Source organism: Desmodus rotundus, chromosome 1 (assembly GCF_022682495.2).
Source record: "Desmodus rotundus isolate HL8 chromosome 1, HLdesRot8A.1, whole genome shotgun sequence".
Classification (NCBI taxonomy): Eukaryota; Metazoa; Chordata; class Mammalia; order Chiroptera; family Phyllostomidae; genus Desmodus; species Desmodus rotundus.
In genome coordinates, this window is record NC_071387.1 from 77655746 (window position 1) to 77727834 (window position 72089).

At 41.8% G+C, this 72089-nt stretch overlaps 1 protein-coding gene across 1 annotated transcript; it reads left to right on the forward strand.

Annotated features, from left to right (window-relative positions):
- Positions 1–796: 796 nt before the first annotated feature.
- ACO1 (aconitase 1) lies at positions 797–60117 on the forward strand. The gene is made up of 21 exons (XM_024558281.3): positions 797–934; positions 23879–23997; positions 25080–25248; positions 26215–26352; positions 37534–37603; positions 37716–37899; positions 38396–38535; positions 40272–40443; positions 43158–43258; positions 44199–44315; positions 45010–45169; positions 46728–46863; positions 47690–47774; positions 48591–48747; positions 49928–50052; positions 51697–51801; positions 52575–52717; positions 54278–54425; positions 55192–55314; positions 58231–58416; positions 59239–60117. The coding sequence occupies exons 2-21, from the start codon at positions 23901–23903 to the stop codon at positions 59350–59352; spliced, it is 2670 nt and encodes an 889-aa protein (XP_024414049.2). The 5' UTR covers positions 797–934; positions 23879–23900; the 3' UTR covers positions 59353–60117.
- Positions 60118–72089: the final 11972 nt, after the last annotated feature.

Sequence of the window (72089 nt, forward strand, 5' to 3'; positions counted from 1 at the left end):
TAACTTCCCATATAGGCTGGGCAGGAAAACCTCATCACCTTTCATCTAGAAAGATCTAATCACTTCATTGGACTCACATTTGCCTGAGAGGGCACAGCTCCAACCAACCTACCGAAAGCAGGTCCTGTGAAGGAGGCCCACGGTGTCAACTCTCAGCCATTTCACTAACACCAGACCGCTGAATAGCCTGCATTATAAAGTGTTTTCACAAGTTTAAAAAATCACACATAGAAACTTTGCCTTCGTACCCATGGAAATGTCGCAGTCCTATCATGTCAGCGTGACCCTGATGACCACTTGGCAGGCTTTGCAAGGAATTAAAGCGCGCGTGCGCTGTGTGTGTGTGTGTGTGTGTGTGTGTGTGCGCGCGCGCGCGCGGTAGGGAGAAGCGAGACCGTCGGTTACAGATCACACCTACTGAAGCAGCCAAATAATGAAGCCTTAGGGTGGCATTCGGCCAAATCGTTTTTTAAAAGCCTCATTTCTTCCCCTCCCCTCACTTTCTGGCGCGAACTGGACAGTTGCACTCCAGACCCCAAAGTCAGCTAAAGTCATCCTGGTCCCAGGCCATGGAAAGGCAGGAGTGGACTCTGGCCCAAAAGAAAGTCCGTAGGGTTGTGCTACGATTACGGGGTCAGCAACCCTCCCTCCCTACTAGAGCGAAGTCCCTTCAGCTGGATGGGGGAAGGGGAGCCACGGCAGACTCCGCCCCCACCCGCCCCCTCAGGCCAGAGCTCCAGCAGATCCAGGCTCCGATCCTCCGCCCCGCCCCAGCTCCGCCCCCTGGCCCCGGGTGGCCCGGGGAGGAGCACAGAGGAGGTGTCAGTAGCTGGAACCACGCAGCTCACGGAAGCGCACCCCGCAGCTCAGCGCACTGGAGCAGCCCACAGCTTGGTGTCCGCCTGGCTATCTGAGCCCCACCGTGCAGTCTGTAGTGAGTACCGACTGGGGCGGCCTGACATCCCGGGCGGGAGCCCCGGCTGCCCTATCCCCAGAGGATTCAGCGTGAGCCTCTCTCGGGACGTCCGGGACACGTTTCACCGAGCGTTTCCCTCAGGCTTGCAGAGTGGCTGGGGGCGGGGGAGAGTCCGGGAAGGCCGAGGGAAGCATCCAGCACCAGTTCTCCCTGGGCACTGACCAGTTCGCCTAGACCGCTGCCCATGCCGCGCGGGGAGCAGGGTTCCGTACTGGAAGTGCCTCTCCTCGTCTACCTTCGTCTCTGTGTGCGTGCCCCTCGGAGAACCCTCGCGATGCGCGGGCCTCACTGGCGAGCCCTCACCCAGGCTGTGCAGGGCGGCCAGACAGGGGAGTCCTAACTCCGAGAAGGGTGTATGTGGGCCTCATCTAGTAGGCCTCGCTGAGCTTGGGCTGACCAGATAGGGAAATCCTCACTGAGGTGCTAGTAGATTGGGGAATCCACACCAAGTGGCAAGAGAAAAATGGGGCGAGGGGGGAAAGACCCCTCGGTGGAAGGTGGAAGGGTGGGTACAGAGCCCACTCTAAGAGATTCAGAGACCCAGGAAGGAGCAGGGGCTGCCTTTCCTAATTCAGCCCACACATCGGAATGGCACGAGTTGGCCTCCTGCACCAAACAGAACCCTCGGGGGAAGGGCTGTGAGGGCTGGGGAAGGGCACAGCCTCTAGGACAGCAATTCTCAAACTTTTGGGGGGAATCAGAACTCCTTTACATTCTTCAAATTAGTATACTATGGTGCTTTTGTTTACATGGGCTATATCTTCTGATATTACCATGTAGAACAGAAATTTTTTCTAAACTTAATACTTCGTTTAAAAATAACAGTGGACCTATTACATGTTAACGTATTTTTATGAAAGCTGCCATATTTTCCAAAGCAGAATATTGCTGCAAAGAGTGGCATTTTATATTTTTGCAACTCTCTTTGATGTCAGGTTTCATAGTAGCAGTTAGATTCTGAGATCTGATTCTGCATTCAGTCTGTTGCAATGTTACATGTCATGTAGCCTTGGAAAACTTCACTGTGTACTCCTGAAAACGCACGAGTGAAAAAAGCAAAAAGCATCCTGGTATTATTACAAAAGAATGCCCTATACCACGTCACACTTTGAGAACCACTGATGTGGGAAATACTTTGAAGGCTTCAATCACTTTGGCCCTGCTTCTTGTTTGTGATCCTTCCTCTGAATGGAAACACACACCACCTCATGCCTTGGACAGTGTTAACCTCTGCCATTTGGAACCAACCTTACTTTGGAAACCAAGTGCTAGGGCCCCATGTAAGCGATGGAGAGCCCTGCTAGCCTCCTGAAAACTCAGCAAAGGCTCACAGATGGCTTTGGTTGTTGCTGTGCCTCCAGATTGCAGCAGTGATGTGTCAGACAGGACCTGGACATTCCAAGAAGAGCACATGGGGAGTTCATGTCAAGTGTGTAGGGGTTGTGTGAAAGTTACCTGGTGGCCAAGAAGTTATTTCTGAAAGAACAGGGATGTATGCATGCTTTTGTCTGCCTTTCCTCCATGTTAATTTCTGTGTATAGTTGTGTGGCCTTGAGTTTGTTGGACTGATTTCCCAGTCTTGAAGTTCTTGCACTTTCCACTTTCAGAGGTGTGTCAGTGTGAATGGCAGAAGCAATGACCTGCATCCCGGTGTGTGGTAGGTGGGATCCCTCCCTGAGTTATTTTCTTGACTTCATGTTCTGTCAGCACAAGTTCAGATAGAAATTATGTACATCAAAGAAAAGATGTTCTCTAACTCTGTCCTCCCTTTTGCTCCTCCATCTGCAGAGTCCCTTGTGCTCCACACTATAGCTTATATTTTGGACATGTTGCAAGCACATGGGCGTGTTGCATCTGTAGTTACACTGCCCACAGATGGGAGAAGCTAATGATCCAACCTCTGAGCCTCTGCTCTATTCTTGGTAGAAAGATATGTATTGATCCCCCACTTACTACCTGCTTACCAAGTGCCCAGTTCTGCGCTGGACTCTGGGGAAAGTAGTGAGCAACAACAGATGTGGCCCTGTCCTTCTGCAGCAAACAGTCTGGTCACTTAGGGAACTGCTGGATAATTGAGACAGTGCACTGTCAGTGTTTACATGAAACATGGTCCCGTGTGAAGAACAGTCCCCCTTCCAGATGTTTGCTTCAGAGCATGTGCTGAGAAAGCCAAAGTCCCAAACTGGGATGACAATAAAACCAACATTTATTACCCTGTGCCTGGCAAAGAACTTCCTTTGCCTCCCTTCCTCCAGTCTTTATTTTATGGAGAAAGTCACTCCCTGTGAGGCAGGCAGACTTTACAGGGAGATGAGCTCCAGTCTGGTCCCAGTCACTAGGCCAATCTTGGGCAAAGCGCTTTATCTGGGCCTCAGTCTCTTCATCTTTAAAGTGAGGGTTTGGGCCATTGGTGTCCCATTTTGGAACATTGCAGACCAAAGAAGCCAGTGTTTTGCGGGAGCTGGTTCGCACTAGCGATTGTATGCATTTCTTCCCAGTTTCATGTTTAGTGGCATCACGTTTTTCAGCTTTAAGTAAGCCTTTATGGGTATGGGAAACACCCTGGAAATCTGCAAATGCAGTACATCAGGGCTGCCCACTCTCAGCAAGTTGTTAAAGGTCTACCAGCAAACCATTGCTATTGTCAGAGCCAGGGTTGTTTTTCTTTGTATTTTAATAGAAAACAAACTCTTTAACCAGGACGAAAACATTGGGTAGAGGGCATGTGATTCAAGTTCTCCAAATTTTGATGGGGAAAAAAACAGTCCGTTTTCACTATATTCCGGAACATGGGTCAGCAGATGTTTTTGTAAAGGATCAGATAGTAATTTACACCTTGTGGGCTCTATGTCTCTGTTGCAACTATTCAGCTCTGCTGTTATCGTGGGAAAACAGCCATTGACGAGATGTAAACGAACGGGCACAGCTGCGCTCAATAAAACTTTGTTGACAAAAACAGGTGCAAAACTGCAGTTTGCAGACCCCTATCCCAGAATGTGAGGACAGAGGCGAGGCTTCAAGGAGGTGGTTTCATGGAAAAGGAAATTCTTTAGGACTTTATGCATGATTATCAGGGACTTGATACTCCAAGAGACACATAGGTGGAGTAACAACTACAAAGGATTTGAAATCAAAGAAGAAGCCATAGCAGGTTGTTTAAAGGAAGGCCAAGTATGTTCAGATTTTGAGGACACAGCCATGGATGGAGGAGGGGGTGTCTTTGTTCCCAACTGCCTCTCAGGAGCCTTCTCAGTCGTGCTGGGGTGGAGGGACCTGCAAATCTAACCCAGTGTGAATTTGGGGTGTTCTTATGCAAAACTCAGTGGTTTCTCAAAGATATCCTGATTCCAGGGGCAGAGACAAAAGAAATATATATACAAAAAAGAAAAGTCTCATTATATATATATACATATATATATATATAATATATTACATATTGTATATATACACTGTGTATGTTTAAGTATGTGTATATGGGTATTTGTGTATCTATTTATATACCTAAGTTGTGTGGGTATGTGATTATATATTCTGTGTATTTAAAATCGCTTTATAAATGTTTGGAAGACAGACATACCAAACATTAACCATAGCCAGTTCTGAGCAGTGTGTTATGGGGTGGAAGGAAGACGGGATTTTTACTTGTTACATGATGTAACATCATATGTCTGCCTACCCCACAGCATTCCTGTATTATTACCTTTACAACCTGAAAACAAAACTCAAGACTAAAATCCCAACAACTTTTAACAGGAAGATAGTCATTTCTCTAGTAAGAAGGTTACTACCACCTCCTCTCCCACAATAAAACAAAGTATTTCAGTTGTCACATTATAGTTCTGAACAAGTATGTGTGATACTAGTATATATTCACTCAACATAATCTTGAGAGAGAGCTCTTTCAGATCAGAGCACTTGGTTAAACAGTGTTGTTTGACTTGATCCCCAGACCAAAGTGTTCTTTAATGAATTATCACGCAGCCCTTACAATGATGGTGCAAAACGCTACTTCACAAAATAGTCCAAAGTATAGTTTTTAATTTAAAAACATTACCCAAGAATATTCCCTGTGATCCTGTTTGCGAGGAGAGGAAGCATGTGCCTGGGGGGGCGGGGTTTGTGCACATGCAAGGACTGAGGCAAAGGACTTGCGGACACGGAGGGCTTCCCTCTGGGTGCTGGGCCGCAGCTGGTTTTTAAATTTTCTTCCTTTGCCTATCAATATCATCTAGCTAGTATTAAACAAGTATTACATGTGACATGGCAAGTATTAAATTTGACATGACCAAAAATACCCCCGAGTTACTTGTACACATAGCACATTGAGAACAATACGGTCGCCTTAGATGGACTTACACCAGCTTGCCTAATAGCAGACCCTGCTGCTCCCTTCCTGCCTTTGGGAAGTGAGGAACTGAAAGCAAATGCTGACGGGGTTGTCACGTTGTGCTGCGTCTACTTCCCTACGGAGCAGGCTCCAGTCTCCATGCACCCACTCCGTCCACTCACCCAAAGTTTAGAAAGTTCTTGATAAGATTAACACCATCCCCTGAGGAGCCATCAGCAGACTACCTGCCTAGATCATCTGGCCTTCATTTCTTTTTTAGCTCTTTTTAATGGAAACTTTCAGACATACAAGGAAGTGGAGAGTACAAACTTCCAGCTTTACAATTAGGAACATTAACATTTGGCCAATCTTGTTTTGTCTACACCTTTCCTCATACTCTCTTCTTTTTCCCTCTGCCAGGAGTTGACATCTCTTTTCAGCTATATCAATTTAAAAAAAAAAATTCTTTGCTGTGTGTTTTTCGTAACAAGCATGGACTGACTGCTATAGCAAGGTCTTTATACTCTTCTGCCCTAATGTTGGCCCAACGGAACTGCCGGGTGGACCTTGAGCACTTGTGACACTGCCCTGCTTCTCTGTGGCTGCGTTTGCTCTTGTCGGTGTAAATCAGTCTTCTCTCTTTGCTTCCCCACTCTCTGTAAAGCCTTTCTCCATTCCCCTAGCTAGTGGCTGTCTCTTTCCTGTGACCTTTCTTTTGATTCTTACTCTACTATAGTGATTTGTATGCTTATCTTTGTCTCCTGGTTAGATTCTGCTCTTTGTATAAAGCAAAGAAGTGTTTTCCTTATCTCCTGTATTACTTAGCAAAGCCTAATGCAAAGGATGCTTAAAAAACAGATGCCAAATTAATTTCAATTAAGTTCATTGGAGGACAACTTACATAAGAAACGCATCACATTAAGAGAAAAATTTACAGGTACTGCTTACGACCAAGAACATTTGATCTCACCTGAGAGGATTTTAAAGAATTGGGACAAAAAGTCTCTTAAATTTGAGCCAATCTAAAATGACAACTTTTTGAGGAAAATATTTTTCTTTATGGTCTGTTGTCATTTTTTCAAATATATTCTGGAGCTTGTAGGTCTTCCCTGACTTTATAATATGTTCCCTGCCCTCCCACCCCTGCCCAGTAGGTAAGAGCAGCTCTGGCTATATTTTAGAGTATCCATAGTGTTTTAAAAATGTTCAGTAAAGAAATAGGTTATATTGAGGGCCCATTTCCCCATGAAGTTGGTATCAATGTCATGGACAGTGGTAGATCACAGGTGCAGAGCTCCTCAGGGCGCATTGTGCTTCCATCCGTTACCTTGTTTAGTTATCTCAGCAGCCACTGTGACCTGGGCAGAGCAGGGCAGGCCAGGTATTATTACCTTGAATCTGCAAAGAAATAAACTGAGGTTTAGGTAAATAAGTGAATCTTGAATACAGCAGACAATAGCAGTCTGATTTTAAGTTTTGATTGGAAACCAAAGGGCTTTAAGATTAGATGTTGCCAACAGGCAAAGTCAGGGAACTATCTTCCTAAGCATTATATGTCTTCGGGAGACATACCCAAAGGTTCTTGAGGTAAGTATGTATCCCTTAATGCCACAGAACAACTAAAGTGATCTCACACTCTCTGAACCAGTCATTTCTCAGATTCCTCACGTTCTGCTTTAGTCTTTGTTTTAAGGGTTAATCCACCTTGTGACGAATCAGCAAGGCTAGTGCATGAGTGCTGGCGTGATTCTCCTTCCCTTTTCCTGACCTAAGGAGAACTCTGGGCAAGCCCATCTTTGGACAGCGTGCTTTGCCTGGGCTGTTGCTCAAACAGATGTTTATGGAGGACTTTATTCCTTATCCTCGTCATCTCTTTATGACTGTTATTGTAAAATCACAAAGCATAGTCCACATTGTGGCATAGTTCATGAAGAAGAAGCTGCCTCAGTCTAAGAAAGCGGCCTCCTACATAATCACCAGGTTCGAATTTTGGTCGAGGACAGGTGAATCGACCATTGCCGACAGTCCCTTACACGCGAGAGCAATGCCGGGGCAGACATAGCCGAAGTACAATTCTGTAATAGTGGTGGGACTAAACCAGCCTCGGGATTGTTTTTAAGGATGCTATGTTTTATAAAACCCTTATTTGTTCAGATAAGGAATCAGTTACATTTTTAGTGCTGGTGACATCTATACTGTTGACACCAACCCACACTTTGAAAGTTATCTATCATACAAATTTTGCCAAAGTTAAGGATATTTTAGGGAAAACAGAGGTTGACTAGTTAGTCCTCACATATGTACCTTTGAGTATGAAGCTTGTTTTATAGTGAGTTTTAATTTTTAAAAATCCATTTGGTTAATTTGAGTCCTTATGTGAGGAGTGACTATCCAGTGATATCACTTGTGCTGCCTGTTGAGAGGTAGCATGGTGCCAGGGAGTCAGCCCTGGCATCGGGGGCCTGGGTTTGTCTCCCAGCTTGGCCTTGTACCAGCCATGAGACCTTGGCAAGTTACTTAACCCCTCTGATCCTCATTTTGCCAGCCTGTAAAATGGGATGGTGATACCTTTATCACGGAGTTACTGCTGAACCATGATGGGGGTGAGGTACCTAGAACCCTAAAGGCACTTAGCATATGTCATTGGGCTTGGTGATTATGGAATGGTGTGGCACTTGTGGCATCATGCCTGATAGTTGCTGCTGTTCTTCTGAACTTCTGTCCCAGCCCAGAACTCCTGAGCTCCAGGCCCAGGTATGCAGCTGCCTGCTGGATATCATCATCCCAAATTCACCAGATCGCACCAACCGCTGGTTCCCATCTTGGTCATCAGCTCTGCCAGCTCGCCCAGACGAGGAACACAGGGGTTCTCCTTGGCCTCTCTTCAGTGCTCACCCTCGGTTCATTCTGCTTTCCTAACTCTTTCTGGGATCTGTATAGCCACTGCTCTCTTTTCTGACTTGACTAGAATACCACCGTAACCTGCCTCCCTGACACCAGCCCAGCATCTTTCCTGTGAATCATTCCCCATCACTACCAGAGTGATCTCTTAAAATCAAGTCAGGTCTTGCAGATTCCAGCTTAGAATCTTTAATGGTGCATCCTATCTTGAGGTGAAACCCAGACCTTTCTGTAAAGTCCCTCATGATGTGGGCCCTGCCCCTCTCTTTTCCTTTCCTCTTAGCTCTGTCCAGCGTGCAGCTGCCACAGGGGCACACTTCCGAGCCTTTACATGTGCTGTTTTTCTGCCCAGAATGTTCTTTCCCTGGCTCTCTCACCCTGTGTCATTCCGGAGGGCTTGTATGTGGTATTGCTGGCACCCTGAGGCCCTCATGACCACATCCCATGCCAGATTAAGGTCTCTCTCTACAGGCTTCTTTGTGAGCCTGCCGCTCCCACTGCTGTGGCATGGACCACAAGGCACTGTCATTACCTCCTGACCAGTCTGTGTGGGACTGAAGCGCAAGGGGAACTTTTATCCCTTTATCCGGGTGGCCCGTAAATATCAACAGTATAAATGAATCTACATCAGCCCCTTCTCTAGACCAATATAGATGTGTCGTGGTCCCATGCCATTCTTACTTGTCACATCTTTGACCCAATGAAGTGTCCATTGTGTATGGATGTCATGCTACTGTGTGGTGTGTACCATGGAGATGGAATACAGCATAGTTGCTTAAGAGCCAGACTTGAGAGTCTGGTGGACCTGGGTTTGAGTTCCACTTCTCCATGTCAGCAAGCCTGCATTCTGGCTTCACATTTCAGCTCCTAAGCACACAGCTACACTGCTGTGGGGCCAGAATGTGCTGGTCAGAACACAGGAGCATCGGCTCCTCCCGGAAGTTGCCTTTCTTCTGGAAAGTCAATAAGTGTGTGGATGTATACCTCAAGCTCCTGGCAACTTGACTAGCATGAGTCATCATTCTTGAGCCCAGGCAGATCAGAGGTGGGTGGCAGTAGATGACCTCAGAAACTTGGTGAATTCATGGAGATAAATGCTGTCCTGGGCAATCTCTGGCAGCCCAACATCCAACCTTTAGTGGTGACTCTCTTTCTTTCTTTTCTAAAATTTGAGTTAGAAAAGTTCATGAGCAAGAATCTATGAAATGAGTTCACAAACTTCAGAAATTCATGCAGCTCTCTTAAAGAATGGACCTCAACTAAGCCTGCTCTGCCGCGCTTTAACAAACCACAGCTGCCTGCTCCCCTCTCCTCCTGCTCTCAAGACTTGGATGTAAGAGGACTTGGTTGGGGTCTCTGCAAGTGTTATTTTCGAAACCCACTGGTGATGGGGGGTTGTTGCAGGGTAGGGGACCCACATTCTAAGATGGAGCTACGGACTGACCTTAATGAGGAAAGGAGGAGGTCAGGAGCGGAGGTCAGGAGCAGAGCTCTAGCTGGGTCAGGACTCCTGGTTCTGAGAGAGCCTGGCCAGCTTCTTCCTTTACTTCCTGGCCAAATGTTTCCTGACCCTATGATGACTTTCTTTCTCAGTGCATCTCTGGAATTATAAATTCTCAAGTTCACCAAGACATTTAGTGAAACTCTGCTTATGCCAGACCACTATTTCTATTCTTTTGAGTTTGTGCTTATGCAATTAGTATAAAATGAGCTTAAAGAATGTGTTGGGTTAGCCTTTCTCTTTTGGCAATTGCGTATTACATTGTGCCATCTTGGCCAGCAAGCCTAGCAAGCCTAGAACTGGGGAGCCTCAAAAGAGACAGGGGCTTTACTTTCTGGCCAGAAAGGAAAGAGCGGGGGCTGCTGAATCAGGACCCCGGTCCCCCAAATCAAACTTGCCTTTGGCAGTGACTGTGTCCATCTGCCAAGTGAGTCGTGATCATTTTTATGATACATCCTGGAAATTTCCAGTGTTACTTAGCAATGAAGTTCAGGGAAACAGAAGGGTTGTGTTTAAGGAAGTGTCCACTTTTTAAATGCAATCTAATACTTTTATATTACAAGTTAATTTCTTATCCAACTTCAACAAATTCTAGTGTTGGGAATCTACAGTTTAAACCAAAACCAAGTGTAAAGCTAGGAGAGTAGTTTGTTGTTTCCTTTTAGTCAAAATCTCTAGGGTGGCCAACTCTGCTCATCTCAAGGCCTCTTTTTCTGCACTCATTCACTCTGGCCCTCTTGCCTTTTCAGACCCACCTCAGGGCCTTTGCACCCGATCTTACCCCTCCTCCAGACTGCATATAACTTGTCTCCATGCTTCCTTCAAGAGTCTACTCAGGTGGCTCCTTATTGGTGAGGCCAGCTTTGATCTTCTGACATCCTTCAAGGCACCGACCCTCCCTCACAGCTGGTCACTCACTCTCTGACATTCTGTTTGTATATTTTATTTTTGTTTCTTCTGTCTCCCTCCACTAAAATGGAAGCACCATGAGGGCAGGGACTTTGTTTGTGTACCCAGGCATATCCCCAATGCCTCAAACAGTTCCTGGAACAGGTTAGATGGTTAATATAAATATGTATTGAGTGAATGAATGAAGGAGTGAGTCAGAATTTTTTTTCACTCATAAGGGACTTTTTAGATCACTGACTAACCCTATGTTACAAATTGGGAAACTGAGGCACAGAAAGGTTATATGACTTATTTAAAAATGAAACTGAATCACTTAAAAACTGTTACAACTCTTTACAAAATTGAGGAATATACGAGGAGCATTCTGGTCAGTTGTCCAGGATAAGACAGAAGAATAAGTGAAAACAGATTAGCCTAAAAATTTAGCAAAACGACACAAGTTGTTGTGTGAAGGTAAAGCTTTCTGACAGAGTAGGCAGAGTTTTGTTCATTTTTATAGGGTAAAGTGCACTTTGCATTTATATAGAAAAGAAAAATATGTTGATGGATTTGGTTACAGTGTTACGAAGCCATTTCTTTCCCCAAGCCCGTCCTTATGCACTACTTTTTGTTTTTTTCATTCTCCACCAAAACAAACAAGAACTCTTATCACTTCTCTTGCAAAATTCTTTTCATGACAAGTATCACATTTAAGAGATTTTTTTTTTAAGTTACTTTTTATGATTCCAGGAGGATCAAAGAGGTAATGTGGTCTCTGGGGAAATTCAGAGATATTTAGGGTACCCCAGTTTCCCACATGCATCTGCATCAAATACAGCAAACAGCCGATCACTAGCTTGGGGCTCTGTGAAAGGACCACGCTGCCAGTCTGTGGTGGTTTGATGGCCTGAACGGTTCTGACCTCATCTTGTTTATGCTCCCATCGACATCCTTGGAATCTCACTCCGGTCGAAAGCTGTTTATAAGTAGAATGACGTTCCCACGCGCAACAGTCAGTTTAGGAGTCGTTTTAGGACCAATTAATTCTCTTTAAACAAACAAAAAAAATGAAGCATAGCTAATTTTTATAGTGAACTGAATTGAAGTCTAGAGATTATATTTCACCTTGGTGAATGAACATTCAGATGGATATATTTAGGAAAGTGAGAAGAGGAAGAGAGGTGGGTAAACAACATGAAATAACAGAAGAAACTTCTTTTGGTTGTTTGCATAGATTTTAAAAATTCACTCTTGTTTGTCTTTAGATATCCTAAATAAGCAAATTTGTTTTTGTACTTCAAACTCTAGAGTCCCAATTCTCAACTAATTACCAGGAAGCTCTTTCAGACTCTGCAAGCTCTCCTGGAAACTGAGACGCAGATTCCCTACCCAACCCTACCCACCGCCCCCTCCTAAATAACTCTATCCTCCCCACCCCATTACTGACTGGCATTCTGCTGTCCAGGGTTATTCCTCTCCTCTGCTCCTTCTGCAGGTGACAGAAATCCTGTGCTTAGTGTAGGGCCCACTCATATTTATGCCTCTTCCCATATTATAAGACAAGCTAAGGGGATTCAACTCTTGACAGCAGAAGCAGCTAAATCTTGGATTTATATACTCCAAAGGCAGGAAAGAGACTGAAGAAGTGAGTCTTATTTTATCTGGTCACTGGCTTGTCGCTAAAGTCAATGAACTGTTCCAAACACCTCTACAGAGCCTGCTGTGCCGAATCAGCATCATTGTGTGACATTCACTGTCATCTGGGTGTAGGGTCTGAGATGGTCTAACAGGAGTGAGGGTTCAGCAGTGTGCTGCCGCCTGTAGCTGTCTGCAGACTCCCTCCTGAAACCCTTTTGCAAGATTGCTGCCTGGGCTGACGTTCAGTCTGGCTTACAGATAGCAAAGCTCACTGACCCAAATGGGGATTTTGCCCATGACTTAAGCTAATTGGCCACTTACCTTGCTATACCTAACTAGGTTCACGATATACCCAAGCACTGGGGAAAATTGTACATTAGATTTTAAGGGTCTCTTCATGTAAAGGGGAATCTTGTAGACTGCAAGTCTAAAGAACAGAAAGAGGCCAAGGGCAGTCCTTGCTTCTCCAGGGTTGGAGTCTCATCCACATTCTTAGCTCAGTCAACTCCGCTTGGAGATGAGAACATTTGGTCACCAGAGGTCGTCTTAGTGCCACTCAGTTTGGCCCGTCTGGCAGACACACGGTGTACGGAAGAAGAAATTCAGATGTCTAACTAACAGACAGAAAAGTATTCATTTTCACTAGCAGTTAAAGAAATACCCAAGATTAGTTTATTAATGTCTCAATTTGGCAAAGAGTAAAAATGGAGTTAAGTTGCCTGGTTTAGGCAACTCCATTCACTGCTTGAGGCCAAGGTCACAAAACCGGCGCAGCCTTCCCCAGGCAATGTGGGGCTGCGGGGCCAGGGGGCGCAAATTCTCTCACCCTGCTGTCCTACTTCTAGGAATTAAAAGCTAGGACTGTATTTTAAGGAAGTGGATGAAGAACCTATTCAAAGAAGTGTGTACAAAGGTTGCAGCATTGTTTGAATGTAAATATTTGGAAACAGCCTAAGTACAGCTGGTCTCCAACTTCTGGTGCAAAAGTGATACACATTCAGTAGAAACCATACTCGAATTTCAAATTTTGACCTTTTCCTGGGCTAGCAGTATGTGGTACGGTGCCCTCTCATGACACTGGGTGGCAGCAGCGAGATGCTTTTGCCCAACTTACTAATGTAAGTGTTCTGGCACGATTTAAGGTAGACCAGGCTAAGCTATGATGTCCACTCGGTTAGGTATATTAAATGCACTTTTGACTTACGCTATTTTCAACTTACAATGGCTTTACTAGGAAGTAAGTCCCTTGTAAGTTGAGAAGCATGGGTATTTTAATAAGGATTTAAATAAATTGTTATATATCTGAATGACAGATTTTTATGGTCTTTTTATAGCATTAAAAATGCTATAAAATCATGTGATTACGCCATGAAGATGTTTGTGGTCTATTGCTGAGTGAGCAAAGCAATTCACAGAACAATGTGAGGTCTGATCCATTTTGTTAAGAAATCCAAATACATTTTAAAATCGTGTTAAATGAAACTGCAACCATAGTACAGATTGACTATTTTTTTTGTTCACCTGTGTTTTCTAACGTTTCTACAATGAGCATCTGTTTCTTAGTGTAATCTTTGTAAATGTATACCACCCACGAAGACCTGGTTCAGAAACAAGCCTGGTATCACCCGCTGGGACTCCCAGGGAGCAGAGGAGGCTGGGGTAGGGGCGAGAAGGAAGATTAATACGTTTGACTTTATGAGTATAGAGTTGACCATTAAGGTTAAATGTGAACCATTTCACTGCACTGGTAGATAATGGAGGACATATTTTGGGGAGCAAGGTAGGATTTTCTAAAAAATAATAGTTACAAATTTACTTTTAAGTATATCCTCATCAGACATTATTAAAGAAAGAGCTGCATATTGTAGTTTCAGAAACTTTCTGAACTCTTATCTTCTTTTTTTTTATCCTCACCTGAGGACATGCTTACTGATTTTAGAGAGGGGGAAAAGAAGGGAGAGAGAAGGAGAGAAACATCGAGGTGAGAGAGAAGCATCAATCGGTTGCCTCTCATATGCACTCGGACCAGGGACTGAATCTGCAACCCAGGCGTGTGCCCTGACCAGGAATCAAGCCTGTGACCATTTGGTTTACCGTGTGAAGCTTCAGACAACTGAGTCATACCAGTCACAACTGTTTGGTCTTCTTTTCAAAAGACATTGCCAACGCTCTCAAGTTCTCATTTTATAGTCACTATGTCTTCCTATATGAAATATCCTCTAAGGATATTTATGTAAAAATTTTAAATGGCTTCTTCAGCTTTTAAAAAATATATCAAGGAACCCATGCTTATGGAAAATAGAATTTGGATTACACTCAGAGGTATATAACATAGAAAATTAAAGCCCCGCCCCCTTATGCAATGCCTTCTACTTAGGGATAATCAATGTTAACTTTATATCTTTCTTTTTTATATGCATTTTCATATATGATGGTATGTGTGTGTGAATGAATATATACTAATAGTCTTGAAGGTTTTTAAACTTAAATTTGATTCTAGTATATATATTTTCTATAACTTTTTTCACTTACTATCTATCACTTAATGTGAGTCTTGGTTCACATTTCTTATGTTGAATCTGAGTAAAGAGTTCTATGTTTGATATTATTCTGATAAAATTGATTTGCCCTTACTCCTCTGTCTCTCTTGGAATAAACTGGTGACCCAGGGCAGATTGTCAAAATTTAACCATAGGTTGTTTTCCCAAAGCTCATCTTTCAGTCAGTTCTCTGGAATTCCTAACCGCCTGGAAGGTTCAGTAAATGATTATAGAACTAACTCACAGAAGTGCCAGAGACTGTGGTATGCCTAAGTAGTACTTTTTAAAGGATTTAAAGGATTTTTAAAGGATTTTAAGTCTTTATTTTTCCCTGCAGGAAATTTGTATTTCACTGGAGGGAATATCAGCTATATTTTCTTCTATATTCCTGTGACCTCAGGTGGTCACTTCTTTTTAGGGCCTCTCCTCATCAGGGGACTCTTTACAGAAGGCTCAGCGTTCTCGATTTCCCTCTCATTGCTTCCTTATCACCTAAAGGGAAGGGGGGATGTGGAGGAGGGTGAAGGGGGGATAGAGGTGATGGACAGAGACTTGACTTGGGATGGTGAACAGACAATACAGTGTACAGATGATGTGTTGAATTGTGCACCTGAAACCTGTATAATTCTGTTAACCAGTGTCACCCCAATAAGTTCAATAAAAAGGAAAAAAATAGGGTCACCATGTCTCCAGGGTGTGGTGATGGTTTCATGCCTGGCGTATGTGCACAGGTGAAGGTGCCTCTGTATGTTACCTGCAGTTGGACTAACTTGAGGCCAAAAGGTCAGTTGGCAACAAGAGTGTATGTAGTTGGGGAGGAACCCGAGCTCTGGAGTCTCTCCACCTTTTTGCTAGAAGCATGGTTTATTTGTTACACATCTCAGATCTGCCTGCCTGTGCCTAATACTTAGTATTTTTCATGATTTAACTTGAAAACCTGGCGTTTGACACTCTCTTCCCCTCACCTACTCTTCCATGCCCCAAATGTACCTATGAGGATCGTGATATTTTTGCAAGTTCCCTGTCTGGTTTCAGGAAGGCTTAGCTTTGAGAGACACTTTCTCTACCAGTACTTGTCCTGGATTTCAGAAGGTGAACTAGGTATGGGGAAGGGCTTCAGACACAGAGCAGGTGTCTCCTATTGGATTCTTTTTGTATTAGAACTGTTGGCGTCTTGGACAAGATTGACTGCTCAGCAGTCCAAGCATTCTGAAGGCACGTGTTCAGGACAGACAGGCTCTGGATGAATGCCAACCTTCATGCCTGAAAGATGTCGTTTCCCCAACTCTCCTTTTTAAAAACATCTTTTCCTTTTTTCTTTTTCCTGTACCTTCAGGCAGCACCATCTCATTCTGTGACACAGAAAAGACAGCAACCTGAACATATTTTCATGAGTCCTAACTCTTACCCCTTCCAGTGGAGAAAAAAGATAGGCTAACAGTCCATTCTCTCCCCAAATATTCACACTCTCTCTTTTGTTAGCATTGAATGGGGAGTAAGTAAAACAGAAAAATGTAGGACAGAGCAAAGAAGAGGAGGATGGGAGATAAGAAAAGGAAGGAATTGAAACCAAATCTGTGCTTTTTGTGAGTGTGGAAGGTAGGCCAGGCTCCCTGGCCAGTTGGCAGGGTTCCTAGACAAAATGCCAGTCTTGGGACAATTTTGGAGCCAGCAGGTATTACTCAAGGTATTACGGCAAGGTATTACTCAAGGTTTGGTGACTGGTTAGGATTCTGGACAGGGTGAGGCAGACCGAGGAAGCATTTGTGACACCTAGATTCTACTTTGGACCTGGACTGTTCCCAAGCCAAATGTCTTTCCCTTCATTGCCTCTTGGGAATGCTGTTGTTTTTTGGCTTTCTCTTGGGATTACTAACACTAGGAACTCCTATAAGGGGATTTGAGATGAGGGTCATGGTGTGAGTGGAACTTTGGAGTGGCTTTGATTTCCAGAGCCCTCCAAGCTCACACAGAGGGGTTGTTTCCCAAACTCGAAGCAAATCCATTTGGGGGGTTGCCAACATAGCTGCTGCTCTTCCCACTGACCTGTATGTGGCTCTGTAAAGGGTGGCAAGGACATGTAACAATGGCTGGCTCAGACCAGGGTACTGGGTGACCCCTAAAAAGAAGTAAAGGTGACTCCAGTTTCAAAACTGAGTCTTGTGGGAGGATTTCTCAGGCCCAAGAGCCACTCGTGGCTTGTTTTAGTTCCTGAGGTTGGTTGGTGGTGATCTTTAGCCTGCATCACCTTCACAACAGGAGTTGCTGGCACCCAGAGAGGCAGTGTGGGGAGGGTGGAAAGAGCCACGGTTCAAAACCTAGCTCTGCTCTTAGGCAAATGTTTTCATTTCTCTGAACTAGTTTCCTCAACTGTAAAATGGGAATAATGACATGCTTTAATTTACAGAAATGTTGCCAGAGTTAAAAAGTTTGTATAAAGTACTCGGTATGTGCTGGAACTTAGTTGTAACTGGTTCCTCTCTCCCCTGACTTCCTCAGGTAGAATTTGCTTCATTAATGTAGAGAAACCAGGCAATTATGTAGTTCCTAAGGGAAAGGGGAGGCAGACAGTAGAGCAGTAAGGAGACTGAGACCATCTTCTTCAAGAGCCACATTGATCACTATATGCATCCTGAAATACCAGCTGGCTTAGCAAGGCCATCAAAACAGCAGGAATTATGTAAGGCTTCCAAAATTATGCCCAGGGCACTGGTAAGCCACAGCCAAGTAAGTTGACGCATTCTGTGTTCATTGCATCATAGCAAATATGGTTACCATTTAGCACCTAGTTTTGTTGGTGGTGGTGAAAACACACCAGGTGTTAGACTGGTGGAGTCAGACTGGACCTCGGTTGAGCAACCTTGGTACTTGAGTTCTGGCTAAGAATGAATTCATAGCCAAGACTCAAACTATACGAAAAAGTTTATTTAGAAAGTCACAGAGATAGAAGAACAGAGCTATAGAAGGAATGGGCACAGGAAGCACGTTACAGAGTCAAAAGAAGGGCCCTTGGAGCTTAGGAGAGAGAGGGATAAAGGTAGCACCTGGGGGTAAGACGAGGGGGAGGAGAAAAGTGTGGCGTGGAGTACTTTCCAAAAGGAAAGCACTAGTTCCTCCATCATAAGGGCTTTAAAGGATGGAGATTTTAGGGGAGGTCCCAGGGGAGGATCTCAATAGAATATTCATCAGCTTTCCAGGTGTGTCCTTTCAGTGTCATGGTCTCCACTGATAAATCAGCTCCAGGGCAGAAGGTCATTAGTCAATGCAGCTGGTCCTGAGGTCAGCCACTGCGTTGCTTGTCTGGCTTTGCAAGAGTGTGCTTGATGGGGTCTTTTCTGAGTCTAAAGCTGAAACATAACGGACACCTATACTTATTTGATTTGATGCAGGTCAGAAACTCATTGCCCAGGGGCTTAATGCTTAAGGGCTATTCTCTGGCCCCCTTGTTCACCCCCTTTAAGGGGGTTTAACCTGCATCACTAGGAACATGCCCCGGGAGGAAGGGTCAGGGAAGGGTCTGAAATGCATGACCAGTGATTTAAAAGATCAAGAGGTCCAAACTCATGACCACCAATATACTAGGGGAGGAAAGGTTGCCATGTGGATGAGGTCCTTGTTTTCCCAGTTTTACCCATTGCTAGGACCAGGGACTTTTACACTGGCAACTTTCTCTACCTGGCCCATCATCCTCACTCTGCTCCTGTCTGTCTACCTGCCTGCCACAGTTTAACCATAGAATTTTACCAAACTTGGGGGTGCTGGCCACTATAGAACTTGACACAGTGATAAGGGTGATTCAGCAACTGAAGACATTTTTTATTTTAAAAATTAGTTTTACTTGTTTCTTTTTACTTTCTTAATATGACCACTGAAAATTTTAAATTACATGTGACTCACAATTGTGGATTGCATTATATTTTTTAAAGATTTTATTTATTTGTATTTATTTGAAGTATATTGATTATGCTATTACAGTTGTCCCATTTTTTTCTCCCCTTTATCCCCCTCTACCCTGCACCCCACCCTCCCACCAGCATTCCTCAAAACTTTAGTTTATGTCCTTGGGCTGTACGTATAAGTTCCTTGGTTTCTCCATTTCCTGTACTATTCTTAACCTCCCCCTCTCTATTTTGTACCTACGAATTATGCTTCTCATTCCCTGTTCCTTTTCCCCCATTCTCCCCTCTCCCCCTCACCGATGATAACCCTCCATGTGATCTCCATTACTGTGATTCTGTTCCTGTTCTAGTTGTTTGCTTAGTTTGTTTTTTGTTTTTGATTTTTTTTGGTTCAGTTGCTGATAGTTGTGAGTTTGTTGTTATTTTACTGTTCATAGTTTTGATCTTTTTCTTAGATAAGTCCCTTTAACATTTAATATAATAAGGGCTTGGTGATGATGAATTTCTTTAACTTCACCTTATCTGGGAATCACTTTATCTGCCCTTCCATTCTAAATGATAGCTTTGCTGGGTAGAGTAATCTTGGATGTAAGTCCTTGCCTTTCATGACTTCAAATACTTCTTTTCTTGCCTATGAAATTTCTTTTGAGAAATCAGGTGAGAGTCTTATGGGAACTCCTTTGAAGGTAACTCTCTTCTTTCCTCTTGCTGCTTTTAAGATTCTGCCCTTATCTTTAATCTTGGCTAATGTAATTATGAAGTGCCCTGGTGTGTGCTTCCTTGAGTCCAACTTCTTTGGGACTCTGAGCTTCCTGGACTTCCTGGAAGTCTATTTCCTTTGCCAGTTGGGGAAGTTCTCTTTCATTATTTGTTCAAATAAGTTTTCCATTTCTTGCTCTTCTTCTTCTCCTTCTGGCACCCATATGATTCAGATGCTGGAATATTTAAAGTTGTCCCAGAGGTTCCTAAGCCTCTCCTCATTTTTTTGAATTCTTGTTTCTTCATTCTGTTCTGGTTGAATGTTTATTTCTTCCTTCTGTTCCAAATCGTTGATTTGAGTCCCGTCTTCCTTCCTTTCACTGTTGGTTCCCTGTATATTTTTCTTTATTTCATTTTGCTTAGCCTTCACTTCTTCCTCTATTTTGTGTCTGTACTCAGTCACTTCTGTGAGCATCCTGATTACCAGTGTTTTGAACTCTTCATCTGATAAGTTGTCTATCTCCTTGTCACTTAGTTCTCTTTCTGGAGTTTTGATCTGTTCTTTCTTTTCTTTTCTTTTTAATTATATTTTATTGATTGTGCAATTACAGTTTTCCAATTTTTCCTGCTTTATTCCCCCTCCACCCTGCACCCCCAACCCTCCAGTATCCTCCTCCCCCCTTAGTTCATGTCCATGGGTTGTACATATAAGTTCTTTGAGTCCTCTGTTTCCTATACTATTTTTGATGTCTCCCATCTATTTAATGCCTACCAATTATGCTGCTTCTTCCCTATACCTCTTCCCCCTGTTCCTCCCCTCTCCCTCCCCACTGAAAACCCTCCATGTGAAGTCCATTTCTCTGATTCTGTTCTGTTCTAGTTGTTTGCTTAGCTTTTGTTTTTGTTGTCTTTCTTTCTTTATTTTTTTAGGTTCATTTGTTGATAGTTGTGGGTTTGTTGTCTGTTCTTTCATTTGGGCCATATTTCTTTGTCTCAGTGCACCTGCTACATTGTAAGGGGAGGAGCCTTAGGTATTCACCAGGGTGGGGCAATGTAGGAGAGGGGTCAGAGAGGGAACAATGCTGCTTGCTTGGTCTGGCCCTGCTTTCAGTCACTTCCCTACTACCCACAAGCAAATTGGGCCCTTCTGGTGCTGATCCTGGGTGGGTGGGTTTGTGTACTTTCTAGGACCCCGTGGGTCTCTCCAACGAACTCTCCTCTGAGGCTGGGGGTTTCTCCTGAGGCCACACCCCTACAGGTTTTTACAGCAAGAGGTTTTGAGGCTTTAGTTTCGTGTGTCAGAACCCTGAACTGTGTTTTCTGTCTCACTCCCCAGTGGTTCCTCCTGTTTTATCTGTATGCAAAATGTGGGACCACTGGTCTACACACCGCCCCCTCTCCCAGCCTGTGCATCCAGTCCGTCAACTTGCTGTGCATCCTCTCTGCCCTGGCTGCCTGTCTCCATCCCTCCTACCAGTCTGGACAAATGTTTCTTCTTTAACTGTTTAGTTGTCAGACTTCCTTACAATTTGATTTTCTGGAAGTTCTGGTTGGTTTTGGTTTTTAAATTGGTTGTTTTCCTTCTTTTGGTTGTACAATGAAGGAAAGCATATCTACCTGTGCCTCCATCTTGTCCAGAAGTTCCTTAAGGCTTTTTAAAGATGTGAATGATCCTCCCTGCCTTATTCTGTGAAGGTTTTCCCCCATGTCCCCTGGCTCTGAGGACTCTGACATGACCCACAGCCTCTGAAGACACTCTTATTGATCCATTTTCCAGGCACACAAAACAACAGTTCTATAATTTCAGTTGCTGCTGTTTGGGGTGGAAAAATTGTGTCTGGGGCAGTAGCATCAGTGAAAAATCAAATGGATAGTAGTGTTGCTGCCTTTTTAAATTGACATCTTTAGAACTCCAGTCAATGGGATGATTAAGTCATTGTGTGAGCCCACAGATTTGTAACCATCTCCTTCTGTAGACAAGGCAGCCTGTTTCTTCCAAAGAGAGTATTTCTATGGGATTTTTCCTCCTGATTGGCTCCTCATTTAGTGGGGATGAATGACAGGTCTCTGGCATTTGTGGGCCACTTCATCATAAACACATTCTGTCCTGAAACACTACAGCCACAGTCTTTCCTTCGCACCTGGAGTTCAGTGGTATTTCTTCTCCCCCGTGTGATTCCCTATTCACTCAGCAGCCTTGTCTCTGAATTATCCCTCTCAGCTTTTAATCCATCCATTACTTCTTTTCCATTTCAACAGATGCCACCCAGTTGCCCACCCAGGTTCCGTCTCATCTCCACCCTTTTGGTAGTTTCCTACCTGAGTTTTCTCTGTCTGGTTACCCTACCATTTCTCCAGGCCAATACGTCTCCCAGGTTAGGGTGGGACGCAGGTCACCAACAGTGGACCACCAGGCAAATCCGGTCAGACAGAATCTACAGGCGTGTTTGGTTGAACATCATGTTGCAGACCCCCACCACAGTTTACAGATATTTACTTAACCCACATTTATAAATCAGGAGAGTACATATAAAAATCCAGATGACCAACCTTGCTTGAAAACATGGATTTGTTAACACTGAGCCAGCCTTTCTACGTGCAGACCCTGGCCGGGGCTGCTGCCCCATTAGTCGGGCACACGCCATCCCAGCTGCCTGGGCCCTCTGCTGCCTGTTCACCGTGTAGGTGCCCTGCCTAATCCATGGGGGCATTTTGGTTGTGACCCCCTCTCTCTTTCACACATGGCCCATGTTATTCATACACCATTCATGGGACATTGCTGCCTCCTGAATGAAGTTAAGTTCCTCCCCTAGCACTGCACAGTGTCTGGCAAGGACTCCCAAACTGAAAATGTATTAGAAACACTTGGGAGATTAAAGACCGACTCCTGCCACCCCCGGTCAATTCCGATTTGGTACTTCATGAGGGACACTCAGAAATACATATTTTTAACAAAAAAGACCCCTAGGTAATTCTGATGCAGGCTCCAGGGCACATACTTTTTTGAGCACAGTTCCAGTATGTTTCAGTGTCTCTTTCAAGCCTTCCTTTAGTTCCAGTTCCAGAATTCCTAAAAAAGGAGTTGATCGGCCCAACTTGAGTCAGATAGCTTTCCTGTCCCCTACAGATGGCAGCTCCTACAAAACCCACATGGGACTAGGGGACAGAAGCAATTCCCAGCAGCGCACAGCACACAGCCCACCCACCCAGCTCTTCCCTCAGGGTTCTCTTGTCCAGGTGTCTGGCCTGTCCTCCTGCCCTGGAAACCCCAGGAAGGCAGGGGCTGCTTTCCAGTCAGCTGCCTCTCCTCAGAACTAACTGATACTGGACTTTAGACACAGTAGATGTATAAATATCTATTTCTTTTAAACTTTTAATGTTTTCAAAAAGTTATATGTGTATAGTTTAAAAAATGCAAACATTATGAAAGGACAATACAATGAAAACTGAGTCTTCCTCCCAGTCCAGATATGTCTTAATGAAGACAAGGCCTGTTTGTCACTTTCTATCTCCACAAATAGTTGTTTCCTATACATAGTTTTGGGGGGTTTTTTGGTCATTTTACAGTAATATGTTAATCATTCCATATCAGTCATCCTGAAGTTATATTGGATATTTAAATATTTACTCATGAAAACCTTGGATTAAGTAGGAAAATGTTACTATTCTTAATCTTAAAATTTAGACTGTTGGGGAATGGATCGATTAAAGGATTTTTGCCCCAGGGGTAGGACTAGAAAGCAAGTCTTCTGATGGCCACCCCAATGCGTTCTGCTCTAAGTTGTATGTTATTTGAAATCACTGTTTATCTGTTGGAGGCCGGGAACAGTGTCCTCCCTTGTTCACCACTTATAATTTATAAAAAGATAAATATATGAGAAACTCTGCCCAGAGCTGGGGTTAGGGTTCCCTGCAAACATACCTGGGGACTTTGGGCCTTAATGCTACCACAGTGTCACCTTAAAGATTCCCTCTGTTGCTATCAGATGCAAAAGTGCCTCAGGAAGACTCCTGATCAACACATTTACTTAAAAGTCTGCAGAGATTTACAACAGAAAGCAGCTGCTTTTAAATCCCCACTTCCAAATTTCAAGTTTTGTACAATTGCACCTGCTTACCTTGACAGGTCAAGCAAGATATGAGTCCAGCTCAAAGGTCTGTTCAAATATCCAAGATTTAAAATGAGACACATCCTCCATTTCCCTTCTTCCTATTTCTCATCAGTAGAAAAATGTAGGAAAATTGCAGAAAGAAGAAAGACTAAAGAGGTTTGCGATTTTATGCTATCTTGAGAGGTGAATTCTGGCTTTCACAGTAGCTTCACAGAAACCCATTTTATTTGCCATGAATATCATCCTTGTACCATTTATGCCCCACATTCCCCCCTGAAAAGATGAGTGATTTCTTAAAGTGAATGTGTACCATAACTTTTATAGAGGGCAAACACTCATCAAGATAAACGAGATCCCGCTTTGAGAGTAGAAATTAAATATGTTCGCACTTTTTCAGGGGTCCGTGGCCACCAGGAACCATGAGCAACCCATTTGCACAGCTCGTTGAGCCTTTGGATCCTGCACATCCAGGAAAGAAATTCTTTAACTTGAATAAGTTGGACGATTCAAGATATGGTAGGTACATGCCCTATGATATAATTGCTTTGACAGCAGTTAGTATCTCATTTGCGTAATGATTATGCTGTGTAACTAGCCTTTTAGGGGGGTTGAAAGAGGGAGTAGCAGAGAACAAGAATGGATGAATGGTCTTGGGTTAAGCTTCGCAAACTCATACACACACACGCCTTACATTGCTCATTTTTTAAGTAGGTAATAATGATTATGTACATGTAGCATTTATGTAGTATTTTATAGTTATAGAGCATTTGTGCATATGTATTATATCATTTAATCTGAAAAACAACTCCAGAGATCATGTCTGTAAAGTATAAGAAGTCCTGAGGAAGCCAAATCCCCCAAGAGGGTCAAATGATCAAGTAACAACAATGTGGGAGCAGAATAGGACAAAATACATCTTTTTTGTTTATTCCAAATCCTGTGTTTCTCTACCTTTACACTCTTCTCTTTACCAGATAATATTGGTGAAAATTTTTCATAATCAGGATGGAACATTTCCTTTCTAAATAAACAAGAGTAGTTTTTTTCCTGTGAACTACCATTGTTTTATCCTAGAAATCCCAGTTACCAGTGGCCATACTATCTGCTGTCTGGGGGTTCTGTTTTCTTTGGAAGATATATGTGATTGTACTTTGGTCTTAATTACAATGATTGTAAAGGAGTTATCTTCTCATTTCTTAGACACTAGTTTTCATGAAAAATATTACTGTGTGTGTGTGTTACTTGCTAAAATATAGTACAGTAAATATCTACACTGATTTCTTTCATGATGACTTAAGGGAAACCCTGTTATCAGAATCCAAAGCAGGACAAGCATTTATTATGAAAAGATTAACTGCAATATTTTATTTTTGCCTATATGGTGGCTACTTTCTAGTACTAAATGTATTCTAAACCCATTCAGTGTCTTCATACTTTAAACTTTTAAGATCAGTTTTTATTTACCCATTTTCCCTGTTGGAGGAATAGTATGATGCCTTGTATCAAGTCTTTATAGACATTGGCTTAAAGGAGCTCTTATAATAAGGTGCCTCATGGTTTTTCGGTTTTGTTTTGTTATGCTCTCTCTGTTACCCTAGGACGCTTGCCGTTTTCTATCAGAGTTCTCCTGGAGGCAGCCATTCGGAACTGTGATGAATTTTTGGTGAAGAAAAATGATATTGAAAATATCTTAAACTGGAAAGTCATGCAGTATAAGAACATAGAAGTGCCATTTAAGCCCGCCCGCGTCATCCTGCAGGACTTCACGTGAGCCTGCTGCCACTTTGCTCTCCTCTCTGCCTCCCTAGTCAGATTTTAAAGAAGGCTTTAAGAAAACTAACAAACCTCAGTGACTATGTAATTTATCACTCAATATCCAGACAATTTTGAAAACAAAAGAGAACTATTAATCTTAGACAGCCAGAGATTGCTTCAGGCAAATTGGGCTGTGTAATCAGTCCACCTTTTCCAGGGGCTTGAAGATTATAGTCCTAAATACACTAGTGAGAGGTGAAAGAAATAGGAGTGGAATTATCTTGTTCTGTCACCGAGGGAGACAGGTTTCAAACAGCTGTACTTGGAACATTGATGTGCAGCCCCCTGTGGGGTGATATGTAGTTCTGGTAAGCCTCCTTCATATCCTGCTATTCCCAGGAATCTTTGCTCCCCATCCGGCCTCTTTTTTGAGACAGTACTACCTCTCCATTTTTAAATGATGTTAATTTATTCCTTCTAGACACAAAATCTTACTTTTCTAGAGGAATTTTATACTCTAATATAATAAAAAGGAGGGAGTCACTTATAAATTTGATTCGCAGACTATTTTCCTAAATTTTATCTATTCTTTTAAGTTTGGTCTGAAGTTGAATGTATATTCATATGTCTTCTTCAGGTCTTTGCCACCGTGTGAATGGGAAACAGACACAGCAGTAAAAGTTCCAGAGTTTTTAAGTGCCAGCTTCCTGATAGTTTCTCTGTTTAGACCATATTGGTTGGTAACTTTAACGCAGTGATAAAATTGCACGTAGAGATACTGCTCAGTCATGGCACTTACCTGCTGTGATTCAGCTCAAGGAAATGTAGTCAGAAACTTTGACTTTTCTAAGTCATTCAATTTTAGCTCCACTGATGAGAGAGTTTCATTGCCAATTTTACCAATGAAGACAAAAGATGAAAAACTCAATTACACATGTTTGACAGATTTATTTTATGCTTAATTCCTTCTTTTCTTAGGGGTGTGCCAGCTGTCGTTGACTTCGCTGCAATGCGCGATGCTGTGAAAAAGTTAGGAGGAGATCCAGAGAAAATAAACCCCGTCTGTCCTGCTGATCTTGTAATCGATCATTCCATCCAAGTTGATTTCAACAGAAGGTGAGAGATTAAAATTAATACCTGAGTTTTCTGCTTTGTGCAAAGTCTTGTGGTATAAGTCTGTTTGTTTGTGTAGGTAGTTAAATAAGTGAAGAAAATACTTAGAACTCATATTTAGGAAACCTCAAACTTAATATAGATTTTCAGTAAAGATTTGGAAGGGGGATACATTTTTTTAAATACTATTTTTCTTTTTCTTTTTTTTTTTCCTATGTACTTCTTGGGGTGAGCAGTCTGTGTTTAAATCCAGTTTAAAGTTTGGGTGAAAATCACTCACATGAATTTCTGCCATGAGAATTTGTCGGTGCAAGTATGTGTTTGACCTTAAAAGAGGGGTTTTTTTGTCTACTTGTTTATTTGTTTATTTGTTTGTTTTTTAACCACTGGATCCTTGTTCTTTTTTTGATCCCAAGTAACTATTTCATATCTGGTGATCCCTACCTCTACATGTAGGTTTCTATAATACCTATGCCTTTCTTTTCCTTTGTTCTTTCTTCTATTGTTTGGGATATTCAATTCACTCTTCCTCAGAATTCTTCCAATAACCCTAAAGTCTCAGTGTCAGTCAACAACAAGAATTTATTTCTCGCACTTCTACAAGTTGGTTGGAAGGCTGAGAGATCTGTGCTGAGTGCAGAGGGTGGCTCTGCCCCCTCTACCCCTGGCCGGGCGGACTGCTGATACTGCACAGCCGCGCGGAGGCTGGGACAGCACCATTCCGCGTGTGTTTCCTTTGAGCCTAGGCGGACGGAGAAAGCAGCTGTTCACTGAGGCTCAAAAGGCAAGTGGGAAGCACAGTATATTGAGGCCTAACCAGGACTGGCACAGGATCACGTCTCATCACAAGGATGTTAATCAAAGCAAGTCATACAATCAAGTACCAAGTCAGAGGTGAAGGGGAGTATATTCTGTATTTTGTGGAAGAAACTATAAGATTATACACAAGAGAAGGCAGCCAGGTCCTGCTAAAAAGCTGGTATCTTCACCTAGAAGTATAACTAGATAAAGTTCTTATCAATTATCAGTAAGGAAAAAAATACTTATTCTGTATATAATGCTGGGAAAATTAATTATTTGGTACAGGGTGTAGTTCATATGAATTAAATCATTAGTATTTAAAAATTAAGTCATTAATAATTTACAAGAAAATTCAAGAATATATGTGTCAAATATCTTAATGAGAAAGACCTTTCTAAATTTTGAAACAATGAATAAAACAAGAGGGAACAAAATCCATTGATTTAATGACTTCAAAGTTAACAGGAAATAACTTGAAAAATATTTCCAACAAATATGACAAAGGCCTAACATTCTTAATATATAGAATGTGTACAAGGTGACCTCAGGATTGGTGGTGTGAGAGGTCCTCCTGGTCTCTCCCCTTGAAGTTAGAAGTTGAACAGTTATGATTCCACAAAGGATTTCCTGCTTAACACACAAATACATCTGGGAGACCCACACATTGAAGCATCTGAAGGTGGGTGAGTCAGAGTGAAGGGAGAAGAAGGGAAGGGGGAAGAACAGCTAGGTGCCACAGACACGACCTGGAGCTCCTGTGAGCGGGAGAAGAATCAGGTCACAGCCTGCACACTCTGCAGTCCTGGGGAGCAGAGAACTAGAATCAACACTCCTGCCTGAGTGGTCAGCCTGAGGGGAAAATAAAAATGTGCATCAGTGCCACCTACTGGAAATCACAAGAAAGACCTCTTCTTACCAGCCTGCTAAATAGAGAAGTGCTAAACACTTAACAACAATAAAATAATTAAAAAAAAAAAAAAAAGCAGATTTCATTCCCATAAATGCCAAGGCAGAGAAAAAATCCATCAAATACTATGAATAACCAAGGCATCAAGGCAGCTCAGAAAGAAAATGAAAAATCTTCAGAAAATAGAAACATGGGCCCTGGCTGGTATAACTCAGTGAATTGAGCACCAGCCTCCTAACCAAAGGTTCCCTAGTTCGATTCCCACTCAGGGCACATGCCTGGGTTGCAGGCCAGGTCCCCAGTAAGGGGCACATGAGAGGCAACCACACACTGATGTTTCTCTCCCTTTCTTTCTCCCTCACTTCTCCTCTCTCTAAAAATAAATAAGTAAAATCCTAATAAATAAATAAATAAATAAAGACATGGAAATATGTGAATTAAAAGGCAGAGAATTCAGGATCTCAGTTAAAAAACTCAGTGAGATACAAGAAAAGTTACTTAGGCAGTTTAATGAGCTCAGAAATAAAAATCAATGAACAAAAGGAGTACTTTACCAAAGAGATTGACACTTTTAAAAAGAACCAAATAGAAATTCTGGAGCTGAAAAACTCAATAAAAAAGCAGAAGAATGAACGAGTGACCTTAGAAAAAAGAGCTGACCAGATGGAGACACCACCAGTGGCACTGAAGGGAGAAATCTAGAAATGACATAGATGGAAGAAGAGAGAGATTGCAGAGTAAAAAAAGAAAAGAAAGAACTCTACAAGAACCATCTGAGTCCATCAGAAAAAACAATGTAAGAATAGTGAGTATAGCAGAAGGAGAAGAGAGGGAGCAGTTCTCACTATTCAAACATAATGAGACCTTCCCAAACCTAAGGAAAGATCCGGATTCTCGAATCCAGGAAACTAACAGAATACCTAATTATCTGAATCCAAAAAAGGCCTTCTCTAAAGCATACTATATTAAAACTGTCAAAAACTAGTGACAAAGGACTTTCATGGCAGCAGGGAAAAGACAGTAACCTATATAGGAAATCCCACTAAATTATCAGTTTTCAGCAGAAACCCTACCAGCTAGGAGAGAGTGGGAATCAAATATTCAAACTATTAAAAGAGAGAAATTACCAGGCAAGCATAATATATCCAACAAAGTTATCTTTTAGATATGAAGGAGAAATAAGGGCTTTTCCAGGCACACAGAAGCTGAGGGAATTTGCCACCACAAGCCCTGCGTTACGGAAAATACTTCGGGAGGTTATCTGAAATAGACATGGTTAAGGTGACTCGTGGCTGGGCAGAAACATAAATTGCAATTCTTATTTAGAATAGGGTATTATACACTTAAATTTAACATAAAGATTAAAAGAAGTAAAAACATTTTTTAAAAAGAAGAAGGCATAGCTACTGCAATTTGGAAATGAACTCACAGCATAAAAAGGGACCATTTGTGACAACAAAAACATAAAAGAGAAGGTAGATAAAGATCTGAATTTGCACAGGGCAATGGAGATAAGATGCAATCTGAAGAAAAATGATTACTGTATATAAGAAACTGTCTTTTACATAGACCTAAGGGTAATCCCCCTACACACACACACACACACACACACACAGAACTAGAACTGAGACACATAACAAAAAAAGAAAGAACAGGAAAAAAATACCACCAAACTAAAATAGCAGAAACACAAGAGAAAAAAATGGAGATACAGAGTTACCAAAAGATAAAATGGCTATAGGAAATTATACATTAATAATCACCTTATATGTAAATGAACTGAACTACCAATAAAAAGGCAGAGTAGCAGATAGGATTAAAAACCAAAACCCAAACATATTCTGCCTTCAGGAGACACATCTCAATGCAAGTAAAAATATAGACTCAAACTGATGTATTACGGAATTGGGCATTTGAAACCTATGTAACTTTGTTAATCAATGTCACCCCAATAAACTTAATAAAATTTTAAAAAATATCTCTACAACCCCCTCCAAAAAAGAGTTTATATAATCCATTTTAAAAATTGTAAAACCCAGTGGATACATGGGCAAAGGAAATTTGACATTTTACAATAAAATGAAACAGAAATGGTAAGTAGTGTATAGACTTTTCAGTCTTATAAGTCATAAAAAAGTAAATTTTATTTTTGAGATACTATTTTATCAATATAGTTAAGATTAGCAAATAAACATTAATTATAAAGGTCACGAAGGAACGCTTTTATACACTGCCGATAGTGCTGTAATTTAGAAATAATGAAAGCAATATGCATCAAGATGCTTAAAAATGGCTATAGCGTTTGTCCTGGAATTTCTACTTCCAAGCTTACCCTGATAGATACAGAAAAAAGCTTAATGACTTAATAGTATTCATTAAAGTACTTGTAATAATGAAAATCTGGAGCACTCTAACTGTACAATAAAGGAGAATGATTTATTAAATTATAGTACATCCTTCAGTGAATTATTAGGTAACTTTTACAGGTATATTTATAACGTGCTACATAACAGTTGGAACACGGTTGTGCCATGTAGCTCAATGAGCCACGTGTAACTGCATATGCAGAGTGATCTCAGATGAAAAGTTGCGCAGAGATGATGAGATTAGAAAGTGAGGTGGTACAGTGCAATTATTTTTGAAAATGCAATTGTTCTTTATTTTTACAATAAAAAGCTATCATTTCATGATAAAATGTCATTTAAGGATATGAAACAATCCATCCAAAGGGAAAAAGGAAACCATTATTTGCTTCCTTGGGGATTTAAGTAGGTGCCATACAGCCTCGAAAGGAATGTAGAAACTGGTCGTTCTCAAATTCATGTTGCCAATATCCAAACCAGATAAAATCTAGGTAAAGAAAAATCTGCTGTCTTTAATTGACAGTTGAAACAAACAGACTGGATGCTTGCCAGCTCTGTTCTTTCCTTCGGACTCTAAACCCGTCTTTACGCAACATGTTGTCTTCTTTTTTTCTTAAATCACATGAGCTTAATGTAATGTTTTGATTTCAAAGGAAGAGCTAAAATTATTTACACAGTCCTGGTGGGGTGGCTCAGTTGATTGGAGCATCATCTGGTACACCAAAAAGATTGCAGGTTCAATCCCCGGTCAGGGCATATACCTAAGTTGTGGGTTCAAGTCCCTGTCTGGGAACATGCTTAGGTTGCAGGTTCCATCTGCGGTCAGGGCACACGCAGGAGGCAACCGATCAATGTTTCTGTCTCTGTCCTTCTCCCCTCCCTTCCTCTATCCTGAGATGAGGATTAAATATATATATTTATATATTTTATATATTTATATATTATATGTATACACATACACAAAATGCTATCCTATTGAGATTAATAATGTTTCCTCAAGTCCCACTTCAAAAGTTATAAAGAGTAGCCTCACAAAATCATAGCCAACTTGATCTTTCTTGGAAACTCTCATTGGTGTGGATGGATTTACCTCACTTTGCTGGCCTGGGAGGTGAAACTGCTGGTGGAGACAGAATTGTAATTATTGTAATGTCTAAAGCCTTTGGACTGACAATTCGTAGAGCTCCTGACTTAAGCAGTTAATAATGATTTTTGGTTATCATCAAGGTCAGTATGATGTTTTTTGTACTCCTTAAGCCTTAACATTTATCAACTCTGGTTTTAATTTTTTATGGACGTTTTTCATGTACACTGTAGTACAGAAAACATTATTTTGAAAACAGCAACATCCAAGGATGAACTTGGATTCCAAATTGATGTCCAAATCTACCGAACACTGTTTTTGTAATAAAAGAGAACATTTCTGTTAGAAATGTTTTCATTGATGTTGTTTTGTTTTATTTCTTGAGTTTGGTTTTGCAATTTGACCTCCCGGTCTCTTTCCTCATGTTTGTAAGGAATTAAATGTGGTATGTCTCAACCTTTGTGGAACTGTGTGCTTATTTCCAGCTGTTTCCAGGAATGAAACAGAAAAACTGGGTAAAGGGTGGTAGGGTGGTAGATTTTCTCAATTAAATATATCTAAACAATTTGCGTGGTTTGAATAATATTAATTTACCTCACACCATCTTTAGGAATTGAGCATCAAACTAACACATTATTTTAATGTTTTACAAAGTTATCTGAGAAATAACCATTTCTTAAATCCCAGTAAGAATATTGTAACAATTTCCAACCAGATTTCATGAGTGTGTAAACTATCTGCTGTATAAATACTGTTGGTGGATTTCTAGAGTACCATTAAATATGATACTCAGAAACTTTGAAATACATCCAAATCCAAATTCAAATTATGTAACTAAGGAGTAGTATCCTCTTTGGTCTGTGAAGCCACCATATTTAGAGACCTGTAAAAGCTCAGTATATTGGGTGAATTTGGGAACATTCTGAGTGTTGCAAAAATCTGAATTCTAGGTCTGTTTATTCATGTCACTAACTAAAACTTGGTTAATTGAGTCAAGGTTAGCAAACCTATGTTTTATTTTCATGAGTAAATAGGTTGTTTACCTGGAATTAATAGATCATAAAATAGCCTAAGTATTTCTGACTTTTCCTTGTCCTGTAAATGTGTTGTTTACATCAAACTGACGTCTCCAGCATTCTCTGAGATAAATGTCCCGCTCCATCCCTGCTTCTGCTGTGAGAAGCTGTGGTGCAGCAGACAAGAGGACAAAAGATAACGAATAACTGGGAGTTCACGGGGGGTCTGCGCACAGCAGAAGTGATGGGGGCCCCACAGGCAGGTGCTGCATATGTTTTGGAATAATGTTCCAAGATGCTTTTTTCTTTATAAAAAAATTCACTCCATTTAAGACCTGTATACCACTATTTGTTCAAGAAACAGGTTAGCTTAGAAGAGAGAGATTAGTAAACACACAACTTCAATGCAGTTAGTGAATGCAGTGAGCACGGAGACGATGCAAATTATCCTGTCAGAGGTCCTTCCAGCAGTTATCATTTGATTTAGGTCCTGGAGGGCGTTTATCCCAGAGAGAAGAGCCAGAAAGGTATTCTACACTGAAAGATGAGAGCGTGCAAAGGCTCAGGGAAAGGGGTTTGGGGAGAGTATGAAGGCTATGGTGTGTCTGAAGCTGAAAGCTTGTACTGGATTATAGGAGAGGACTTAACAAAGGAAGGTTGAGGACAGATTGAAGACTTTTTTAAAGCAAGAGATTTGTACATTATTTAGAAAATGGGAAGCCATTGGCACCTGAAAGATGTGCCATGATCTGTATTTTAGGAAACTGATTTTGGTGACATTACAAAGGATAGTTGAACAGGCTGACGGATAATCGAGCGAGGAGGCTATTTCTGGAATAGACTTTCATAGCTGTAGTTGTTAAGTGGTGAGACAGGAGATCATTAGGTAAAGACAGACAGGGATGAGGACAAGATTCAGGAAAGAAGGGTTTGCCTGTTGAGTTTGTGGTGCCCGAGGTATTCCTGATGCAGATACTCAGGATACATTGGGAATGTGGATCTGGGCCTGAAGAGACAGGTGGGAATTGGAAGGATGGAGCCCTCAGCGTACCAGCAAGAGGGAAGGACACGACTACCTGGTCCAGAGGGCCCAGAGGGTCCAGAGGGTCTGCCGATCCGCCAGTCAGCAGTGATGGCCTGCCTTGTTCTGCTGCGCTGGGATCTCTCCCTGCTCTATTTGTGCCTTTTGGTTTTCTCTAACCATACACCTTCACAGATTTTCATTCTTTATGTCAGGAATCAAAACTTTCTGTAAAGGAGCAATATTTCAGGCTCTGCTGGCCCTATACTGTCTCTGTTCATATATTTTTTTCAACCTTTAAGAATGTAAAAAATTATTCTTTGCTTGAGAGCCAAACATACAGGTATTGGGCTGTGTTTGGCCTACGTGCTGTAGTTTATGGACCCCTTCAGGTAAGGCATTCTCAGGGACTGATACCGTTAGAACAACTAACACTATTCTTAGAGGATGTTCACATCAAGAGAAAAAGGGGGAAAATCAGCACGGTAACTAAATGTCTTTTTGTATAATAAATAATAAGTGTTGCCAGTTCTTTTCTCCCCAGAGAGTGCCTCCCCATTTTTATCAGCTTGACGCCCCCTCACCCTTCATACTACATTGCTGTCATGTCCTTTTGGAGGGCACTCTTGAGCCCTGATCTGAATTTATGTCCCTTTCTTTCTTTCTCTTTTTTTTTTTTGTAGTTTCAGTTTATTAAGTTTACATTTATGTGTAAATATTGACAATGTTAGAATTCACAGAGTTGAATTTTCCTATTTGATTGCATATATATTGAAAATATAAACTTAAGTCCCTATAATAATTTTAATAATTCTGGTAATTCTCCAAACTCAACAATTATTTTTTGTTTATTTTTAAGTAAATTTTATTGATTATTCTATTACAGTTGTCCCATTTTTTCTCCCCTTTATTCCCCTTCCTCCTGAAGCCCTCCGCCCACCAGCATTCCCCTCCTTAGTTCATATCTGTGGGTTGTACATGTAAGTTCCTTGGCTTCTCCCTTTCCTATACTATTCTTAACCTCCTACTGTCTATTTTGTACATACCATTAATGCCTCTTATTCCCTGTGTCTTTTTCCCTATTCTCCCCCTTCCTCCTCTATACTGATAACCCTCCATGTGATCTCCATTTCTGTGATTCTGTTCCTGTTCTAGCTGTTTGCTTAGTTTGTTTTATGTTTTTGTTTTGTTTTTTAGGTTCAGTTGTTGATAGTTGTGAATTTATTGTTATTTTACTGTTAATAGTTTTGATAATCTTCTTTTTCTTAGATATGTCCCTTTAACATTTATAGAATAAGGGCTTGGTGATGATGAATTTCTTTAACTTTACCTTATCTGGGAAGCTCTTCCATTCTAAATGGTAGCTTTGCTGGATACAGTAATCTTGGACGTAGGTCCTTACCTTTCATAACTTCAAATACTTCTTTCCTGCCTCTTCTTGTCTGTAAGGTTTCTTTTGAGAAATCAGCTGAGAGTCTTATGGGAACTCCGTTGTAGGTAACTGTCTCCTTTTCTCTTGCTGCTTTTAAGATTCTCTCTATCTTTAATCTTGGGTAATGTAATTATGATGTGTCTTGGTGTGTGCTTCCTTGGTTCCAACTTCTTTGGGACTCTCTGAGCTTCCTGGCCTTCCTGGAAGTCAATTTCCTTTGCCAGATTGGGGAAGTTCTCCTTCATTATGTTTTCAAATGAGTTTTCCATTTCTTGCTCTTCCCCTTCTCCTCTAACACCCCTATGATTTGGATGTTGGAACGTTTGAACTTGTCCCAGAGGTTCCTAAGCCTCTCCTCATTTTTTTTGAATTCTTGTTTCTTCATTCTGTTCTGGTTGAATGTTTATTTCTTCCTTCTGTTCCAAATCAATAATGTGAGTCCCAGTTTCCTTCCTGTCACTGTTGGTTCCCTGTACATTTTTATTTCATTTTTCATACCCTTCACTTTTCCCTCTATTTTGCAACCATACTCAACCAATTCTGTGAGCATCCTGATTACCAGTGTTTTGAACTCTGCATCTAATAGGTTGGCTATCTTCTTGTCACTTAGTTCTTTTTCTGGAGTTTTTATCTGTTCTTTCATTTGGGCCATATTTCTTTGTCTCAGTGTGCCTGCTACATTTTAAGGGGCAGAGCCTTAGATATTCACCAGGGTGGCGCAACCCACATGGATGAGTTGTGGCCTGTATGTGGGGGAGGGGTCAGAGAGGGAACAATACTGCTTGTTTCACTCTCTACCCCAACTGCCTTTCTCTGCCCCTCCTACCAGTCTGGATGAATGTTTCTACTTTAACTCCTTGGTTGTTGGACTTCCATACAGTTCGATTCTGGCAGTTCTGGTTGTTTTTTGTTTTTAAATTTGCTGTTGTCCTTCTTTTGGTTGTGCAAGGAGGCAAAATGTGTTTACCTGTGCCTCCATCTTGGTCAGGAGCCCTATATCCCTTACTAAGTGCTCTCAACATGATGTATTTCCCATATCATGATATTGGTAGTCACACTCCTGTCATTGCCTCGTTGGGATCTGTATTTCTTACTAGGCCCTGAGCTCCCAGTGACCAATGCACATGCTGCTTTGCACCATTGTCTTCCTTGAGCACCATGTGGCCCAAGGTGGATCTATAGATCATTAATAAGTGAGGGACAAGGATGGATGAGAAATAGGTTATAGTGGTTAAAGTAGAGGCCCCTGGACCATCAGACGTGGGTTCAACTCTGTAATTTACATGCATCTGGCCTTGGACAAATTATCTAAACTTTCTGTGCTTCAGCTTCCTCTTCTACACTTTGGGGTAATAGTAGTACCTATGTCAAGGGTTGTTATTGAATGAGTTTGTGTGTGTAAAGCACTCAGCACCTGTGACATAATCTTGCACTTTAGCTGCTGCTATTACTATGGTGGTTGTTATTCCTGTGACCACTGGTATGGCTGCCGTTTGGGTAACTGCAGCTACAGGAAGGCAGAAGAGCTTAGGGATTAGAGCATCAACCCAGGAGTCAGACTGCTAGGGTATCAGGTCCAGTTCTACCATTTACTTGCTGTGTAGTCCTGAGCAAGTTTCTTACCCTCTCTCTGTCTGTTTCCTCTCTTGAAAATTGTGGATATTAGTTGCACCTAACTCAAAGGGTCATTATGGAGACTAAATGAGAAAATAAATGTAAAGCCTTTAGAATAGTGGCCAGTTCCTAGTTATATCAGTAAGTGTTAACTATTAATGATGTCAGACTTGGATCTTAACTATTAATTGTACTATCCTTTCCTATGTTCACCCAGTTGGGATACATAGTTTATGAGTACATTCTGTGTGCCCAGCCTGCAAAGTTGCAACTATGACTTATTCTACCTTGACTCAAAACAATGTAGTTTGATTATAAAAATCTTGAAAAAGCTTCTCAAAGTCCTCTATTGCTGGTGTCTTTCCCAATGGACTAAATGACTGAGTAAACCTCAGCATACAGTCTAGGCTTCTCAGATATTCTTTGGTGGCCCCATCCTCCTCATGAACCTCTGTTCAAGAGACAGGATATTATGATTCTCTAAATGCCTATCTCTCCTGATGTCACTTGCTCCCTGTCTCCCAGCATAAACAGATGAAAAGTACCAGCCCAGCTATATGACTCAGCCCAGAGAGGTGTTATAACAAGGTTGTGGATGAGAAAGGAGTAGAGAAATGGGTCATTTAAATATCTAAGTTACTGTTATAATCATAAATGCCTTGAGTCTGGCCCTGTGGGTCAGACTGATTGAATTAGTTTTAAATAAAGTTCACTTAATATTTTGTACCCACAGTGTTTAAAGGGAGTGTAGGAATTATTTCAATCAAATAATAATTATTCTTTTTACTTTTGCTAATTACCTCTCCTTTCCCATGTGAATGGATGTATAATACCACCCAGCAGGCCTGCGGATAAAATTGCCATTTTGTTCATTCATCACCAATAAATTTGACAACTAACATTTTAAGCCTTAAAATTTATACATTCAGTTTTTTTCTCCTGACAGGGCAGACAGTTTACAGAAGAATCAAGACCTGGAATTTGAAAGAAATAGAGAACGATTTGAATTTTTAAAGGTATGGCAGAGTTTGGTTCCAACAGTTCATTCTTTATGTCTGTGGGTATGAGGGGGAGGTACATAGGAGTGTGCCAGGCATTCATAGTATTCTTTCCATTTTTCAATCCTAGTGGGGTTCCCAGGCTTTTCACAACATGAGAATTATTCCCCCTGGCTCAGGAATCATCCACCAGGTGAATCTGGAGTATTTGGCAAGAGTGGTATTTGATAAGGATGGATATTTTTACCCAGACAGCCTTGTGGGCACAGACTCGCACACCACCATGATTGACGGTTTGGGTGTTCTCGGATGGGGTGAGTGTTCTTCCATATCTGCTTACCACAGCATGGACTTTAATATATGTTGGTACCAGTACATCCCAGTAGCAAAAAATGGCATGACCACAAGTATCAAGAGATATTTTTGTCTGTTTTGTTCGCTGCTGTATTTCCAGTGTTCAGAAAAAGGCCTCATGCCCTGGTTTTGAAGAATGAACTGAACTAAGGGTTAGGGACATGAAGAATGAGTGAAAATCACCTGTGGTGTTGATTAAAAATGGAGATTCCTGAACCCCAGTCTACTTGGTGTGGGATCGAGGGGATTTTGATACAGGTGTTTGGGGACCACACTTGGAGAAACACTAAAAATTCTGTAGAAATAGAGAAAAGATAATTGCTCTTTTTAGAAATGTAGCTCTGAACTAGTACAACATTGTAACTGGGTTCATTACCTGTTAATGACATTGAATTATGCCTGAGGGATGTGGTGAGAAATAATGAAAGCATTATTTTATCCTGCCACTCCATGCAGGTGTGGGTGGGATCGAAGCAGAAGCTGTCATGCTGGGCCAGCCAATCAGCTTGGTGCTTCCCCAGGTGATTGGCTACAAGTTGAAGGGAAACCCCCACCCCCTGGTGACATCCACCGACATCGTGCTCACCATCACCAAGGTAACACATGCTGCCTCCTCTGTGATCTTGGAACCACAGCGACAAACAGGGAGGAAATACATGGTTGAGTCTCTCTTGGTCTCTGTGTGTCCTGGAAATGCTAGAAAACCATATGTTGGTGACTTTAAAATGAGATTGGATAAGGGAGAATTCTGTGGTAGAGTCTTAGGTAATTATGTTCATTTTCTCTTCTGTTTCTGTGTGGACCTTTTTCTTTACAATTTTTTTTTGAAATGATGAAATAGTTCAAATGCACAGAAGTGAAAATGACATTCATGTGCCTACTATGTAGACTTAGCAGATAACATTTTGCCTTGTTTGCTTCAGAGCTCTGTGTATTTTTTTAAGAAATAAAATGTATCATTTATGTATGGTTTATTATTATTATTTATGGTTTAATTATTTATGGTTTAAGCCATCTTCCCCATTCCTGGAAATAACCACTATCCTGAGGTTGTAAGAATAATTCCCATTATTAACAACATTTCCCCCATGGTTTTTCTTTATATGTAAATAACAAACATTTTCTGTGAATAATGTTGGACTTATTAAATTCCCTTTTCTGTATTGTAAGTTGCATTATTGTAACAGATTTTTCTCCAAATTGGAAAGTATTATTTTTTTCCTTTTCCTTTGGCCCTTTTAGGAAATAAATTTTTTATGTGATTTGCTTGCTTTGCCAGAAGAAGGCAGTTTTATTTTTGAACAATTATTAGAAAAGTAATTTCTTTATGATCATAAACGTAATTTTTTCTGGTTGTATAGGTTGCAGGCTTGGGGTATTGGGGATGGACACTATCCTGGTAAAGGCCCCAGAAAGTTCCTCTTCGATGTAATCTTTATGGAATTTGGAATTGGATTTATTTGAACACACTAGCTTATCACAGATATCCGTGTATTGTTCTTCAAATGTGGAATAATATAAGGCTTGGACACAAAATTTGGCAAAATTTCACCTGCCCAGAAGAGCCCATCCCTGTGGCTGTCCACAATTCATGGAACTGGCTTCCTGTAGGGACAAGTCAGTCACTGAGGCCCCCGCCCTGGCCAGTGGCTGGCGCGGAGAAGATATGGGAATCAGACTGGGTATTTTGGTTACATTTGACTAGTACCTGTGTTTAAGAAATTTGTTCATTATACCCTTGAAAACAATAATTCAGCTAATACAAGTCATAATTTATTTGAGTTAAAAAAATTCATTTTGAGCATTTCTAGTCATTTCCAATGAACTCATTAGAGAGAAAGAGTGTTTCCCATTTTTAAAAACTTTTCTTAATATTGTTATTTGTATTTATGGCATTACTTTTTTTTGGAAAAACTTTTTTGACATAATTTTAGATTTATAGGAGAGTTCATGGAAAGATAATACAGAAAGTTCCTGTTACCTTTCTCCCTGCTTCTCAAAACATTACCTTACCTAACCATAGCACATCCGTCAAAATAAAGATGCTGACGTTGTTATGAATAACACTTTTAACTAAACTAGAAACTTCTCCAGGTTTTTTAGTAATGTCCCTTTTCTGTTTCAGTACCAGTGCAGAACACCATGTTATATTTAGTTGGCATTACTTTTTAAGCTTTATTTTTTAAAGTAATCAAAAATGTGTTATGCTAACTTATTGTTCCTGTTTACTCACAAGGTTAGTTTATAAGAATTGCAAGATGATAATAAGATGATAGTTCTGCATTTTAGATGTGGTCTGTCAACTCTGTAACCTTTCTATTCTTCTGCTCAGCACCTCCGCCAGGTTGGGGTAGTGGGTCAATTTGTTGAGTTCTTTGGGCCAGGAGTTGCCCAGCTGTCCATTGCTGACCGAGCTACGATTGCCAACATGTGTCCAGAGTATGGAGCAACTGCTGCCTTTTTCCCGGTTGACGAAGTCAGTATCAAGTACCTGGTGCAGACAGGTAAGTGTAACACCAGGAGAAGCAGAGGGCCATTCGTAAAATTGTGTAGAACACTGAGAATTGGAGCACTGCCTTCTGTCTCCGGCCCTTGGAGTGCACTGGGTCAGATTCGCAGATTTTTTCCATCTCTCTGTGGAGTCAGAATAATTGTTGGGATTTCAGAAGATGTGAGGTGGGCATGGTATGGCCAAAAGAAAGCTCAGATACTCGGGAAGCCTGATATATATATGCTGGTCTTCTACGAGTACCTATTTGACATGAAACAAGTAATCTTAGTAATGGTTACGACTGTCCTCTGAGTGCCAGGTACATGGTATGCATTTGCTCTCGTCCTCTTTACAGATCGATAGGATAACCTGATTAATTAATTAACTAATAGGAGAAAAAAGGAAAGATTAGAGAGGTGGCAGTAAGTATCCAAAGCTAATAAATAGTGGAGCTAGAATCCAAACCTGAGGCCACCTGGCTCCAAACAGGGACAGCGCCCCATGACATCCCTCTTCGGCCTCTCCAGGATGTAACATGAAAGACCGCATCTGAAGCCATTTGAGAATGTCAGTGGTTCTCTGAAATTTGAATTTAACTTTGAGAACAGTTTTCTTTTCAATTTTTCAAATTTATTTTTAAAATATTAAATATTTATTCAGTCATTTTCAATATCTGGTCTAAGTCCCAGAGATACAGTATTGAACAAGTCAACAAATAAATACGTAACTATTTATAGGACATTGTATTTATTAGATAACGGAGAAGAGATCATGGGGAATGGTTGAATAGCCTGAGGGTGCCGTTTTATACTTAGGAACGTCAGCAAAGGGCTCTTGGAAGGGAAACTTGTTGGAGTGGGAGCACGAGCCATGTGACGTGGCGGAGGAGGTGTTTTCCAGGCAGAGGAAACCACACATGCAAAGGCCCAAGAGAGAGATGGGGCAGCAGAGGGGCCTGTGTTGCTACAGCCCAAGGTAGAGGCCATGGGAGGTGAGGTCAGAGAGTGGGCTGGCAGGAGCCAGCTCCACACGGGCTCGTAGGCCACAGTGGTCACTTAGTGCTTTATTCTAGGAAGTCACTGAGTCATATTGAACAAGACAGTAATATGAAATAATTTTATTTTTAATACCTGGTTCTGTGTGACAAAGACGGAGGGGACCTTTTATATATCCATATGACTCTTAAAATTACAACAAAATTATTAAGGAGAAAGGAACAGAGACAAACTTCAGCCTTCTCCTCCACGTCCAGTGCTTACTACAGTGGCTGGTGTTTCTTTTGAAATAGAAGTAGTGGGCATCTGAAGTGAGAGTTGGTGCACATCTCTTAGTGAGGTCTCAAAAAAACCCGACAGACTCCAAGGAAATCCAAACCTCCTTGATTTTCCTGAGGAAAATCCTCATGAAGTAGTTAAAATTGTAATGAAAAAAGTATTTTAAAGAAGTTTTTATTAAATATAACCACATTGGAATTGATTAATCAATATCTCCCTTGATCTCCAAAGGATTTGAAGTGAAAAGGTAAAGAAATTAAAGAACAAATAACTAAGGTAATCAACCTAAAGAAGAGAAGGAAGGCATGGTAGGGAGGGGAAAGTGTATCCAGAGCTAAGATCAGTTTCTGTGGCTCTAGAGGTAGCCACTAATCTTAGTGATCTGGCACCAAATTTGAAGCATCTGTGAAACTGAAACAAACATACCCCTTCAGAGAAGTAGAACTCTTCTAGATCAGCTAGAGAGTCCGAACTCTTTCTCATTCCTAAGAGAAATTTCTCCTGTGCATCATTATGCAGGGATGGCATGGGATGCAATGAACAGTGGGCTCAACAACAGGCCGTGGTAAATATGTTAATGAAGCTCAGTCAATCAGCTTTGATGATGCCTGTGAAGAAAGCTGATGACCTTTACAATTCATTTAAAGAAACAGGCAAACAAAAATTGCTCATGTGTTGTGGATCTAAGGATCAAGCTTTCAAACAGCCTTATTCAACTGTCAGAGAAAGGGTGGACTGTATGCCCATTGGGCATACTTCATGAGTATCACCTCCTACAACCAGCATCTTGTGATTAAATGCAGAACATTCAGGGTCATTTTCCCGGTGATAACAGCATTATCAGTTAAGACTTTAGACTTTGGAGTTAAACTCAGGTTCAGATCTTGGTCTGTCATTTACTGGCTCTATTCCATGGGAAAGTTACTTAATCTTCCCAAGCCACCATTTCCTCATCTGTGAATGAGAATAATAATAATTGTCTCTTAAGGTCGTGATAAAGGATTAAAGATTGAGATAAGCGTTTAACAGACAGTGCTGAGAACATAGGAGGTGCTCATAGCTGGTGATGTGTGGTGGGAGTCAGGGTGGATTATTATTTTAATAATAATGTGGAATGCTGAATGTCTGGCTAGCTGAAGGCAGAGGCATAGGTGGGCAGCCTAGGAACCTCCTAACTAAGGAGCATAATGAAGAGAAGGGGAGTAATTACAGGTAAGATTAGAATGTAACAGTCTCTTCCTTAGGAACAGCAGATCAGTTAGTGGACCCTAATAAACAGCAGATCAGCTAGAGAGTCAGACTGTTAGCCCTGGTGCCCTGGTATCAGCAGAGCTATTGTGTGTAAGTGAAACATGTATCATCTGTGTAATTGCTGGTAGAGGCAATAGCTTATAATCTTTAGCCAGGAAATATTAATATCTATTACTTGTCACCTCTTAAAATGTCCATTTAGGTCGTGATGAAGAAAAGGTAAAGAATATTAAAAAGTATCTTCAGGCTGTAGGAATGTTTCGGGATTTCAGTGACTCCTCTCAGGACCCAGAGTTTGCCCAGGTATGAGAGCACCTTCACCAAAAATGTGCTTCCTCTTCCCAAAGGTGTGATTCTAGTTGCATATGGTTTTCCTTGGGGGATGTACTTATAGAAAATTAGTTATTGCCAAGTCATCTCAGGAGAACAGGGCGTTCACAAGTTAAGAAGTCAAAAAGATAAGGAACTATAAACATAACGAAACAATACAACTTCTTCTATTCCTCTTGCCCTTTAGGTTGGGTTGGGTGTGCTCCCCTTTTTGAACAACTGATTTACTCCTCTTATGGAAAAGATCTTGGAAGAAGGACGTCACTAGAAGGGCTAGAGCTATTTCAAGTCTAAGCTGATCATTATTAAAGATGGGGAAAGATAGGGAGGTGCAAACATGTCAGTGAGTTCTGATTTATCCAGTGACTTATCCTTCTTTCATTTTCCAGGGTGTACATTGATTCTACATTTTTCTCAGCAGCCAAGACTAGAGGGAACACTAGAAGTGGGACCCTCAGTTTCTTTCATATGACATTGAGGGAAGGAAATGCTCCATTAGACTAAGGCCCATTACATGGCACTGATGACTTAATGGCTGCATCCCTCCCAAATCATCTTAGACAAAGTACAATGGCCTATGTATCATTTCAATAGGAAACCCATCCCAGACTGACTTAAAATAAAATAAAAGGACCTATGAGCCACTTTGCAAAGACAGATGTGTGGGAGACACTGGGCAGCAGCTGCAGTACCCACCCTGGTCTTTCTGAGAGGTGGCAAGGCTGCCTGCTGCCCATCGCTACTTAAGTGATCATCTTCAGCTTTGGAAGTTCATCCTTTGAGTGTTAAAATGAACATTGACTTTTGTGGTTTTGAATGTGGTGGTTTAGTTTGTTTTTATTGTTACCGTATTGTAAATTCTCTGGCATGGCTTAATGTCAGTCCCACGTTCCCTTCTCTTTTGAGGGGATAGGTGGTGGAACTAGATTTGCAGACCGTAGTGCCTTGCTGCAGTGGACCCAAAAGGCCGCAGGACAAAGTTGCTGTGTCTGACATGAAAAAGGACTTCGAAAGCTGCCTTGGAGCCAAGGTGAATACCTGGGGTGGAAATCTTCCCCAACCCTGACCTGCCCCATGCTCGTTTATTTTTTTTTAGTGCCCAGGCTTCTTTTTGCCCCACTCAGTGATGCCTCTTCCTGAAGCCTGGCAATGCGGGTGTTTCTTCTCTCTCTTGAAGTCCTTGATGCCTCCCCCATTAGCCAGGAGTCAAACAGCTTCCTGAGAGCATTTGACCATCTATAAACATCATCCAACCCACCCTTTTAAAAGCACATCTACTTTCCACTTGACTCTCACCTTATTCACTCTACTTGCCCAGGTTTTTCTGACCACTGCATGTTTGTTCATTCCATTCCCTGCCTGCATGTCTCTTCCCCATCTGCACCCCTTGATCTGCCAGCTCCTCCACACGTGGCCTCAGGTCTTGGAGCAGAAAGTCATCTGTCCTTCATGTGAACCTCCCTGGCACTTGGTCTGAAACCCTCTGATGATGGCATTCCATATTCTTTAAGTTACACTTTATACATACACACACACACATGTATACATATATATGTACCTATATATGTATATGTGCATATTTATATAAATGCATGTGTGTATATACCTATATGTATACATATATATACGTATATATAGTTTATATGTATACATATATAAATAGGCATGTATTTATATATGTATATATAAATAGGTGTGTATATATTTTTTTTTCCTTCTTATAGCAAGGGTTTAAAGGATTCCAGGTTGCTCCAGACCATCATGGCGACCACAAGACATTTGTCTATAATAACAGCGAATTCACCCTTGCTCATGGCTCTGTGGTCATCGCCGCCATCACTAGCTGCACAAACACCAGCAATCCGTCCGTGATGTTAGGAGCAGGTTAGTGCATTTGAAATCCTCGTGACCATGTGGACCTGTGGGTAGAAATGTGTCTCAGGGGCTTAACTGAGTTCTGCACGTAGCTCCCTGAACCTTGTCTTTTCCAGATGCGGGTATTTATTGGCCCAGAAATGTTTACACAATAAATAGTGTACAAAGCAAATTATTTGAAGTAGAATACATAATGCATAATAGAACTAACACATACAATAACTTAAAAATTAACACATGAAATGACTGGAAGAAAGCATAAAAAGATGAATTTCTGGTAAAGCCTAGAATCTTATGTCAGACTTCAGAAGAAAAAACTTTTCCTGTCACAGAATGTTCTCTATAAAACCCAACAGGTCTTTTTGTACAGTGGAATTTAGTCTGTCTTAGATTTATTGTCAAGTGCACCTGAATTAGGGCACAAAGCTTAATGAAACTCACCTGCCTTTCATGCAGTTCTGGTTAAGTCGTTAACATTTACATACAGAGTTGCACTAACATAAGCTCTCTTTAGTTTCCAAATTTTTAAGCATCCCCTACAGTTCCTCTTGTGCCTCTGTGTCCATAGATGGATCGTGGAGTTATAACAGTCCTTTCTTTATGATGTGGACAGTACATAAGGAAAATCTTCTTTGTCCAGGAATTCATCTGTTGCCAGCTAAGCTGTTTTTGTCTGGTTCAAACCACTTTCCGTAAGACAAGTCACCAGCTTGTCTGTAGCTTTTTGTCTCTTCATCCCCGCCCTCCTCATTTCTTTTTTCTTCTGTGACACTTCCTAAGACAGAGCACCCAGTGTCTGTATTTGCCAAAAGTCCAGTGGGCCAGGAGCTCTTAATCTTCCGCTTCAAGAAATTTCTGAGATGGAGCCCTGGCCTGTGTGGCTCAATTGGTTGGAGCATCATCCCCTCGAATGAAGGGTCGTGGGTTTGATTCCCAGCCAGGGCACACACCCAGGTTTCAGGTTCAACCTCTGGTTGAGGCATGGACGAGAAGGCAACCAATTGTTTCTCTCTCACATCAATGTTTCTCTCTCCCTCACTCTCTCTTTTCCTCTCTCTCTCCCTCCTTCTTCCTCTGAAAGCAATGGAAAAATGTCCTTGGCTGAGGTTAAAAAAGAAAACAGAGGACTAGGTTTTTACACATAGACTGAGTATATTCCTCACCCGCCGGTACACAATTCAGAGGGCCCTTCCAGTTATAATATTCATTTAAATAAAGCATAATTAGAAATATTCCTTTCCCTCCCAAAATTAAAAAATTATTCTATAATATATTTATAAACAGTTTTAAGTTTATCTCTTTAAAAAATACAGACACCCAGGCACACATCTTTCTCTTCATTTTCATGAGTACTTTTGAGTTTACTGCATGCGTGTGAATGACTTTGGACCAGTGAGCTTTTGATTTCTGTTTGCAGAAATAGCAGGAAGTGCCAACACACTTGGAGCTCTGTCAGGCAGTGGCAGGAAATGCAGACTGAAAAGTCAGTGTCTTTCCAGAACTGTTCCTGGTATCTAGAGTAGGCGGCCACCCGCGCCACACCGTGTCTGTGTTTACCATTTCACAGGACTGTTAGCAAAGAAAGCTGTGGATGCTGGCCTGTCCGTGAAGCCTTACATCAAAACTAGCCTGTCTCCTGGGAGTGGTGTGGTCACCTACTACCTGCGAGAAAGTGGAGTCATGCCTTATCTGTCCCAGCTTGGGTGAGGGAGAGTATTCTTTTGCTTTTGTTGTATGATCTTCCACATGTATCTTGCTATTTCACCTTGTAACAGATATACGCTTATCTGATAATATCTAATTGCATAGTCTTTTGTGAGATGATATGTAGACTTGAACCCTTCCATTCCAAGAGTAGGGTCCTCCTGTGGACAGTTGTGCTAATTGTTCATCACACGAGGGTGCCCATGAAGGGCGGAGCAGGGGCTGAGATCAGCCTGTGCATTGGTGTGCTGCTTGCACCCTCTGTCTGCACTGGGCCAGCATTGGCTCTGCAGCGAGAGTCTGCCCTTTGGCATGAAAAGGATTATGTACCATAGCTGAAAATGTTCTCATTCCTTGAGGTAAATGAATTATTTGTTGCCAGATACAGTTTCTCCAACTCCCCCATTACTGTATTCTTAATTCTGATGACAGAGACTTTATTCATGTGCCTCATAAAAGTCAGAAGTCCTTGGATTTTATAATAAAAATAGTGAATAGAGACAGTTTCATGTCTGAGCATAAGGGGACTTATTCATAATGGGAAAAACATAATAAACATTATATATTTAAAAATACAAAACAAAAACTCTAGATCACTCTATTAGACTTTTTTTATAATTTACTTGAAAAGGAATCTAATGGAATGATCTAGAATGAATGAATAATATGTCAAAATGTTCCCAGAATGAAAGCTGAAGAAGCAGCACTGTACTAAACTTATTCATGTACTGTTATCTTCTCTAAGTCGGTGGTCTCTAGGAACTGTTACCAGCAGAGGAGCTCACTGGGAATTATCTAATCTTGTGCATCTCTTTTGGCACCTAGGTTTGATGTGGTGGGCTACGGTTGCATGACCTGCATTGGCAACAGTGGGCCCTTGCCTGAACCTGTGGTAGAAGCCATCATGCAGGTAATGACAGAGGGGTCTGCAGGTCTTCAGAGCCGTGGTCTCTTTTCTTATTATGTGTGACCAAAATGCTGGTGATTTCAATAAAGTTCAGGGAAGCACGGGATGTGGTTAGATGTATAGACTCTGGAGTCAAGCTAAACTTACTAGTTAGATAAGCTTGGACAAGTTAATTAACCTCTTTTTACCTGAGTTTTCACAACCGTAAACTGGAGATGATAATAGCAACTGTTTCACAGACTGTGAGCATCGAGATGAGAATGGACGTAAAAGATGTAGTGTGGCACCCAGATACACATGCTCAGTCAAGGCAGGTTTTGAGTACAGGGGGCTCCGGAATTGTTTGTTCCTGGCAATCTGAAAACTGGTTCCAAGTCAGAGAAGTCTTCACACACATGAATCTGAACTAAATTGCATTGGCTTGATTTTTGCCCCATAAGTTCTGTAGTGTTGAGAAGTCCTACTTGGTTTGCTTTGCATGAATTACAGAAACAATGCAAGTCAGTGTGGCTTGCTTTAGCTTTCAACTTTTAGTCTTTCCCACCTGTTCTCAGGCCCCAGGCAACAAAATAACTAGGATATTGCCTTCTCACCTGCCTGGTACTTTCTCATGAGCAGCGAACACGTCTCTCTGTATCTCTGACCAAGAGTGTCTCCCACGGGGACACCCCTGTGTGCTCTCCTGTAGAGCAGAGGACCCATGAAAGGAAAGCTTAAAGAGCCACATCAGGTGATGGGAAACTTTGGCAAACGGTCTAACATGAGCAGCCTAGGCAGTCTCTTTTCTTTGTGACCTAGTGTTTCCCTTGCCTCACACAGGGAGACCTTGTAGCTGTTGGAGTACTCTCTGGGAACAGGAATTTTGAAGGTCGAGTCCACCCCAATACCCGTGCCAACTATTTAGCCTCTCCACCCTTAGTGATAGCATATGCAATTGCTGGGACCGTCAGGATCGACTTTGAGAAAGAACCACTGGGTAAGATTTTGTTTATGTGGTTATAATTTTTTTTCAATGAACTTGAAAGTATTATTGGAAGAAAGCTAGTGCTTTCCTTAATAAATAATGAAGCCTAGAACTTCCAGAGATAAGATGACGGGAGTCTTTTCCTTACTCCCCAATACACAGCTCAAATATAACTGAAATAAATAAGAATTCACTAAAAGGCAAGGGACGACAGAAGGGAAATAAGTACAGAAAGTAATGGAGATCTTGCTCTTCTGGCTTCTTCTCCAGTCCTTTTTCTATCTCCTGCTTTAAGCTAATCATAGGCATGTTTTTAATATTTGCTCTATAGGAACACGTTCCAGATAGTTTAACTTCTCAAAATTCAGAGAAAATGATGTTTTATGTCCTTTCCTCTGGTCTCCTTGCTTCCTATCCCCGCCTCAATTCATTCTAAGCAAATTAGGTATTATGAAAATAATGCCCTTTCAATTTACCTTTAGGAAATGACTACTTCAGAGGTACAGGTGATCCTCATATATGTGGATTCCATACTCGCAAATTTGCCCATTCACTCAAATGTATTTAGCCCCCAAGTCAATGCTCATGGTGCTTCTGTAGTCATTCGCAGACATGCCAGAGTAGGGAAAACGGAGTCACTCGGCATGCACCTCCCCCGGGAAGTCAGACGGGGCGGTCCTCTGCCCTCTTATTTTAGCTGTCATCCTGTAAAGAGAAATCTCGGTCATGATCTATTTAGTGCCATGGTTTTGCACTTTCGTGCTTTTTGTTGGTGATTTCACTGTTTACAATGGCCTCCAAGTATAGTGCTAAAGCGCTGTCTAGTGTTCCTAAGCCTAGTAAACCCATGATGTGTCATGAGCTAAATAGGCTTCACTTGTGCATGCGTGATAGTGCTGTTGGCAGTGTCAGTGGTAAGGTATCAACAATATACATTAAATAAGGTGTCTAGAAGCAGAAACACATATAAAACAAGGTTGTATATTGATCAGTTGACAAAAATGTGACCAGAGGCTCTCAGACACCTAACGCTGCATTTCGTCTGGGGCAGTGGTTCAGTATTCACTACAGCAGTGTTTGCATGAGCTCTGTAGAACAAAACTACCACAAAGAACAAGACTTGACTGTATATAATAGTGGAAAGGGGGTATTGAATTGTGTTTTTCTCATTCATAAACATTTTGTTCCCCAGGGGTAAATGCAAAGGGACAACAGGTGTTTCTGAAAGATATCTGGCCAAATAGAGAGGAGATCCAGGCGGTGGAATGGAAGTACGTCATCCCTGGGATGTTTAAGGAGGTCTATCAGAAAATAGAGGTGAGGTCCCACCCGCCCCCAAGAATCTAAGGGAAAGCGGCTCCTTTGTGTCATCTCTGCAGACCTTGAGGCTAATGGGTGTGTAAACTACAGAGAGGTTTTTACTCCCTCTTCAGAGAACCAGGGAAGTGGTTCTCAGTCATTCTTCTCCTGCAACTCACATTTTTACCAACTCCATGCTCCCCGCGTGTTCCCAGATTTGGACAAGTGGACGACACCCTCAAGGAGAAAGGCCTCAGGTTGTGTGTGATTCCTGGACAGCTCTCCTTAACTCTCCTTTTCTCAGTCACCCTGGGGTGTTGTGTCAACTGTGGTTGAGCCCCACCTCTCCCCCATGTCACTCTCATGTGTCACTGAGGTGGAGTCATTTGGTGGAGTGCACGTCTCAGGATTATTTGGAAGCTTAAAAATAAATAAATAATTAAACAAATGAACAGATAGAACTGCTCAATAGAAAGCACCAAACTACTTAAATAAATAAAACTTTTGTGCACTTTACAAATAGGGATAAAAGGTATGGGGCTCAGTATTATTTTCTGAGACCCTTGGATGTTCTTCCTTTCCCTATTTCCTGTGTTAGGCTGGCCCAAGGGCTGCTGACAAAGGCTTGGGTTTGAAATAAGAGAGCAGACTGGGGAGAGGGGTAAAACAGGGATCGTACTCTTGCACTGTGCCCTCCCCCAAGCAGCTCGTTGAGAAACAGTCTGAGGGAGCTTTTGGGGCATTGGACTAAATGCATTTATTCAAAAGCTGAGTTAATGGACCTGTGGAGAGAATTCAACCTATTTTTATTCAAAGCAGCTGTCACTTGCTCGCCAATGACCATGGGACTCGGAAGTCTACTTCCCCAAACCTTCAGAGAGTAAATAATTCCCCCTTTGGTACAAATCTGGATTGTTATTTCTTGTTATATTTGTAAGCATATGGATTAGTTATCTATTACTGTAAAACAAATTACCCCAAAACTTAGTGGGTTAAAACAGCAAACACTGATTCTCTGTCATTGTCTGTGGACCCAAGTGTGGCTGAACTGGGTGCATGTGCCTTCACAAGGCTTCAGGCACGGTGTCGTGGGCTGCAGCTCATCTGAAGGCTCAGCTGGGGAAAATGCACTTCTAAGGGCACACACCTACATGGTTGTTGGCAGGATAAAGTGCCCCACAGGCTGTTGGACCGAGGACCTCAGTTCCTGCATGACCACCAGCCAGTGGCCTCTCTCCATGTGTTGCTAGGGAACCTCTTCACAGTTCTCAGCAGAGCAGCTGGCTTCCATCAGGGGAACCAAGTGAGAAAGCAAGAGAGAATGAGAGCCACAGAAGGCAGAGTCTCTTTATTACCAAATCTTAGGAATGAGTCACACTAGGTTCAGCCCATACTCAGCGGGAGGGGCTGGGGCTCCCTTTAGGGAGTGAATCCCAGGAGTGGGGTCCTTGGGTGCCTGTCACAGTGCACATGTATTTTTAAGTTATTTAGCATGGTATTATCTTAGGATAAAGGAACTCTTTTGTATAACTAGAATAAGAATGTTTTTATTGTATGCTTAGCTTGAATATATGTTTTATGTTTACATATTAAGTTTTCCTTAGAATAGAATGTAATTAGATTGCCATGTTTTCTTTCTTTCTTTCTATTTCTTTTTTTAAGACTGTGAACGAAAGCTGGAATGCCTTAGCAGCCCCATCAGATAAGCTGTATTACTGGAATCCCAAATCCACATACATAAAGTCACCACCATTCTTTGAAAACCTGGTATGACTTTTTATTTTTAACAAAATGAATTCTTCAAAAAGTTTCTTTCCCTATAACATCTACTTTTTTATCCCATACCCTTAGTTTAACTACTTGTTTCATTAAAACTTCTACAAACCCAAGCAAATACTCCTGGGGCAAGTTTGGGGAAGTTGGGATAGTTGGCTGCAGTGAGCCTACAGTTTCTCTGTCCAGGGGTCGTGTGTGGCTCTGTAGAGACACCCTGGTGATCAAGCCACCTGGACACAGACTTGGTGAAGTCTGAGACTGAGACTGTTCTAGGAGAATGTCCCCAGGGTCTGCCATCTAAGCCTTGTTCCCATCCAAACAAGGGAGGTCTTCCCTGAAACTGCTGACCAAGGAGCCTGCGATCCCCCGGTGCATCCCTGTGGGAAGGGGATGGGTGGGGAAGTCAGAATCCTGCTGCCCTCAGCCTCTGGGGAGTTCTGTGGATGTGAAAAAAGGAATGTCATCATTTCTGTGGACATGAAGAAAGAAAATGTCATTTGCAGCTGCATTCCTGCTGCTTTTGAGGGGACAGTGCCAATACTTTGCCTTCCCTTCAAGGGTGAAATGTAAATGTTTTGAGTAAATTCATCTTACTTTTTAAAGCACTTCTGATAAAACTGGGGGGAAAAAAACCCTAAAGTTTCCTATGCACTGATGTGGGGCTGTCATCTGGTTCAGGTCCATGGACCACTACTGTTGAGACTTCCCTCATGACTTGTTGGAGAACACCTGGGCAAACACTAACCTGTTGTGTTCTGTGCTAGACTTTAGAGCTTCAGCCCCCTAAATCTATTGTGGATGCCTATGTGCTGTTAAATTTGGGAGATTCAGTAACAACTGACCACATCTCTCCAGCTGGAAATATTGCAAGAAACAGCCCTGCTGCTCGCTACTTAACTAGCAGAGGGTAAGTGTGATTGAAGTGGGGACTAAAGGTAAACACGGAGTGACTAGACCAGCATTTCTCTTTTGTCCAGTCTCTTTGGAATCAGACTGTGGTTTTTCACTGAACCCTGGGGCTTGAAAACCAATCTTTCTGTTTGCTGCTTCAAGGCTTCCATGGGAGAATCTGTTAGCACGTGAACCCCCTCAGAGCAAGAAGGGACAATCTTTGAGCAAGAGTTGTACTCAGGAGGCTCAACTCTCACCTCTGCCCCCAGCTTGCCTCATAGTTACAGTACAAGGTTTTGCTCTGAACCTGCAGCAGAGCTTGGGTACACCTGAACCTCAGCAGGAGTGTAACCTGGAGTGCGTTGCCACTCCTGGTGCAAAGACACGTTCTCCACAGAGAACTGCTTTGAGGTTGGCAGTTCACACAGTTACTCATCAGTCCTTCAGTCACATCTGGACTTTAAAAGGTATATACCAATGTTATCTACTGTTCTAATACACCCATACTAACTGAAGTCAGTCCCGAATGTGACTTTCCATGAGAATTACCTGGGAGATTAAAATTCCTGGTTCCCAACCCCATCTCCCAGATCAGCTTCCTCAGGGATGGGGCCCAGAGCCAATTTGAGGAACAAAATCCAACACCATTTTTTTTTGGGGGGGGGATTGGTAATTATTGACCTTTTCTGAGACGTGGACTCTAGGAAATTGAATGAAAGCAAATATAACAACTTCCCAGAAAAATGTACATATTCACAACATTTTGGAAATAATTTCATTTGTTCCGGAAATCCATTTATAAATTCTCTCAATCTTCAAATTAGATATAACCTTTAAATCACATTAACACTCACTTGCATTTCCTAGCAAATTAAGAAACAGCCCAGTGAACTGGTGACTATGTTCATTGTAAAATGTTATTCCTGACACTCTGAAGGTCCCTTTCATTGAGGCCACTGACAAGATTTTTCTCTGATTTCAGGACCAGGAGAAATGGTGGTTCTGCCTCTTTAGCATTGTTCTGACTTGTAGCTTATGAAATTATAAATCATGTTGCCAGTTGTGTGTCTTCCCTTTCGATTGACTTCCCTTACCTCATAACTCAGGTACAGATTTGAACCTCCAGGTTAGTTTATGGAATGCATTTTGTTTCCCCCACTGTTAGCTCCACCTAACTGGCTTACCCTGATTATTGTCTTTACTTCCTTTTTCTTGCCCATTTTTAATTTTTTTTTGTGTGTGAAACTTTACAGGCTACCTTACTGAATAAATAAAATAAATACCCTTATCAGAGTTCCTCCTGCTTTATCTACCCAGATTTATGAGATGGCAGGTAGAGCCTGGGAGAATGTTGAATTTCCCCCTACCACTCCCCTTCTCCCCTCACACTCTGCCCTCCGTTGAAGCTATGGCAACAGTTTTTCTGCCTTAGAGAACAATGCTTGGTAGATTAGAGAAATAATGAGGTTTATGTTTTTTCTCCTTTCTTGATATAAGCTAAGTTTACTCTTGATATAAGCTAAGCTTACTCTTAGCTTATACACTAAACTTGCTTCTCTCCCTCTTGCCTTATTAGCCTGACTCCACGAGAATTCAACTCCTACGGTTCCCGCCGAGGTAACGATGCCATCATGGTACGTGGGACGTTTGCCAACATTCGCTTATTAAACAAATTTTTGAACAAGCAGGCACCACAGACTATACATCTGCCTTCTGGAGAAATTGTGAGTATGGCGTCTTCTGCTTCCTTGAGAAGCCAGCATTTGTCAGGCTCTGGGTCTATACGGTCACCTTCCTTTTCGCCTTGTTTTTTCTTCGCAGCCCCATCCTTTTTTTTGCTGCCTATAGTCCCTTTGCCAAGTGTCCGTGTACATAGAGCTCATCACTGATGGGGATACCCTTTAAATTGTGATTCCTCCTCTTCCTGCTTACAGATTCTGCTTCATGGCTTAACTAAATATAGTTTCCTGGGAACTGAGCTTTAAAAACCTCTGATTGAAATGATCTGAGTTCATAGTACTTGAGGGGGAAATTCCTCCTCTTCCAGGTTAAGGTAGAGGATATTTACAAGAAGTGCTGTTTTATTACTTTATTAGCATTTAATTTAATTCACCATTCTACTAGGAAAAGAAGGAGTATAGAGGCTGGTAGAAGCCTGCTTGGGTCCTAACGGGAACCACTTGGATGGCATATTACTGCTGGAATTGTTTTGGTGGGAGACATGTGAGAGGTCAGGAAAGCCTGCACTCTGAGTCAGATAAGCCTAGGTTCAAGTCCCAGCTCCACCTCAGACCAGCTCTGGAGCCCACATCAGTTTATTTCCCTCTGTGATTCTCATTTTTCTTACTTGGGAAGTAGAAATAATATCTACTTTGTCAGGCTCTGAGGCTAACCTTAAATGGAGTGACATGTGGACTAGCCAGACCCACTGGCCTGTTCTGCACTCTGTGCCTCTACTGCATCTGTAGTACCTTCCTTTTCTCTTCTCAGCTTGATGTGTTCGATGCTGCCGAGCGGTACAAGCAGGCGGGCCTTCCCCTGATCATTCTGGCCGGCAAAGAGTATGGCTCGGGCAGCTCCCGTGACTGGGCAGCCAAGGGCCCTTTCCTCCTGGTGAGTATGACATAGGGACATCCCAGCAGACAGCCGCCGTTTTGGAGAAGAAGGGAAGCTGGGAATGGGTCTGGGAATCAATTCTCGTGCTTTACCTGCCTCTCCCGCTTCTTGGTGGATCTTGCTTCACTTTTCTCAGTGAAGGGTAATCTAGAGTGAACTTGTTCCCTCAGGTCAGACATATTCTGGGAACCATGGATCTTTGGGGGTGTCAGTAGAACAGCTGTGGGGAAGGATCTGTGCAGTCTCTAATATATCCAAAAGCTCGTGTGTATGTCATTTTTTTTTAATCCTCACCCAAGCTTATGTTTTTATTGGTTTTTTAGAGAGAGGATGGGAGATAGAGAGATTAATGTGAAAGAGAAATTGGTTCCTCCCGTATGCACCCAAACTGAGGAACCCACAACATAGGTATGTGCCCTGACTGGGGATCGAACCGTCAACCTTTTGTTGTATGGGACGACGCTCCAATGAACTTAGCCACCCGGCCAGGGCTACATGTCTTTTTTTTTATGGGGAAAAATTTAATGGTTTTCATACTGTTCCCAGAGGTTGAGGACCCAAAATTTATTTAAGGCCATTGTCGCAGGTGAACTTCAAAAATAAGCCAGGGCTGCTGCTACTGAATTGTCTTCCAGGTTCATGGAAGGGAAAAAGTAAAGAGCCTGAGCTTTGGCTCAACTCGGGAAAATATTTTCTATTACTGCTTTTTACTCATTGCCTGTGAAAACCTGCTTATAGACTCATTAGAGAAGGATGCTCTCTCTATAGGCAGTAAAACGCTCTTTCGACCCTTCAGCCATTTCAGGGCTTACCTGCTGGAGATTTCCACATGGGAGGGGCACACAGACCACAGACAGCTCACACCAATTGAGCACTTGCTTGAACACAGAGAAGAGTTCTGCTGCCGGGCTTTAATCCTCAGGGTAGGGTAAAATGGCTTAGCGGATGCCAGTTTAAATAATGCGTAGCTTGAGCCAATTAATGCATTTGGGAAACACTAAATGAGTGCTATGCACAAGTACAGTAGAAAACGTGGCTGTGTGGCAGGCAGCTCCCCAGATGTCCAGGCTTCTGAAAGTCTTTGAGTATCACATACCTATTATTTTGGGTTTTTAATCATTTTGCTCTGTAGGAAAAAAAAGAAAAGATGTTCTCTGATTACTTGGTAATATATCAGGGGCCTGCTTGTTTTAAAAACTGCTGAAAAGAACCAGAGAAAAGAAGGAAGGGATTTTTAGGAACGGAGGTGGACACTGACAGCAGCAATGGGAGCAGCGAGCAGTTAGGTGGGGAACCGTAAGATCTGGGGAGGGGAGGGGGAGGACTGTCACGCTGAAGGTGCTCCAGAGTCCAGACTTCTCCACAGAGCTGCTGAGTCCTGGCTGTCCAGACAGCATATACTTTGTTCTCTAGCTGCCCAGTCAGGGCCACTCAGCATTCCTGAGCTGAACTCACTCCGAGAGGGTAGATGGTTGTGATCTGTGGCATCTACAGCCCCACACAGCCATTTATACAGAGTCAGGGACACGAGTACTATGTGTTTTACAAAGATTTCTACTTCCTCCCAAAATACATAATACATATACCCATAAAGCCACACAATATCTATTATCCTGAAGAATCTGCGCTTCCCCCATAAATGCTTTTAAATTTGGAAACCCCTGTGAGATTTATAAAAATACCTGTGCCTGGATCTCATCCTCAGGGATTAGAGTTTAACAGGTAAGGAAAAAGGCCTGGATGTCAGGATTTTACAAACCTCCCCAGAGTCTCTTAAATATGCAGCAAAGGTTGAGAAGCACTGCTGAATCATTGTCTTCCTCCTGCCCCACGCTCTCTGCATAAGATTCTGATTCAGTAGATCTGGGTAGTGCCCAAGAATCTACATTTTTAGTAAGCTCCCTGAGTGACCCTCATGCAGGGGATCTTAAAAGTGTACTCTAGATTTCAAGAGACCTTTTAGGAATACCTAAGTATTTTATTACAGTTAACTAATATTTGAGAATGAGGTGTTTTAGTTAATCGAATATCCTGGTTTATTGATCATTGCTGTATATTGTTACAGATTACTAATAAAATGTACATTATAGGTCATTAAATGACATTATAATGTCAACATTATATTCAATACAGTTTGATGTTTGGAATAGGAAGGAGAAAAGCAGTGCACAGTACATAATCATTTACTTTCTTTGTAGTGTGTTCTGCAAGTTGCTTTTTTGATTAAATCTTCCATGTCCACCAATGCATCTACAATAATGGAAGAATTGAAAGGAAAGAAATGAATTTTCTTTTTTTCTAGATTTTATTTATTTATTTTTACACAGAGGGGAAGGGAGGGAGAGAGGGGGAGAAACATCAATGTGCAGTTGCTTCTCACACGCCCCCAACTGAGGACCTGGCCCTCAACCCAGGCATGTGCCCTGACTGGGAATCGAACAGGCGACACTTTGGTTTGCAGACCGGCACTCAATCCACTGAGCCAGACCAGCCAGGAGAAATGAATTCTCTTTATGTTGTTTTATGATGTGGCTTTCAGTTACAATGGAATTTGCTAAGAGGCATCACAGACTGGTGTGTGTGGTCAGGCTGCATGGGTTCAAAATACCAGATATACCCCTGACCACCTGAGTAAGGCTGACAGTAATAGCATCTACCTCCTGGGGTGGGTGGAAAGAGAATGAGGAAAACCATTGAAGTGCTTACACAGTGCCTGTACTTTGTAGGCGATCATTTAAGACTGACTACTGTGTTAATTATAGCTAGGGAGTACCATTTTATGTAAACAATTAATTGGTACTTATAAAGAATTTAGGTGTGAGAAGAGTTTTTGACTTAAGAAGCCTTTTGTTAAGTTTCTGTGTATATAAGGAAAAATTGGAACTGTGTCCAAACTCTCTCTTGGCTCATCAGGGAATCAAAGCTGTCCTGGCTGAGAGCTATGAGCGCATTCACCGCAGTAACTTGGTCGGAATGGGGGTGATCCCCCTCGAATACCTCCCTGGGGAGACTGCAGACACCCTGGGACTCACAGGGCAGGAACGATACACCATCAGCATCCCAGGAAACCTCAAACCACGAATGAAAGTCCAGGTCAAGGTAAGCCGGGCTTCTCTATGCCAGGGCCAACTAAAAGGGACCCTGAGTTTGTAATCAGTCTGGTTAGAAGGAAACCCGTGGGATTTGGAAGAACAAAAGCAAAGAAAACAGTAGGACTGCACTAGACTTAAGAGTTCTACCAGCACCGTTTTTAACTGCCTTCACAATATATCATATATTTCTATATTCATAGTTGTCATCAGTTCCATTCTTACCTCCAAGCTTTCTTCCATTCCTCCCAATCTCAGTTGGCCCAGACAATCGTGATGAAAGCTCAGGGATGGGACCTTACCTAAAAAACACCTTCTTATTATAATAATGTGAACAACAGACACATTCTCCCCATCCCTAAGTGAGGTAAGGATGAAGCACCGAGGTCCCCGGGGGGATTTAGACTAACAGGCAGCTGCTACAGTCTGTGTCCCAAGGGGAGCAGCTGGGCCAGCTGCCTAAGGGACCTCCTTGATGAAACCTCTGCTGACCTGAGACACTTCTATTCAAAGTGATCTCCATCCCAAAGGTCACCAGTGACTGCTGCCCAGGGAGGCCATTTCTAATTCTCAGATATCTGTCACGCTCATTATTTATATTCTGCGGTACTTTCCTATGCAGATGAATCTGTGGGGAAACTTATTAAAATGTAGCTTCTGATTCGGTGGGTCTGGGCTGGGACCAGAGACTGTTCCCAGCAGCTGCTGGTGGTGCAGTGTGCGGAATGCACTCTGAGTGCCCAACCTGAGGGCAGGCTGGGCACCAGCTCTTCCTGACTGAGTTGTCTCACTTCCTCCTCAGTGATTCTTCTTTGCTTCTTTGTCATTGCAGCTGGATACTGGGAAGGCCTTCCAGGCCGTCATGAGGTTTGACACCGATGTGGAGCTCACTTATTTCCGCAACGGGGGCATCCTCAACTACATGATCCGCAAGATGGCCAAGTAGGCCCTCAGTTCTTAGGAGACCTGGGCTGGGAGCTGCATACAGGGAGGGTGTGCAGCACCACCAGCCCACTGACCCCTGGCGCAGAAGCATCCCCCGGCCTCCACACAGGGTGCTGCTGCATTGCACACGGAGCACATGAGCACTGGCGTTCTAGTGCCATTCCTCCAGGCACAAAGTCAGCAGTTTCTACATTCTCTATTTTTATTAATCTTTTTATCTTTTTCTAGAATTTGAAAGCTAGCATGGTAGGAATATCGGTAGTGCCCAAAAGAAGTGAGCTTGTTTTTAAATTTACTGATCACAGAATGTTGATTTTTTTACTCGTATCCTGTTAATGTTCAGCTGAACACATATAAGTCTTCCCAGAAGGTATTTCCTGTCCTCTTTGGTGTTCATCTGTTCTCCACAGCTCAGTGAAGCCTTTCCCTTGGGGGTCTTTTGCTATTACATCAGTGTTAACCGACAGAGTAGATAGGAACTTCTGCATACTTCACATCACACCGGTGATTGCAGTTCTCCCTGCCCCTTTCCTTCGGAGTGAATGATCCAGACACCTTGTGGACAAGTCAAATGTTGAAACTTTGATTACATACCTTTTGTTGGGTCAACATTAAGGAAGTGTAAAGGTTTTTTTTACTATTTTCAAAAATTTTCCCCAGAAAATTTTTTCATTTGTCAACAGGATAACTTTGTTTGGAGGTGGTTTTGGAAAGAGGCACAGAATATTTCTAATTTTAATAAACTTAAATCTATTTTTAAGGAAAACATCTCAACTTTGTTTTTTCCTGGGGCAGGCGAATTGAATTCTGCTGTGTGTGTGTGTGGCTATAGTTTTGGGCTATTTAGAGCAGATTGAAGCTCAGACTTTAGCTTCCTGAAGGCCGGATGACCTTCAAGTTCTCCTGGTTTTATAACCACATCAGTGTTCTGCAGGTAACATGGAAGTGCTGAGGAACTAACATGTTCTCTGGCCTATTTGAGAGCAGACAAAGAGGTAACAGGCAATAATGTAAGAATAGTAAGCAGATCATAACTTTTTCATTTTTGTGTCCTATAGTTTAACTGATCATTTTCATCACGGAATTTGTTTCAGGGTACATGTCTCTTAGTCTGCTCCAGCTGCCATAGCAAGACACCATAGATGAGGAGGCTCAAACATCAAAAGTTTGTTTTCTTACAGTTCTGGAGGCTCTAAGTCCAAGGTCAAGGTTCCAGCCAATTCATTTTCTGGCAAGTACTCTTTCCTGGCTTGCAGTAGCCACCTTCTGTCTATGTTCTCACGTGGCCTTTCCTCAGTGCATGCACAGACACATAGAGAAAGAACTAGCTCTCAGGTGTCTCTTCTTTTTTTTATTTTTATTATTTTATTGATTATGCTGTTACAGTTCTCCCAATTTTTCTTTCCTCTTTATCCCCCTCCGCCCTGCACCCCCTGGTCCTCCAGCATTTTCCACCACTTTAGTTCATGTCTATTGGTTGTACATATATAAGTTCTTTGGCTTCTACATTTGCTATACTATTCTTAACCTCACCCTGTCTATTTTGTGCCTACCAATTATGCTTCTTACTCCTTGTACCTTAGGGGTGTCAAACTCATTTTCACTGGGGGGGCCACATCAGCCTCATGGTTGCCTTCAAAGGGCCGAATATATTTTAGAACTGTAAAAATGAAACTACTCCTTAACAGTTAAGCGAGAGCTTGGTGCTGCTGCCAGGTGGAAACAAGGTGCTGGCCAGATAAAACACGGTGGAGGGCTGGATTCAGCCTGTGGGCCTTGTGTTTGCCACCTGTGCTGTACTTTTTCCCCCATTCTTCCCCTTCCCATCTGCGCTGATAACTTTCCAGGTGATCTCCATTACTGTGATTCTGTTCCTGTTCTAGTTGGTTGCTTAGTTTTTGTTTTTTAGGTTCAGTTGTTGATAGTTTTGTGTTTGTTGTCATTTTACTGTTCATATTTTTTATCATGTTCTTTTTCTTAGATAAGTCCCTTTAACATTTCATTATCAAGGGTTTGGTGAAGATGAACTCCTTTAACTTTACCTTATCTGGGAAGCACTTTACCTGCTCTCCCATTATTTTTTAAAATATATTTTGTTTATTATGCTATTACAGTTGTCCCATTTCCCCCTCCTTTATTCCCTTCTGCCCTGTACCCCATCTCCCACCCACATTCCTACCCCCCTTACTTCATGTCCATGGGTCATACATATAAGTTCTTTGGCTTCTCCATTTCCCATACTATTCTTACCCTCCCCCTGTTTATTTTCTACCTACCATTTATACTTCTTATTCCCTGTATCTGTTCCTCCATTCTCCCCCCTCCCCCTCCCCCCGATAACCCTCCATGTGATCTCCATTTCTGTGATTGGAATGAAGAAGATGTTTCTGTTCTATTTGTTTCCTTAGTTTGTGTTTGTTTGTGCTTTTCTTAAGTTCAGTTGTTGATAGTTGTGAGTTTATTGTCATTTTATTGGTCACAGTTTTGATCTTCTTTTTCTTAGGTAAGTCCCTTTAACATTTCATATAATAAGGGCTTGGTGATGATGAACTGCTTTAACTTGACCTTATCTGGGAAGCACTTTATCTGCCCTTTCATTATGAATGATAGCTTTGCTGGATACAGTAATCTTGGATGTAGGTCCTTACCTTTCATGACTTCAAATACTTCTTTCCAACCCCTTCTTGCCTGCAAGGTTTCTTTTGAGAAATCAGCTGATAGTCTTATGGGGACTCCTTTGTAGGTAACTGTCTCCTTTTCTCCTGCTTCTATTAAGATTCTCTCTCCTTATTTTTAATCTTGGATAATGTAATTATGATGTGCCTTGCTGTGTACTTCCTTGGGTCCAACTTCTTTGGGACTCTCTGAGCTTCCTGGACTTCGTGGAAGTCTATTTCCTTTGCCAAGTTATGGAAGTTCTCCTTCATTATGTTTTCAAATGAGTTTTCCATTTCTTGCTCTTTCTCTTCTCCTTTTGGCACCCCTGAGATTTGGATGTTGGAACGTTTAAAGATGTCCTGGAGGTTCCTAAGCCTCTCCTCATTTTTTTTGAATTCTCATTTCTTCATTCTGTTCTGGTTGAATGTTTCTTCCTTCTGCTCCAAACTGTTGATTTGAGTCCTAGTTTCCTTCCTGTCATTGTTGGTTCCCTGTATATTTTGTTTTATTTCATTTTGTATAGCCTTCATTTCTTCCTTCATTTTGTGACTGAGCTCAATTAGTTCTATGAGCATCCTGATTACCAGTGTTTTGAACTATGCATCTGATAGAGTGGCTATCTCTTCATTGCTTAGTTGTATTTTTTCTGGAGTTTTGATCTGTTCTTTCATTTGGGCCATTTTTGTTTTGTCTCAGTGCACCTGTTATGTAGTAAGGGGCGGAGCCTTAGGTGTTCACCAGGGCGGGGCAACCCACATGGCTGCATTGTGACACTGTATGTACGGGAGGGGCCTGAGAGGGAACAGTGCCACTTGCTCTGCTCTCTGCCAGTTTTCAGTCACTTCCCCCGCTACCCACAGTCAAATTGGGCCCTTCTGATGATGATTCCTGGGTGAGAGGGTTTGTGTATGTTCTAGGACCCTGTAGGTCTCTCCAACGAACTCTCCTGTGAGTCTGGGAGTTTCTCCCATCGCTGCCTAAACCCCCAAGGTGTTTCCAGTCAGAGGTTTTGAGGCTTTATTTCCCTCGCTGGAACTCTGCGTTGTGCAGTCTGTCTTGTTCCCCAATTGTTCCTCCCGGTTTATCTGCACTCAAATGTGGGCCTGCCCAGTCTTCAAGCCACCACCTCGCCGGGTCTGCCAGCTGCTGCCTTGCCTGGAGTCCTCTCTGCCCAGCTGCCCATCTCTGCCCCTCCTACTGGTCTGGATGAATGTTTTTTTAACTCCTTGGTTGTCAGAATTCCTTACAGTTTGATTTTCTGTCAGTTGTGGTTGTTTTTTGTTTTTTAATTTGTAGTTGTCCTTCTTTTGGTTGTGCGAGCAGGCACAGTGTGTCTACCTATGCCTCCATCTTGGCTGGAAGTCTCCCAAATTGTTGATTTGAGTCCCAGTTTCCTTCCCTTCACTGTTGGCTCCCTGTATATTTTCCTTTATTTCACTTTATATAGTTTTCATTTCTTCCTTCATTTTGCAACCAAACTCAGTCATTCCTGTGAGCATCTTGATTACCAGTGTTTTGAACTCTGCATCTGATAGCTTGTCTATCTCCTCATCGCTTCATTCTATATTTGGAGTTTCTATCTGCTCTTTCATTTGGGCCATATTTGTTTATCTCGGTGCACCTGTTATGTTGTAAGGGGCAGATCCTTAGGTATTCGCCAATGCAGGGCAACACTTTTTGCTGCATCGTGGTGCTGTATGTGAGGGAGGGATCAGAGAGGGAACAATGCCACTTGCTCACTTGCTCGCTTCTTACCCACTTTCCATCACTTCCCTCACTTCCCACAAGTGGATTGTGCCCTTTTAGGTTCTAATTCCCAGGTGGGTGGGCTTTTGTATGTTCTAGGGTCCTGTGGACCTCTCCAGTGAACTCTCCCGTGAGACTGGGAGTTTCTGCCACTGCTGCAACTCCCACAGATTTTTACAGTCAGAGGTTTTGAGGCTTTAGTTTTCCGTGCTGAAACCCTGTGTGGTCTGTCACGCTCCTCAGGTGTTCCTCCTGGCTTATCCGCACAGAAGTGTGGGAAATCCTGTCCACCAGGCACCACCTCACCCACCTGGTCCACCACCTTGCCACACATCCTCTCTGCCCCAATTTACTGTCTCCACCCCTCCTCCTAGTCTGGATGAATATTTTTTCTTCAACTCCTTGGCTGTCAGACTTCCATGCAGTTTGATTTTCTGGCACTTCTGGTTGTTTTTAATTTATTATTTATTTAATTGTTTGTTATCCTTCTTTTGGTTGTATGAGGAAGCAAAGTGTCTCTACCTATGCCTCCATCTTGGCTGGAACCCCTGGTGTCTCTTCTTATAAGGACACTAATCTTATCAGGGTCCCACCCGTACGACTTCATTTAACCTTAATTACTTCGTAGAAGTCCATCTCCACAGAGACACACTGTAGGTTGAGGGCTTCAACATATGAATTTGTAGGAGGAGGGGGATACAAATATTCAGTCCATAACAGGGCATACTTACAATCTAAAAGGGTCATTTTCAGTAGAAAAGTCATCCAAATTGGCTGAAATGGACTATTATTGCAAGTAAATAAGCAGATTCATAAAGGTCTGGTAACTTAGAAGTATGCCCCTTAATATGCTTCCTGTTCAAACAGTTGCACTTACTAGAGACTTCAGCTTTCTGAAGATGAAACAGAGCTCTAAAGTACCATATTTTTCAGAGTATAAGATGCACTTTTTCCCCAAAATTTGGGAGTAAAATGGGGGTGCATCTTATAGTCCGAATGTAGCTTGCCTGGCTTGCTACAGGATTTCTGCTTTAAAGGATGTTATTAAATATTTTACCACATTTTTTGCTTCAATTTTTTTTTTCCTATTTTCCTTCTCTAAAACATAGGTGTGTCTTTTGGTCCGAAAAATATGGTAATAACTCATCACCTGAACCAGCCCAGGAACTCCACCCTTCCCTCCCTCAGCAGAAATAGAGTTACATCCAATTATTGTCTTTGGAGGCTTTTCCAACACTTTATCTTAAAGTTTTAAGAAAAAAAATATATCAAAGGCTAACCTGAATATGTCTTACAATAGTATATTTCCTTTAGTTTGTTTTCTGTACAAAGCTTTAAAATATTTTTTGTTGGTAGTGATGGTGGTATTGCTGCTCTTAGTTCTTATGGCCATTCTTATAGCATATTTATAATTTTGTATCCTGGTTATTTTTTTCTACTTTACCATTAGTAAGAAGGTTTTTTTTAACTATACTATATGAGCTTAATAATTTTAATAAACTTCACTTTGCAATAATTTTAGATTTACATATAAATTATAAATATAGTGCAGAGAATTCCTGTATTCCCTTCGCCCAGCTATCATACTGATAGTAAGTTTTAATTAGTGCCAAAAAATGACCAAATATTTTTGTGAAATAGGCTGCTTACCTCCACCACTCATAACAGCTGTATAACATGCAAAGGCCTTACATTTTATGCAGAGAAATTTATTTCCCTTAATCATGTTTTGCTTTTTTTACTATCTCATGAATCTACATCTGGCAAACCTACATGGAAAGAAAAACCCTTATAAATGTACTCTGAGTATAATTAGGATATACATGTATTTATAGACACATATTATATGTAATCATTTATTATTTATTCAGATACAACTTCCTATATGCTACATGAACATGCTATATATACCTAGCTTTGTTTATAAAAATTTCACAGATAATTTTATTGGTTCTTCTAATTTTTTGTGGCTTCCAATTAGTCTTTTAATTTTCTCATCAAAGATGCTCACAAAAGCACTAAAGATGTCCATAAAATAGTCATGTGCACCATGTTTGCTTTCTACTTTAGTAGCTGGAAAAACTTAAAATGTCCTTCATAAATAGACATATGACATGCACTGCCTGTTTCAGACATAATTACACCCACTTCCAGGACATAGACCCATTGAATATAAGAGCAGGCAGAAGAGCCCCCACCATCTACAATCTTTTTTCTCTTCCTTTCCAACCACAGAGAGTATTGTTCAATTACAGTAAGATTAAATGTAAGTATAATACAACTGAAGTCTATTTCAAAGTTTAAGGCTTAGCTAAGTACAGTTGAGAGCCCAGGACACGTATTTAAAATAAACCTAAGAAGATTCTGAGGGGTGAAGAGAGGAAGGCAGACCAGCTAGGACTCTCAGGATGCTAGGAGCCAGAGTGGTGAGTTCCCCATTCTGTCTGCTTGCTTGCTTGCTTTATATATCCTAGATTGGAGCTTAATATTGTGGTAACCAGAAATGCCTATGTGCACAGATAAAAAATGTCTTAACAAAAAGCTACTCTCCCTAGCCAAAGGACCAGGAAAGGGGCAGCCTAGCAAGATAGAGAACTTTTAGACAACAACTATTCTACTCTAGCCAAACATCTCAGAAATTAACAACAACAACAACAACAACAACAACAACAACAACAACAACTGGTCCAGTACCCACCCATGTCAACAAAGGCTGAATGGGGAACCTAGATTTCTATTTTTTGCAGAGCTGTAAGAAAGGAACCCAACACTGTCACCTGGTGGTGTCAGAGAAGGCCAAGTAGGGAGTCAGGACCCCTCACCTGGTGGTGTCAGTGGAAATCATGTGGGGAGCCAGAACTCCTAACCACACCTAGCAGTAATAAGGAGGCTGGACCTTTCTGGTATCAACAGAGGTTGAATGGGTAACTAGCTGGCAATGATGAGACAGTGTACCCACCTCCTCTTTCAGATTAGTGTCAGAAAAAGCCAGTTAATACAAAAAGTTAAATAAGATCTCAAGTCTCATAATATAATATGAAAATGTCTGCATTTTAATAAGTTATTCTTCATGCACCAAACCACAAAGATCTAAAACTGAATGAAAATAAAGACAATCAATTGATGCCAACACAGAGATGTTAGAATTATCTGAAAAAGATTTTAAAGCAGCCACAATGAAAATGCTTTGATGAGTATTAATAAACAGTCTTGAAACAGGATCTAATATAAAATATGAATTCAACAAAGAAATGGAAAATATAAACTAAATGGAAATTTTAGAACTGAAAGATCCAATAACCAAAATTAAAAGCTCAGTGGATAGGTTCAACACAAGAATGGAGGGGACAAAGGAAAGAATCAGTGGAACACAGAGCAATAGATATTACCCAATCTAAACAACAGAAAATAGACTGAAAATAGTAAATAGAGCATCAGGAAAATTTAAGACTATTTAAAAAGACCTAACATGAGTCTCACTGGAGTCCTGGAGGGAGAGATGAAAGAGAGCAGAGCTTATAAAGTGCTGGAAGTATAACTGAAACCAAGGTTCAGCTGCCTGCCTTTAAAAAAGCCAAATTTATGAGACAAGTGCTTATTTAAAAAAAGGAAAGATTTCTTCAGAAGTCAACAAACCTGAGAAGATACCAGGCTCATACCTTCAAAACCATTTTACCATCTCAGGCATCCTGGTTAGTTTACTTAGGGAAACCATGAGAAGAGGGCAACTAAGGAGTTTCTGGTGATGTGCAGTTTCTCAGCTCTGCTTTCGAGTGGGTTCACTGCTGCCTCCTGGGTGAGTCATCATGTAGTTTCATCACTCCATCTGCAGTTTTACTGCTAATATCTGGGAACAGGATGTGCAGGCAGCGTTTCTGCTGGTTCTGATATGAGTCACTGACATTTGCCCAATTTCTTGTGGTCAGGGCCATTCCTTGGTTAAGCAGGAGCCACAACTGCTGATGTCTACAAAATAACTATAAGGAAACATTTTTTAATTTATTATTTATTTATTTTTTTAGAGACAGGGAGGGAGGGAGAAAGAGAAGGAGAGGAACATCAATGTGTAGTTGCCTCTCGCATGCCCCCTGCTGGGGACCTGACCTGCAACCCAGACAGGTGCCCTAGACTGGGAAGCCGAACAGGCAACTCTTTGGTTGGTAGGCCAGTGCTCAATCCACTGAGCCACACCAGCCAAGGTAGAAAACTTTGATACATGAATCTCCTATGAGTTAGTACAGCCTATTCTATAATTACCACCTGATTACTATATTATTTTTATTTTCATCACTGTTACAGAAGAAATAATGGCTGAACATTTTCCAAATTGAACTTAATGTAACATACTTACAGATCAAGGAGCTGAACAAAACTAAACAGGATAAACCTACAGAAGTCTACACCAAGACATATTATAATTAAACTTCTGAAAACTAAAGACCTATAGGAAAAAATCTTGAAAGCAGCCAGAAAAAGGAAAAATGACTTCTTTCCTGTAGGGGAAAAACACTCTGAATAATAGCAGACTTCTCATCAATAGCAGACCATGGAGGCCATAAGAAGGTAACACAATATTTTGCAAATGCTGAAAGAAAAACTGTCAACCCAGACTCCTATACCCAGTAATATACCCTCCAAAAAATAAAGGGGAAATAAAGACATTCTGAAACAGGGAAACTAAGAATTTGTTCACCAGCAGAGCTCCCCTGAAAGAATGGCAAAAGGAAGTTCTCTGAACAGAGGACATATTAAAAGAAGGAATCTTAAAACATCATAAAGGAAGAAAACATGGTGTTTTCCACAGTGTCAGCTATAGAATGCCCTGCTCTGTCATAGTGTTTTGTGGTGCTGCTTCTTTTATCAGACTATATTTTCAAGTGTTTGAGACGGAATCAGCAGCCTTGATACAAATCCTATTCCTACCACTTACCAGATTTGTGACTTGGGGCAAGTGCTTCAGTTTCCCCAAATAAAAAATGGGAACAACAATAACATCTATTTCTTGGGCTCTTGGAAGGTAACATGAGCTTAAGACCACCTGGCACAGGTTAAAGCGTGTCAGTGTAATCCTCAGTCTGTTAAGCTAGTCTTATGCTAAGAATCATGAAAATGTTAATGATAGTGGTACATTGGGCTGTCCCCATTTATCAGTTCTTTTTTTCATAAATATCATAGGTATTTTCATTTACTTATTTTTCTATATAAACTCTGGAACCATTTTTGTTAAGTTGAAAATATCATTTAAACTTTGATTCCAAGTTTGTCGGGGAGCTTTAACGCAGCCCCCGTCCGCCGTGGATGAAGAATAAGTCTACCAAGACATGATCTGCTTGGGGAGGAGAAGAGGTGGCCAATTTCTCAAAAGAGAAGGGCCACGAGCCTTTTCCTCTATGGGCTTTTATTAGGTTCATTTGCACATGAATAGGATAAAGCTCATCAATCATTGTCAGCCAGTAAGGGTTAAACAATACATGATTTACAGAGAACTTTGAGGGCTTATTCTGAGTTATAGCCAATTAGTTAGAAGGCCATAAAACTTTAGGCGCCAGACTCATCTCAGGTCTGGACCCTTATCTTTTAAGCTGAGGGTACAAATTAAGTAGGTTTCACAGGAATGTATGTATTTTTCTTAGGCCTGATTCCCCAGGGAATCCGCCCCTCCCAGCACAGGACTGCACTGCCCTCTGTTATTGCTTCAGGCTTAAGTCAGGCAAGGGAAGTAAGGCAGCCAAGAACTTAGGAGACTTCTTGCAGACAGAATGGGGACTCAGGCTATTTCAAACCTGAGGGGCAAGGGTCCATCACCCCCTTTTTCCACAGCCCCCTGAGTCCTTACCTGCAGGCCTCTTCCATGACCATGCCTGTCTTAGGTTGATCCTCCCTTGAGGATTCTTACCTGTCATTGGCTAACTGGCCAAGCTCAGGGCCAAGCAGGGTGAAGTGGGCAGAGGTGGCACACCTTCCAAGAAGATAAGCTTTGTCTCCTTAGTGGCTTATGGTCCCAACTCTGACTCAACCTTAACTATGGGGGGTTACAGCTTCTGAAACCAGGCAGGGCGGTTCCCAACACAAGTTGTGATAAATCTGTAAGCGAATTTGGAGTGAATGCATGTCTTTAAAATATTGTCATTTCATTTAAGAGCACAGCATTTCTTTTCTTTTATCTTTGTTTTAAAGATTTTTATTTATTTGTTTTTAGAGAAAGGGAAAGGGAGGGAGAAAGAGAGGGAGAGACACATCCATTGATCAATTGCCTCCCATACACTCCCCATCTGGACACCAAACCCACAACCCAGCCGCGCATGTGCTCTGACTAGGAATCAAACTTGTGAACTCCCTCTATGTGGGACAATGTCCCACCAACTGAGCCACACCAGTCATGGCTTTTCTTTTATCTTAATTTAACTTATATCTTTCAGTAAAAGTTTTGTAGTTGTCATTGTTTATGCTTCATATATTTCTGGTTAGAATATGTAATAATTAAACAGATGGGCCCTGTCAATTCTACCCCTGTGTGATCTACTGGCACTAGAGATCTTCATGCTCAGTTTTCCTCCTGTAAAATGCTATATTTATGACACTCTTCAGCAGGGCTTGGTGGTGGGTCCACGTTCTGCATGTGTGACTTGCAATTATTGTCACTGTGAGTGGAACTCTCCCTCCTCCTTACGTAGCCACTGATCGATCACAGAGAATCCACTGATCTCTAAAGTACTTCAAATAAAATTTGACTTATCTGAATAAATTTATTTTTTATTTATTTCCTTTTATATTTTTTAATTGATTATGCTGTTACAGTTGTCCCATTCCCCTCCCTTCACTCCACTCCATCCTGCACACACCCTCCCTCCCACATTCCCCCCCTTTAGTTCATGTCCATGGGTCATACATATAGGTTCTTTGGCTTCTACATTTCCTATACTATTCTTACCCTCTCCCTGTCTATTTCCCATCTACCATTATGCTACTTATTCTCTGTACCTTTCCCCCATTCCCCCTCCCACTCCCCTGTTGATAACCCTCCATGTGATCTCCATTACTGTGGTTCTGTTCCAGTTCTAGTTGTTTGCTTAGTTTGCTTTTGTTTTTGTTTTAGGTGTGGTTGTTAATAACTGTGAGTTTGCTGTCATTCTTACTGTTCATATTTTCTATCTTCTTTTTCTTAGATAAATCCCTTTAACATTTCATATAATGAGGGCTTGGTGATGATGAACTCCTTTAGCTTTACCTTATCTGAGAAGCACTCTATCTGCCCTTCCGTTCCAATGAAAGCTTTGCTGGATACAGCAATCTTGGATGTAAGTCCTTGCTTTTCATGACTTGGAATACTACTTGCCAGCCCCTTCTTGCCTGTAAGGTCTCTTTGGAGAAATCAGCTGACAGTCTCATGGGAAGTCCTTTGTAGGTAACTGTGTCCTTTTCTCTTGCTGCTTCTAAGATTCTCTCCTTACCTTTAATCTTGGCTAATGTAATTATGATGTGCCTTGGTGTGTTCCTCCTTGGGTCCAGCTTCTTTGGGACTCTCTGAGCTTCCTGGCCTTCCTGGAAGTCTATTTCCTTTGCCAGATTAGGGAAGTTCTCCATTATTTGCTCAAATAAGTTTTCAATTTTTTGCTCTTCCTCTTCTCCTCCTGGTACCCCTATAATTCGGATGTTGCTGTGGTGCTGCTTCTTTTATCAGACTGTATTTTCAAGTGTTTGAGATGGAACCAGCAGCCTAGATACAAATCATATTCCTACCACTTACCAGATGTGTGACTGGAGGTTCCTAAGCCTCTCCTCATTTTTTCTGAATTCTTGTGTCTTCATTCTTTTCTGGTTGGATGTTTCTTTCTTCCTTCTGGTCCACACCGTTGGTTTGAGTTCCAGTTTCCTTCCCATCACTATTGGTCCCCTGTACATTTTCCTTTGTTTCTCTTAGCATAGCCTTCATTTTTTCAGCTAATTTGTGGCCAAATTCAACCAATTCTGTGAGCTTCCTGATTACCAGTGTTTTGAACTGTGTACCTTATAGGTTGGCTATCTCCTTGTCTCTTAGTTGTATTTCTTCTGGAGCTCTGATCTGGCCTTTTTTTTTTTTTGGTCTTGGCACACCTGTTATGTAATGTAAAGCGGTGGAGCCTTAGGTGTTCACCAGGGTGGGGTAACTGCTCGTCACTGTGGTGTGACGCTGTATGTGGGGGAGGGGTCTGATAGGGAGCAATGGTGCTTGCTCCACTCTCTGCCGGTTTGCAGTCACTCCCTCTGCTACCCACAATCAAATTGGGCCCTTCTGGTGCTGCTTCCCGAGTGGGTGGGTGTGTGTACGTTCTAGGCCCCTGTAGGTCTCTCCAA

Coding starts and splice junctions, on each gene's coding strand:
- ACO1 (XM_024558281.3), top strand. CDS start 23,901: ATGAGCAACCCATTTGCACAGCTCGTTGAGCCTTTGGATCCTGCACAT. Junction 25,249..26,214: donor GTCATCCTGCAGGACTTCAC/GTGAGCCTGCTG, acceptor TTCTTTTCTTAG/GGGTGTGCCAGCTGTCGTTG. Junction 47,775..48,590: donor TGGTAGAAGCCATCATGCAG/GTAATGACAGAG, acceptor TGCCTCACACAG/GGAGACCTTGTAGCTGTTGG.